This window comes from Anas acuta, chromosome 3, assembly GCF_963932015.1.
Source record: "Anas acuta chromosome 3, bAnaAcu1.1, whole genome shotgun sequence".
NCBI lineage: Eukaryota > Metazoa > Chordata > Aves > Anseriformes > Anatidae > Anas > Anas acuta.
The window spans coordinates 43,842,947-43,915,035 of NC_088981.1; the positions used below are offsets into that span (position 1 = coordinate 43,842,947).

Genomic DNA, 72,089 nt, shown 5'->3' on the forward strand with positions numbered 1-72,089 from the left:
GAATTTCAAATTGTGTTTAAAAAGTTGATGGCTTTCTATTATTTCTTTCTCTGTATTTTTTTTTAAAGTATTTGTGGTGTTTATCCACGTATACATTTGATGGGGCTCCACTCTCTGGATTCGTCACACCTCTCAGAGCCCAAATCCATGCCTCTTCTCATCAGCTACAAGATCCTTCCACAGATATTGTGCAAGCCCAGATCGGGGCTCTGCAGTGGGGGTCCTGGTCTTCTCGTTTGACTTCTGAAACTTTTCCGTGCTTCAGGGCAGGTTCTGTGGACACACTGCAGGGATTCCTTCTCCTGCTCCACTGATGAGCAGCGTGATGGCTGCTCATCAGCAGGGTGACCTGCTGGTCCATGAGACCTTGTTGTGGAGGCACTTTCCAGTTCAGTTTTCCACAACACCTGAGTGGGATTTCTCGTGTACTCACGTTAGCCTGAGGGATGGCTCCCTCCATAAAACATGAAGAAAGCCCCAATTCCTTGGGGTCAGCAGGGACCAGTGCTCCACGGGGAGCCAAGAGGGGCCGGGGTGCTGGGGCTCACTTGAGAAACCACTGCCTGACAAACGGCAGGGGGACAGCGCCCAAGGCAGCCTGTGCGCTGCCGCAGTAACGTAAAAATATTTTAACAAATGGGATGAAAACGAGAGGATTCGGTGCTGGGGACGGCTGAGCCGAGCCCTGAGCCACTGAGGTGCCGGGGAGCGCCGGCCGGGCCGGGCCGGGCCGGAGGGGCCGCAGTCGCTCTCCCCGCCCGCCGCCCGAGGGGACGGGGCTCGGGAGGCCCCGGCGGCGGCTCCCGGCCGCTCTCGGGACCCGGCGGCGGCTCCCGGGGGCTCCGCAGCTCCCCTCCGCCTCTCCCTCTCCCCTCTCGCCCCGGGGGGCCCGTCCCGCCTCCCGCACCGCCCCTCCGCAGGGCGGTCGCGGGGCGGTGCGGGGCAGGGGGCCGGGCTCGCCGCCGCCTCGCAGGTAGGCGAGAGCGGGCGGCCCGGCGGGGAGGGGGCGGCGGGGGGCGGATAGGGGGCGAGGGGGGGCCGTGTCACCGCCGCCGAGCAGCGAGCCGGGGGCGCGCCCCGGCGCCGCTGATTGACAGCGGGGCCCGGCCCGCAGCCCATAAAGGCGGCGGCGCGGGGCGCGGGGCCGCGGAGGGACGTGCGACGGCGGCTGGGAACCGCGATCCGCTCCGCTGCGCCCCCCGCTCCGCACCCCGCGTCGCCCCCGGAGCAGGCAGAGCCTCCTCGCCCCGGCGGCTCTCCCCATGCCAGGTGAGGCGCTGGGCGCCGTGCCCCTCCGAGGTGCACCCCCGGGGGGCTGCTCCGGTGGGCTTCGCCCTGGGCTACGGAGCCTGGAGGTTGGGGATGAGATGAGGCGACCCGATCTGGGACAGGGACAGGGGGATTTGGTCTGGGCATTGCCCCACGGGGAGGTGCTGGGTGTGCGGGGTGCTGCAGGTAACGCGCATCCCCGGTGAGCGCAGCCCCGTCCGTATCAACAGACGCGAGAAATCAGAGGAGCTGCGGGAAAAAAAAAAAAAAAAGAAATCGCTGACAGCTAAAGGTGGTATCCCCGAGTGCTTCCAAAAACGTGTGGAGCGCTGGGAGTGTTGGAGCCGGAGGTGTGTGCGAAGTGAGCGTCTGCCTGTCCAAGCGAGTGAGAGCACACGCGTGTGGAGATGCAGTTTCATGGCTTTGCGCCGTACAGCACCGCGGGGCGAAAATAGCATCGCGTTGGAAGTCACTTTCTCCAGCTATGATTGCGTACAGAGGGCGGTAGGAATGGGTAAATGATATGTGTATGAGAAGGGGATAGGCGATTGTGTGAAGACACTGGAAAAGGCACTGAATGAAAACTATCCCTAGTGATTAAAACTAGCGTTTAGTGAGGTCCCATTGTCCTGCAAGGGTTTTCATCTGAATGAGAAATTTCAGCCTTATGATCCAATGTAAAGTTGCAGCTACTAATATGCTGTATATCAAACAGTATCATGTGGTCCCTATGCCACCTGATAAAAAGATTGTGCAGAAAAAATGTAGTTTATGTGTGGCTTTCTTCTTTTTCTTGTTTTTCTTTTCTTTTCTTTTTTTTTTTTTTTATTTATTTTTTTCTGGTAGGGTCATTTACATGAAAAGGAGCCTTACTGTCAAGAGTTCTTCATCCTTTCAACTGATGCCACTTTACTTCTGGCATCAGTAATGAATAAGCACGACAATAATCAAAAAAGATAGGAATTTAATTTCCTATGTGTAGTTGGGGTATATAATGAGAATTCTGCTTACGTTCCTAAGGCAAATTAAAATATTTGTAGTTGATAAAGGTTATTTCCCTAATACTTCTTTTTGATTTATTCATAGGAGTTATGGTGCAGAGGAGTGGGCTGTTGTGGCTTGCTGTCTTGATAACCCTGTGGGTTTCCTCAGATGCTCAGGGTAAGTTCTTAGCTAGATATAGTTAACACACAAAGCTAAAACTTGGTGTAGAAATAGTCCTATCTGACATACATTAGGCACAGTAAACATATATGACTTTTAAGTGTCTGGAATTGTAGTTACTGAGGCTTTTTTTTTTTTTTTTTTAGATGTATCTAGTTACTGCTAAATGAAGATTTCCTAATAAATACTTTAAATTTTCTCTTTAGAAATCATTAATTGAAATGTATATAATCTCAGAAGTAATTGTTATTATACTCTTCTCTGCAGTATAAATGTATTGTGCAACAAACAGAATCACTTGGGATGAACTTTTTAAAAAGATGGAATTAAAGAAATAAACCTCTACAGACCAAGTATAACTAGAATGTAATTTGGCACAGTGCCAGGCCATCATTTACATCTGATTTCTTGTCCTGAAACTTTAAAATGCACATCTCTTGCTTCCTGTTGTCACATGGCCACATGACTTCTCATCATTTGATTTTTGTTAGCTGATAGTCAAAATATAGAAATTGTCTCAGCTTCCTTATCTGTTCATATATGTAAAAATATCTACTGATTACATCATTACATGCATCTATGCATAGACACATAGATGAACATACAGTTCATGAACATTATGTACAATTGTGTATTATATAGTGATATAAATTGTATAGTCATATGTTTAGTTATATGATGGAATACTGATACCTACAGACATAAAAGAACAGAGGTGTCATGTAAATGAAACTGACAGATAGAAAATACTATTCACTTGCATAGTAGTAAAGCAACTATGTTTGTGGAGGTAGGAGAGTACCAAATCTGCTCTGCTGATCTTCATGTGCATCCTGTAATTGCAGTTACTAAGTATAGTGTGCAGAATTGTTTCTTAAGACACTTTTTGTAGTAACATTGTCACACACTTTTTCAGATGGTGACAAGGAAGAGGAGAATACCTTTGATTTACTTCAAATCAGTAACATAAACCGAAAGACAGTCGGAGCAAAATTGTTTCGGGGTCCAGATCCCACTATCCCAGCATACCGTTTCATTCGGTTTGACCATATACCTCCATTTAAACCAGAGAAGTTAAAAAAGATTGTCAAACTCATACGGCAAAATGAGGGCTTTATTCTTTCAGCCACCCTGAGACAGGACAGGCAATCTAGAGGCACCATCCTTGCCTTAGAGGGTCCTGGCATCAGTGAGAGGCAGTTTGAGATAATTTCCAATGGCCGAGCCAACACCCTGGACCTCATCTATTGGGTGGATGGCTTCCAGAACGTGATTTCCCTGGAAGACGTGGACCTTGCTGACTCTCAGTGGAAGAACCTCACTGTGCAAATAACAGGGGAGAACTACAACCTCTATGTTGGCTGTGACCTTATTGACAGCTTCATTCTGGAGGAGCCTTTCTATGAACAGCTGAAAGCAGAGAACAGCAGAATGTATGTGGCAAAAGGGTCCATTCGGGAGAATCACTTCAGGGTAGGTAACCTGGAGGTCTCTGGTGAGGTATGGTAACTGCAATTGCAGTTACGTAACTGCATTGGTGGATACATATTGCATGAATTTGGGAGTTCTTGAAAAGGACTGATAAAGTCTAAGGCCAGGAGATGAGCACACAAATCCTCTTTGTTTTCCAAATGTAAGACTTCTGAATGTCACATTTTTTTTTGTGTTGATTTTGCAGAACTCTTTGGAAATAGCTTGAAGACCTATTTTTTGGTTGAAGTATTTCTGTTCAGTTCATAGAACCTGTTGATATTTGTTCAATTTTATTTGAAAAAGATAGAGGAAGAAAATAATTTTTAATGGAGTTGAAGGGTGTGGTGTTGGACCATACCCTAACAGAATATCTTGATTTGCCAATTTGAATAAGTAACCTTTCATTTCAATTAAAAAAAAAAAAATCAGAACAAAATGTTTTGATCAGTCCTGTTAAAGATTTTTTTTTCTTTCTTGTGGAAAGCATTTTGCTTCTCTTTTGTTTTAAAACAAAGCAATTACAATTTCCTATGAAATGAAAATGACTTCCTGTCCATAAAATGATGTGATTTGGTCCATGTACTCTAAGGATAGCTTCTTTTCACTTACAGTTGAAATCAAACTTGAACTTGTGGCTTCAAAAATTTGTAAAGCCCTTTATTTTCCCATCCTATTATGCCATCTAGTAGTCAGTCAGAGCATGACATGCTGGAGAGTGGTTCCATGTGTTGAGTAGTTTTGGCAGGAGGGTCAGAAGTTGTTGCTCACAGCCTCTCCATTCCTGCCTCCATTACTAAGTTGTGCTGATGGAACTAGTTCTGGAACTGTACAGTTCAGTGGACCACTGAAATAACAAATAGTCTCAAAAAAGAAAGGAATTAGTTTAAAAATAGATTAAATGAAATATACTGGTCTATTTTTATAGTGTCATCTCAGGGTAGTGTCAGCACAATTGAAGAGAGTGCATGGGAATGGCTGGCTAAGGACGGAGGTGTGACGGGACAGGAGCTTTCAAAGCTGGCTTTGACCTCATGGCCAATGCATCATAGAACTACAACCTATTACTGTTTTATTATGACCTATTTCAGAAAATGGCTAATTTTGTTGCTTAAAGTATTGAAATTATATATAAAAGAACCATCAATATTTTTTTTAATGCCTTATAGATTGTTTTATTTTCATATTAACCAGTCAGCTACATCCAGTCAGTAGCAAATGGTTGAGACAGATTAGTTATTGGTTAATCCCAAGTCGATCTAACTGATTATATATATATATATATTTAATTTTCTTTATTATTACTACAGGGTCTTTTGCAAAATATTCAGTTAATCTTTGATACTTCAGTAGAGGATGTTCTGCGTAAAAAAGGATGCCAGAGGAGCCAGTCAAGTAAGGCTTTTTTTTTTTCCCTATTTATATTCAGTTGACTTTGAAAATGAGAATCGCCAATACTGACTTATTATATTAAAACTGTACAACAGATCTCTTTGAAATTTTAGAGGATTCTTATTTGATTCTTATTTGATGATGAAAAAGAAAGCAAGTTGCTTTTTGGTGGTGAAAGGAACATGCTTGTTAGTTATCTTCCTTCTCTCCAGCCTACAACTTTAGTTCATTCTGCATTGGTTTATAACTCTGAGTCTCTGTTTTGAAGTTGGGAGAAAAGCTGTGAAGAAAAAAAAAATAGAAATAGAAGGAAAAATGCATATGTATGAAAGTATCTATCTTCTTCCATGAGAAGATAGATACCTCTCTGATGCCTTGAGCACAAGACTAAGAACATTTTCTGAATTCTGCTCCTGATTCTCAATGGGTCCATGAGCAAGTCTCAAGCATCCGTTTTTAAGACACTGAGTTATTCAACAATGAGTTTCTCAAATGAAATAGGCTTTGGGTTTGAATCCCAGAAGGGTGTTAACCAAAACAACGAAAGCAAAATAAGAAACTATGGAAGGCATGTGTGTGACAGGCTGCCATGTATTCTTGTTAGTCCTGTACGTGCTGACCTCACCAGGAGGGGAGCCCTCTGTGCGTGGGAGTAGATTGGATTCCTCATGACAGAGTAATGAAAATTTGTCAAGTATGCACTAAGGTTTTGCAGTAGAGCTCATGGGAGGTGCTATTTTACTTTCCAGCGTTTGTAACTGGCAGGAGCTCAGTCAAGACTCAAAGACAATTGATTCCATAAGAACACGGTGTTTGCACAAGGCAGTCAGGATTTGGGATTTTATTTGAAACTCTTATCATCTGAAATGCCATTATTTCTGTCATTTTGCCAAGACATACGACACTGAGCAAGTCAGTTAAGCAGACTATGCTCTACTTTTTTCCTTGCTTGTACATACCCTGAAAGTTAAGCAGTAGCAGGTCTTAACTTCTTCAAAGGGAGACAGAGTTCTGAGATTTTGCAATGAGAAGTCTCTAAGACGTATAAATATGCATGTATATATGTATGTATGTGTTCAAAAATTACCTGAGCTTGCTAGTTGTTTTTTAAATCTTGATAAAACATATTGTTTGGTTATTCCGTACATTCCAGAGCTGTGCCTTTCTGTGGGACCTCAGGCGCCTTGCTGTGCGACCTCAGGCACAAGTGTGATGATGTGTTAGAAATGTGTCTTGTGGGCTACCATGGAAGTGGCCTTAGATGGCACAAGGAAGAAAACAAGCCCTCATTTGTTGGTTATCATCTATCCCAGCCACACTGTTTTCTGTACTCAGAAACTACAAACTGCACAGAACTACTGATTACGGGTTTTCAGCCTTGTTGGTAGAAGAGAATGCTTGAGATCTGATCTGTTGTGGGAGAATAGAACATTTATTTAGGTCCAACTGTAATCTAAATAAGAGATGGTTTCAGGAAGGATTCAGTTCAGCTACCCTGCTTCATTTGCCAGGGGAAGCAATATTCCTAGTAACTGAGGTAGAATGCAGAAGGCATATTCAGCGGTCAGAGGCAGAACTGTGTCATTATTCAAGATGCTGGGCTCCCTAGGTGTAAATGTATTTAACCAGCAAAACAAATGAAAGATGGTGTCTTCAAATCATTTATATTACTATTGGTTGATTACCACAAAGGAAAGTAGTTGGACCAAATGTTTTGAAATATCACCAAGTAAAAATGGAATATTTTAGTACAGTATTTCTTCTATAAAGAGGAAGCCAATGGGAGCCTAACGGGATAACTGAGTTTTGCATACTGTTATGTACCTACCTTAGCCACCATATCCAGCAGCATTTTTTAATGAATATTTTATCATGTTTGTGACCTTCCAAATTCTCAGGTCTGATAAATTATACAGGTATTGGTTTTATCCTTCCTGGGAAATACTTAGCAAATAATTTCACACACAGTATTTTTACTTTTATTTTACAATACCAAGAGAACACTGCAAGATGGAAATTACTTGTCTAATGGCAGAAGAGCTCTAATGGCATGCTGTGGTTTGAGGCCATCAGAATGACTTGAGAAGTTTGAGAAGTTTCTTACATGCATGACTGAGATTTGCTGGCATTGCCTATCCAGCTTAATTACCAGAGATGAAAAGCCATGGGTGATATGCTACTGAGCACAGAATATATAAATATTTTTCCCATTTTCCTCACCCGCCTATTGAGCTGAGGTACAGGTGCTAAGATGCCAATGAGAGTGTTCCACATGGCAGACATTATCAGTGAATTGCCCTCAGCAATGAGGGCACAAAAATCCTGCTGCTTTTTTCAGAACCAGGACTGTGTTTCCCTTATGTATCTTACTGCAGAATGAGAAGGTGAGGTATAATGAAAGGGTAGCTTGAGACTGCAGTTGAATTGAGGGTAGGAAAGTATCTCTGTAGTATGGTGGCTGCAAATATTTTAAGCAGTTCTTACACACAGTGCTGAGTAGGAGAGATGACAAAAACATGCCTAAATAGACACATCAGTAAAATCCTTTCTCCAGCTAGATCAACAGAATGAGATTTGCATATGTGAAGGGATGCACATTCTGCTGTTCTGGTTTCTCATTTTAAGATAATCATGTGCTCCTTAGGAAATTAGCAGGAAGCCAGCAGCAGAGAACTGATTTTGCAGTGATCCCCAGGCATCTTCTTTCAGTTGCTGCCAAGTACCAGTAGGAAGTGTGGATTTAGCTCTTCTAACATAGTTTTGGTTTATGTTTCCTGCTGAGATTGCAGCTTTATTAATGTCCTTAGAATGTTCCGGTCAAGGCACACTCCATGTTGGCTTGAAAAATATGAAATTAATGACCTGAGAAGTGCTATGGGGGAATCTGAGAAACCTGGTGTTTCAGTGTGGTAGGAAAATTGCATTCTTTCCAGGGAATCAAAAAGCAGTTGAAGTAAACAGTTATGACACAGAGAAGTCTGATCCGTTATGTGGTATATCAGTTTTCTTCCATCCTTTAAGTGAAGATAGACAATTATATAAATGCTGGAACACTGCAAATAATTTATTGTAGACAGTGGCTAGCAGCAGATACTCCATAGCTAGTAATAGAAAATCACGTCAAACCAAACATCTTAAATACGGTTGAGAAGCAATTATTTAATGTCATCTTTTGGGTTGGTTCTTTGTTCTTTTTTTTTTTTTTTTAGACTTCTAAATGAATAGAGAATAATGCTGCTCCCATTTTCATTGCCTGTACGTTTACCTCTAGCACTTCATATACGATCAAGCATGAAATCAAGCCATAACTATTTTTTAGCATTGCCACCTTCCGTGGCTTGTCAACAGTGAATGGTATTGGGGTGTTCAGAAGGATATGTTTTACAACTCACATTCCTCTGCTAATTTCTTCTTTTTAAATTTCTATATCCTTTACTTCTCTCTTTTGCTTGGTAACCTCAAGTTATTACAGCATTTCTTTATCTGGTAAACAAATCTTTACTGAATGATGGGACAGTATGGATTTCTATATAACTGGTAATAAAGTTGAACATGCCATTGAGTCCTGACGGAAAGCCTATACATGGAAGCCATAGAATATTTACCTGGTGAAGATTTAAATGCTTAATAGAAGACAGATTGTTTTATTTAGTTGTGAGTGTTTTATTTCTTTTATTTTTTAATTACTGCTGATGCTTTCTGTTACATTCATTTTCAAGAGTTTGCTATAGACAGGGAGGTCTTTTAAACTCTGATATTATAACATGTTTAGTTCTCCCTCTCTAATGCATGTGAAGTTCCGTTTTAATTATGGTTTGCCTGATGGAGGAGTGGCTGGAGTGACAAATCAACCTCATCTTAGCTTGATCTCCGTTTCAGTTCAGAATTAAACTAACAATATAACAGCTCCTCTGAGTTTGACACCAGGCAGTGCAACACAGAGCACTCCAGAAGTTGGTTATATATTGCATATTGGTTCAAGTAAACATGGGATATGTGGACAGAACAATGCCAATGAGCTTCTGTGAGGAGTCTTTTCTTGTGTCTTTTTCCATCATTGAGAAAACACAATAGGTCATGAAAAAAAAAAAAAAGAAAAATCTTTCATGGCTCTGAGTGGATGAAATAGGTTTGATTTTCTATGTCCTTTTTGATTTCTTCATAAATAAATGTGGTGCAGTGCCCACAGTGTTTTAAAGTGAGCACTGTGTGAGACAGAGCCTGGCTCTTAATTTTGAAAAGGGAAAGACTATTATTGGAACCAGCTGACATCCCACCCTTCTCTTATTCAGGGTGTAATATAACATGAAGCTGTTCCAAAAGAGCTGTGTTTAAACTCTACCCATGGGTGCCAATCTGTGATTTCAGCAGGAATCTGTAATCTGTGGAAGAGCTTGTTATATACAACTCTTCTTTTTCCCTCTCTTGCTACCAGCTGAAGTGAACACCATCAACGAGAGCACTGAAATACTTCACTTAAGCCCTGCTGTCACAACCGAGTATGTGGGTGAAAAAACAGAGAAGAAGGCTGAGTTCTGTGACCGCTCCTGTGAAGAGCTGGGAACAATGTTCACTGAGCTCACTGGCCTGCGCATTGTGGTGAATAACTTAGCTGATAACCTCCAAAAAGTGGTAAGTACCTCCAAGCCTGAAGAACTGGAAGAGGTCTGTTGTTTGGGGCTCTTTCCTTTCTCTTCCCCGTGGCGCTTTGGTTGATAGATGACAAGGCTAATAGAGGTTTCTATGACCCACATTTTCAAAGTGACTGGTAAGGTAGTTCTTGAGTATGGCTCTTTAATGAAGGCTTGGTTTTCACTGACTGGGTTTAAAAGAACACATGCACATGCACTCACACACAGAAGAAATCAAACCTTTAAAAGATACTGCAGGTTTGGAAATTGAAAGCTAGCAAACTATACCTTACCTGTATACCGTTAAAGCAATGTTACCATGCTTATACATTTCTGAATGCATCAGCAAGTATGCACAAGGTACCAAAACTGTAAGTATATGAGATATATGTAGTAAGTGGGCTGGTAATGTTTTACTGAAGTGTTCAAATCTTGTTCTGGATAAATTGATCTTTTCTGAAGGAAGTTTATTAATATTCTGTATGTCTCAAGAGTAAAATCTTCCCACGTAAAGGAAGAAAAACTCCTAAGAACTGCTTTCCCTTGGTACTGGATGAGTGTAGTTGTGCTATTAGTGAAGAATTAATACACAGTATTGCAGTACACGAGGTCATCATCTTCATGTACATGTGTAAAAGTGTAAATTTTTTACTGGAAAATTTAAATCCAGTAGTGATTCTCAGTTTTGCCTTGTTTAAAATTATTTGCTTGAAAATGCATTAACTTTTTCATTTGCTTCATCTTCTAGTCTGAAGAGAACCAAATTATGTGGGAATTGATTGGGCCTAACAAAACACTCAAGAACCAGTCTGTTTGCTGGCAGGATGGCCGTGTCTTTGCAGATAATGAAAGCTGGATTGTAGATAGTTGCACGAAGTGCACCTGCCAGGTATGTTTTTTTGCAGAAACAAACAGCAGGTTTAATCCATATCGACTGTCCAGGTCTAGTCACATTTACAGAGACCTTGACCTAGACTTATGAAACTTTTTAAAGAAAAAAAGTCCCAATGTTCGTGGCATTCAGAACAAATCAAAGAATTTCTATACACAAAACCTCCAGAAAAAAAAAAACAAGCAACTTTATTTGCTTCTCTATGTGAATGTAAGTCAGCATGTTGTTTTCTTCGCCTGTAGGATTCTAAAATTGTATGCCATCAAATAACCTGCCCAGCAGTCTCATGTGCTGATCCATCTTTTATTGAAGGTGAATGCTGTCCGGTCTGCTCACACTGTAAGTATTTAGCCAAAGAAAAAGAAAGAGTGGTTTTCAAAGCCACTAGTAGTGTTTGGAGAGGTCAAAACAAGAAGTAAAACAAGTAAGAATAAATTAAAAAAAAAATAAATATTTGTGTGAAAGGATCACATGAAATAACTTTGCAGCTCAAAGTTACCTTCTGGAGGAGTTGTGCTTTCTTCATTAATTAAATTGGTTGCTTAGAAGTAAGCTGGTAACTTGCATAGCTAAGTTGGATGCTAAAGGTTAGATGCATACCCCTCCCCAGTCCAATTTTCAAAGGCTAGACATTCTGCTTCTTATTTGTTTGCAACAGTATGCACTGTTGTTCCTATTCCATTCTGCCTAATTAAAACAGACTAGCATAAGTTAGGACATCTTTTTGCCTGCTTTTCTTACATGGAACAGGTTGACATGTTAATTTAAGACAGAATTGCAGGCTGTGGCCTAGGCTTTGGAGTGATAGTTCTAGTAATTTTACTAAGTCTTCTTTACTTACTATATCTTTACTAAGTCTTTTGTTAAGGACTTCACTTTTTTGTAAGGACTTCAGTTAAGAGTACTTAACACTCAGTTAAGTACTCTTCACTCTGTACAGACCAGATCTGTTACAGAAGGAAACAGCTCTACTTCAGTTGCTTAGATGTTCTAAATAAAAATGCATTGGAATAAACTCAGTGTTTTTACCTGTTCAGAGCACAGAGCACATTCTTGCAATGTGCTCTTGATAATGTTCATGGTAATGTTGTGTTCAGAGGTGGGGCCATGTGTCATCATACTGATATATATGCTCAAAATATATGGGAATTGAGTGTCTCAGTGCATTCTAGAGGTAAGATTTCCTTCTTCCTTCAGGGGTCAGTGCCTTGTGCAAGCGCACCGCACACAGGGAGGTTCAGGATCTAATCTGGGCTAACCACTCATTTTCCTAAACCACATTTCCCTAACTTCAATGGTAGCTCAAATTAGAAAGAGAGATCTAAAGGAGAAAGCATATATTATATAGAGAAAGGGAAGTGAAAATCTTTCCAGTAAGATAATAGAAGCAACATGTCATGCTAAGTACTTTTTTGTATCTTTTGCTTGCCAGCTGATGACAGTGAGGAAGGCTGGTCACCCTGGTCAGACTGGACAAAGTGCTCGGTTACCTGTGGCTCTGGGACTCAGATGCGAGGAAGATCGTGTGATGTCACCAGGAGTGCTTGTACAGGTCCACACATCCAAACAAGGATGTGTAGCTTCAAGAAATGCGACCATCGCAGTAAGTAATAAAATTTCTCCCTTTTTTTTAAAGCTTCTTTTGACTTCTCTAAGGAAAAATAAGCTTAGCCTGGATTTTCTGTGAACACTTATTCACAGTTGGCATATGAACACTCATATGCATAATTAAAGTAGCTATCATTAGATTCTTTATCTCTCCCCTTTCAAATATTCCTTCTTTTACTATCAATGTAGTATCTATGTGCATTCTGGGCACTCTATTAATTAAAAAGATAGTACATCATCTTTTCTTACACATTATAAACTGGAGTCTCTTCTTTGAAGTGGAGATAGCACTCGGTTCATATTTGCAATACCTGGGGTCCTAGGTTTGATCTGCTATTCATTCATGATTATTGGCCCATTCAAGTAGCTTTGCAGTGTTTAGGAATTCAGTATTAAAAGGATCATACTCTTTCCCCAGAACTGTAGTTTATCCAAGCTACTAGAGTACCTGAGGCTGTTGCTGAAGCAGCTAATTGTTCAAATATGCATTTTAAATATTTGTTCCATTAGAACAAGTTTATTTTTAAGTAAAATGTTTAGCATTCTCTTTAATGCTATACTGGTCACTGGGACTCTTAAGAAAGCTGTACATGAATGACCAGTCTGAAATACTGGATTTTGTAAGCGACAGTGGTAGGAAAGAGACAGGAGCATCAGATGTGGTGAGGGGCTTGTTAGGAGGTTAAGTTTACAAGTGAGTTTGCGTTACTGCTGCAGGTGGGCTATATCCTTGAATTTTGATCTTTTCTCTGGCAGTACGTCAAGATGGTGGCTGGAGTCACTGGTCACCCTGGTCTTCCTGTTCAGTTACCTGTGGAGTAGGAAATATCACCCGCATCCGCCTCTGCAATTCCCCTATTCCTCAGATGGGTGGGAAAAACTGTGTGGGTAATGGGCGTGAAACAGAGAAATGTGAGAAGGTTCCATGCCCAGGTAAGTCTGTGGCCTTAAATCAAAGATGACTCAATAGTGTTGTTCAAGAAGTTGGAATTCTTCTCTTAATACAGTTCTAGATTATAGTGAATTTCTATGACAGATAATAAAATATGTAGTTTAGGGGTGAAATAACTTTTATTTGCTCTGAGTTTTGAGTTTTAACATCATTTTCAGGAGGCAGTGGTCACAGAGGTTCTGGAGGAATCAGGAGTCAAGAAGTGGAGATTACTGTTACAGGCTTGCCACTGACTTGCTGTTTAACCTCTTGATACTCACAACAGTTCTCCACGGCTGTAGTTACCATTTTATTAATCTGCCTCACAATGTTTTTAGAGTGAACACAGCAATGCAGTCTGAGGTTTTATAAGCCTCCCAAGTTATTATTTGGCTTTAAACAGTAACAGTTTGAGTTCTTTTAATAGTTTATTAATTTATTGATGCATAACAAAAGTATAAATGTTTTCTATCTCAAAGGAAGCTCATACTGTACATATTAGGAATAGACATATAATACCCAGTAGCCAGGTTTCTTTGAATGCATGCATTCAAATGCATTTTTATATGTATGCAACAGATTTATTTCATATTACAATTCTTTGTTCCTCATCTACATGTTCTAACCTCTTTAGAGATTGCTTTTCATGCCTATCTTTTTCTTTCCTTTCATATGATTTTTTCCACTTTGAATGTATTTCTTCACTCCCTCCTCTTTCCATGCTTTCCATTCTACTTATGGGATATGAGCTTGAATTTCATGCTAATATTAACCCAATATTACTTAAAGAGCTATTTTTTTTTACCTGCTTGTGCACGCAAAGTTAGCAACATTGACAAAGATGATTTATTTATGGACACACACTATTGCCCTTTTGTTTTTTACAGCACTAAGAACAAACAGTTTGGTTCAAAGATGTTTATATTTCATGAAAAATCAGGAATGATGACAACAGAATTGGTGGGATTGTACCAATATAAATTATGCTGAAGAATCATTCAAATAAGTCATTTATTCTGAGTTAAGCAATGCCATTGAAGATAAACTGGTGAATAGATTAACAAACAAGAGAAATAGCTTCAACAAAATATAAATGCTGAACACACTGTTAACCTCAAAATCCACAGGTCTGAGCACAGGTCTGGCTCAGCAGAATTTTGTATCCTGTAGTTACCTGCTGCTGTCTGTATGAAATGGAATCTTAGCATGGAGCTTTGAAGCTGCCCTACTTGCTCTGGTCAGCTTAAGTGGAAATGCACCAAGCCAGTGGGCACTGCATGTTATTTTGAATTATTGGCCAAAAAGGCCCATAAAGCAGTTGGGTATTTTTTATATGCTTGTTTGTTTCTGAAATATTGCTATCTCAGTAGAAGGCTTTGCCAGCGTCTTTCTTCCTCTGTGTGTGTAGTGAAAAACTGTCAGGGATCTAAGCAAATGATTGTTGTAACTGGCACGAAATGTTGTCCCCGGTACATTTCTTTTCCCTTCTTTCCTGCATATTTTAGTGAATGGCCAGTGGGGTCCTTGGTCTCCATGGTCTGCTTGTACTGTTACCTGTGGAGGAGGAATCCGTGAGAGGTCTCGCCTCTGTAACAGTCCAGAGCCACAGTACGGAGGAAAGCCGTGTGTGGGAGACACCAAACAACATGATATGTGCAATAAGAAGGATTGCCCAATTGGTTGGTATTTAATCATTCGTTATTCTGTTTGTGTAGTTATTTTTGCTTTTGTTTCTTTAATGGAAAAAAATTGGAATTGACACTACAGAAATCTGCTAATGACACCTTGGTTATAGAAAAGCACTTTTAACTTTTTTTTTGGGTGCTGATTAGATCACTGGGATTTTATATATTTTCTTGATACTGACTCTTCCTGAAAAGAGATGCCCTTCTCAATCAGGGCCTAAAATACTGTAAGGTATTCAACTGGATTTAGCAACCTGTAATAGTTTCATATTAAAACAATAGTTAATCAATGTTAAATACACTTAATAACCCTAATTTTGAAGGTTTTTATGAGACTTGGTTGTATCAGATGTGACCTATGCTTATGAACAGAGAATAGCTGTTTTTTAAATGGTCTTATGTGCCATTCATGCTCATAACTTAATAGATGCTTTTATGTGTCTTTTCCAGATGGGTGTTTGTCAAATCCCTGCTTTCCTGGAGCAGAATGCAACAGCTACCCAGATGGGTCTTGGTCATGCGGGCCATGTCCAGCAGGTTTCCTTGGCAATGGTACAGTCTGTGAAGATCTTGATGAGGTATTGACTTCATTTTCATTAACATCAGGAAATTACTGTGAAGTTTTCATTATTTGGGAATTATGTGGCCATCTAATTGGTTTCTTTCTTTCCTTTCCTACAGTGTATAGCTGTGTCAGATGTTTGCTTTAAGGTGAATCAGGTTCATCGCTGTGTGAACACGAACCCGGGTTTCCACTGCTTACCATGTCCTCCACGCTATAAAGGAAGTCAGCCCTATGGGGTAGGACTGGAAGTTGCCAAAACAGAGAAGCAAGTAAGTGATGTTGAAGAGAATTTGATGTCTCAGAGTAATTCTCACTGAAAGTGTCTGTGGATGAAAACGTGATAAACTTGGGTGCAAAACAAAGATAACTTGAAATGGATCACTGCTGCTCCAGGGTGGTTTTTGGTTTGAGTGACAAAAAAAAATGAATTTATTGGTTTCTTTTAAAGGTTTTTATTTTCTCTAGGCATCTGCCGAGGACCAAAAGAATGTAAAATGCAAGAAGTAGGCATTCCCTTAGTTTGCAATTATTTCTTTTGGGTGTATATACCAACTCAGAGGATTGGGAACTGAAGGATTAGTATAGTTATCCATATAAGTATATTGCTGAATGTGGATATCATCAGACATATGTCTAAAGTTGTTTTAATTATTTTCATTGTACACATTTTCTAGAGACGTGAACTGACAGAGCAATGTGGCTTACTAACCACAATTAAAACGAAGTTCCTGTCTTTAGGCATCTAAATAACTGGCCTGCTTTTGACCAAGTTAAGGCACACACATCTGGCTGTGATGATTGGCATGCTTCAGTGAGTATACTTTATTTGTTACAGGTCTGTGAACCTGAGAATCCATGCAAGGACAAGACACACAGCTGCCATAAGTCTGCGGAGTGCATCTATCTAGGCCATTTCAGTGATCCTATGTACAAATGTGAATGTAGGACAGGTTATGCTGGTGATGGACGTATTTGTGGTGAGGATTCTGATTTGGATGGCTGGCCAAATAACAACTTGGTCTGTGCTGCTAATGCTACATACCACTGTGTGAAGGTAGGTAAAATACTGTTGATAAAAAGTTACACCATAACCAGATTTTCTCTCCTTTTTTTTTTCACAAACAGTTGTAAGTAATTTTTTTCAACATCAAGCTGGTGTTTGCTTTCATTTAAGCTTTGAATGTTTGTAGCATTCTTATTTTCTGGGAGATTCCATTGAATGTGTATTCACTTAACACTAGATTCAGTAAGGATTCTCAAAATGAAATCCAGAGCCCTCTGCTTTGGATTTCTTTCTGCTCGACATATGTTGAAGGCAGAGGTAGCGTACCGAATAGGAGCTACCTAAAGCATGTGTAGAGCGCACAGCTAGTTAGAACTAAACAGCATCTCTGGGTGCAGCTGAGTAGGAAATCTCACCCGTAAGGCCTGTAACCAGACCATAGTGGTCAAGTAAGGTCTATAGTTCTGAATCTTTTGTGGACTATCCTTTCCTTTTAAAGAGTTACACTGTGAAACTGGATTCAGAGCCTGGGAAAATTTTTAGCAATGGGAAACAGAGATGAATATGAGTAATCAGACAGAGTTGTCCTTATAACACTTGGTGGGAGAAGATGGGAAGTGCAGCCTCTCTTACCTTTCAGAATGTGGAGTCACAGCTCTTACCGCCTCTACCAGATGGAATGACCTGCCTGCCACATTGGCTCTAGACCTGGCATGGGACTGTTTACCCTTGCTGCTGTGGCTGAGCCATCGTAGTGAAAAATGAAGGATCACTACACAAAGGAGGGAAGTAAGCATCAGGGAGCCTAAAAGTGGCTGTATATTGGTTTACCAGTGATTGCTTCCCATGGTATGTTCCCTGGGACCTGTTTCGATGTTGTTAAAAAAAGTAATACAGATCAAGAAGCTAGGAAAGCTTCAAATAAGGCGGTTTGAGAGAATCAGAAGTTACCCAGGTGTAATCCAGTTAAAGTTGTGAATCTAGGCTTTATCAGCACAAGAGAGTTTCAGAGCCTCTCAGATACCAATTTCTTCACCCTATCTGATGTGTGTTCATTGTGGTTCCAGGCAGTTCAACAGTTGCAGTTCATATATTCATTTTTGGTTCCCATCATCAGGATCTGCAACATGTTGACCCAAGATGTAAGACAAATGATTAGTTTTCACTAAAATCCTAACATGCTGTACCTATTCAAAAAAAAAAAACAACTGTTTCCGAGGATTGATTCATGCTTTATATAAGATACGTGTTAGTCTAACAGACACAAGTATTTCATTTGAGAGGAAAGAAAGAAAAACACCTTAACAATACCAGAAGCAAAACAAACCCCGGGGGTGTGTATTAAGTTGGATATCAGGAAAGATTTCTGGAATTTCGGCATTGGAACTGGCTGCTCAGGGAAGTGGTTGAGTCATCATCCATGATGATATTTAAAAGATGTGTAGATGGTGCTCAGGGACGTGGCTGAATGGTAGACTTGGCAGTGCTAGGTTAGTGTTTGTAGTTCATGATCGTAAAGTTATTTTCCATCCTAAATTGTTCTATGACTCTATGTCTAAGTCTTTTTTCTAATACCTAATAAAAAGTTTTTTGAGTACACTCATTAGATCTATCTCGTCTTCATTCTTTACTTTTTGTAAAGCTTATGGGAACTGGCTGCCCTTGAGGGAGCTTATACAAAACGGCTGCCTCGCTACTGGGTTTGTATGAAATTGGACTAAAATCTATAGAGAATACAGACAAACGTACAGTTGCAAACATACAAGATGATTGAGTAAGCTTTGACTATTTCTTTTTAATTGTAAAAACAAAAACAAAAACAAAACAACAACAACAACAAAAAAAAAACCACAAAATTATTTTGTAACACTGGTAGGCAATACAAAATTGGAGAATAAAGGCTGTTCACAAGTATTTTGTAAAAATGTGCCGTAAAGAGTTTGCAGTTACATTATGGTTTTGATACTTATCACAAGTTTTCCAGTTCTCTCTTTCTTAAAATGTCAATACTGGAACTGCTGAGGTTAAAAACAGAGCTGGGAATATTACTGGAATATTATTTTTTTAGGGTAGATGCTAAAAAAAAAAATAAAAAAATTCTGCAGTCCATTGGCAGATTCAGTTTTGGTCTGAGGTAGATATGGCATGGGAGAAAAAGTGAGAATAACGAAGTGTTCTTTTGTAGGTGTATTTATTCTTAGTGAGTGGTAGAATTGCAATCCATTTTTTCAACTGATTTTAGTGCTTTCTTTAAAAGGGAATACATGTTAAAGCTTTGAACTTTTCTTTTACTTTTTCAGTCTAATCTAAGCTTTAATCATTCTTTACAAAGCTTTGCTAACATAATAAAGAGATAAGATTCACCTTTCATTTTCAGAGCTGTGAGAGAGCAAAGGTGCAGCAGAACAGTATAAAGGCCCATTTTTCAAAACCCTTGCATACAGGGTTCCCCTTACTGCTGTGTACTACTACCTCATTGCAGTAACTTTCCATATGAACAACTGTTTCTGAAGATATCTCCTGGCTTGTATACGTTTTTGGCAACAAAACTTGGACATTTTATATGTAATCTTCAAACATACTTCATGAGCTGTCTATAAGAAGTTGATGTAAGCAAGTGTGTGTGCGTGTGGTGTGTTTGTTCTTTGCTATATAGTTTCATTTAAATTTACTGGAAACATCCCTTTACCAGAAGAAAAGCTGAGAAATAGAATGATTTGCAGATGCATTTCACTTACTGTACAATATGAAAGCAGCAAATGAACTACTATCTTTGGCAACAAACAAACACAGACTCTTTAAAAAGTATTTGTGGATGATTTTCTTGTTTTATAGCCTCCAGTACAACATATCTGTTCTTCTACTCAGGCAAGTCATTCTGACATGTAATGTAAAACTAATGCCTCAATTCTTGCTTTTCACCAGGATAACTGCCCCCTTTTGCCTAACTCTGGCCAAGAGGACTTTGATAAAGATGGCAAAGGAGATGCCTGTGATGAGGACGATGACAATGACGGTGTTGAGGATGACAAAGTAAGACGCATTTCTCTGTTACCAGTACATTTGACCTAAACATTTGTTTTTAAGGAAGACCATTACAACAGATGAGAGCTTTATTGTTCAAAACTTCAGCTGAGTTACTCTGCGTTACTTTCCATGAATGATGCCTGCTGCAGAGTAAAGTTGTGTTGGATCAAATGAGAGTAGCGCTGGGAAGAGCAAAACAGCCTGCGGAGTCCAGGGCTAAACTAAGTTCTCCATATCAGTTCCGGGTTCTGTTGCGTGCATGGAAACAATTCGATTGAGTTTTGTATTTTGCAATGGGAGAATGATTGTTCCATTGTATTTTAAAATCTGATAGACATTATATCTGAGGTATGGTAGAAGCAAATTGTGATAGTAACTATAAATGTAGACAGCATCAAAGGGAAATGACAACAGGAAAGTTACTAGCCTGTTTCATACTTTGCTCTTTTAGATTTGCCTGCAAGAATGAGATTCATAAACTGGAAGAACTTAAGATAGGCAGTTAGTCTAAATACGTTATTCCTTTGCAATCAGCAAAAGGTGGAATCATCAAGAGTGGAATTCATTTTGCCTTTTCTGGACATATTTAGGATGCATGAGTTTAAGATTACTGTTCCTCTTTGTTCCCTTCACAGGGAGCCTAGATTCTCTAGAGCTTTAGTTGGTTAAAACTGAGTTAGAAATGTATTCATGAAGCTTCTGTATGGCATATTTAAAAAGTCAAAGAATCACTTGATAACATAATATGGCTTACTACATATATATGGAAAAATTGTAGCTAGTTGTTCAGTTTTATGTACGGTATAAAATTTTAACTTGCCCTATATCATGTCTTTAAAATGTATATGTGAGGAATCTAAAATGTGAACCTAAAAATCATTTCCTAGTAAAGAATGTTCTTTTGCTTTTGCAGAGAAAAACTAATTTAAAAATATTTTCAAATTACGCCCTTCAGATTCCACAATGCTGATCTGCCCCTCACTCCTACTGCTTTGATTTGGTTTGGTGGTTCTTTGCTTTCCACACAGAATACTTTCTCATGCCTGTACAAAAGTCCCTGTGTAATTTGGGGATGCATAAAGTGTAAGAAATTTTATTTTGACAGTCTTTCAGACTAGGGATTGAATTAGATGAATTTCTAAAAGTTCCAGTAAAGGGAACAGTTTTGGGCAAAAATATGTTGGGTCAATGGGAGTATTTCATATTAATTTTGATTTTTAAAATCTTTTGTGCTTTATTATCATGTGCAATATAACACAACCCATAAAAAGTCAGTCCTTGTTTAAAATGAAAAATGAAAATATTTGATTTAAAAGTGAGAATACTGATACTAGTTTGTTCCAAAGAAATCAGAGTATTGATTCCAGCTTGTTCCAAAAAAAATAATATGTGCTGAGATTGGACAGATTTTACAACATATTCTGGTTTTGACAAAACACAGGTACCAGTGGGTTGCACTTATGTTGATATTTCTGAGTACAGATCCAATTTAAAATGTCTATTGCTCTCATAGTGAGATATACTATATGCTTTACATACCTTGTACAAAAACGTAAAATACACAGTGAGCCAAGCAATGCTGTTACAACCAAGATCTTCAGTTTAGGCACAGTTTGTCCAATGGAAAAATAATGTATTCATGTCTTGATTTTGGCCTCCATCCAAGATGAATAAGAAGAGTGACCACTTCATAGTATGGTCTCATGACCTCAGCTCAAGTTGTGATTTATATTCTTAAATCTCTATTTCTTCTCACTAGGACAATTGCCCTCTTTTGTTCAACCCTCGTCAGTTTGATTATGACAAGGATGAAGTTGGTGACCGCTGTGATAATTGCCCCTATGTGCACAACCCTGCTCAGATTGACACAGATAATAATGGGGAGGGTGACTCGTGTGCTGTGGATATTGATGGAGACGGTATGTTTTCAGTCTTGAGTATTAGGTGCTGTGCTGTAATTACACTATGAGTTATGGCCAGTAAGATGAAATACCTGCTTTTATACATGGAATAAAATCAAGTTTATCTGCTCAAAAATGCAACAGAAGAAAGAGAAGACTGAGGTCCATCTGTCCTGTGTAGTAAACTTGTCCATAATGTCCCTAAGTAAATACAATGGATACTGTTGGAGAATAAATCACAGCAGATCTTTTGTTAGTGTAATCTTAGAAAAAATTCTTTCCTTCCTCTGTGTTCCAAAGTAATCAGTGTCTAATGTAACAATTTTGTTGACTTCTTTTCTCCTTTTTAAAGTTTAGGGAGGGAAAAGACCATCAGAACATCCATGTAATTAAGACAATATCTTCAGTAAATTAATGTGCTTTTTTTTTATGAAAACACTGCAATGCCCATAATAATCCAAATACATGTTTTTTTTGTCTTACAATTTTATTAAAGGTGCTTATTTTATCTACTTGTACATGTCTATATGACCCAGATTTGATCTGAATAAGGAGGGAAAAATCAGTTACATGTCTCTCAAAAATCTTACTTCTGTAGTATTTCAAATTTACGTGAATCCAGAAGTATTAGTTGAAGAAATCTGATTTTGGATTTCCTTCAGTAAATGTAGAAACTTCAGGATGCTTATCTGAATTAAACTTCTAAATGTTTTGAGTCCTTTTGTCCTTCAAATCATCAGGTTCTTAGTAGTACTTACGGGGAGTCTGCATATGTTTGAAAAAAAATATATATATATTGGCTTAAAAATTGCACAAATATCCAGGGACTGTATGATGTAGGAAAGGGTCCTTTTGTCCTTTCCAGACAGCTATGCTAACATGTATTGATTGTTTCTTTTCTACATATTATATTTTTTGAAGGAGGTTGTCCATTGCATAATGAACTTTCCTGAGGGGGGAGCAATTTCTGTTTGAAATTTGGCATGCTGTACAATAAATGACATATGGTCTGGTAAAATGAAATCATTTGCTGCTGAGGCAGCTGAACATTAATGCAGTTATTTCTATACAAAACAATTCAGACATTCCACCATGATGTATCTGTGCATTCTATGCCATTCCATATAGCATCTGTGAAGAAAGAACAGATCAAATGATTTAAAAATACCCCACCTCTTCATCTATTTTTTTAAAAAAATGTAGAATCTGTGCAGAAAGGGTAGAAACACAAGACTTAATCAACCCTTACTTTAGGAAAATCTCTTAGGAAAGTACATATAGAAGTGTCTATCATAGCAAGAAAAGTGGGATTGATACTGCATTATTATTATTTTTCTACTAGTCACTGCTTCATGATATATCAATAAGCCTATGAACACCTTATGAGTGCTGCCTCTTTACTGGTGACTCTTACAGTCTATGATCGTCTGTGCTGAATGACATATCATTTTGATTTCTTCAGTCTTTTTTTATTCTTTCCTTCTAGACATTTTTAATGAACGAGATAATTGTCCTTACGTCTATAACACAGACCAGAGCGATACAGATGGTGATGGAGTTGGTGATCAGTGTGATAATTGTCCATTGATGCATAATCCAGACCAGGTAAATGTTAGGCACAGTTTCATTAATGACAATGGAAGAGAAAAGTAGGAAAACATATGAGGAAGCTGGTGCTATTTCTCTTGCAATTGCATAATATTGAGGGAACTGCACTGCATATGTGCACCCAATATCTCATGTGTGTGCCCCTACCATAATGGATGACATCACTTAAAAGAGTTTGTAGCTGTGCTCTTGGATAACCTGACATATTTTGTTGCCAAATAAATTCTGACCAGGTCTGATGCACTGACAACTGCATAAGTACCTATCCTATTTTGAAATCATTTTCCTGCATTAAGGATGTTTTTCATCACAATATCACTTGCCTGCAGAGGAGTTCCTGAGGAAAAATATTAAGAAATTTAAGTACCAGGCTATCAGTATTTTTGTGCTCAGTAAAAATTTTTTATTTTTTTATTTTTTTGTAGACTGATGCAGATAATGACCTTGTTGGTGACCAGTGTGACAACAATGAAGACATAGATGAAGATGGCCACCAGAACAACCAAGATAACTGCCCTTACATCCCCAATGCTAACCAAGCTGACCATGATAAAGATGGTAAAGGGGATGCCTGTGATCCTGATGATGACAATGACGGTATTCCAGATGACAGGGATAATTGTCGCCTCAGATACAACCCTGACCAGGAGGATTCTGATGGTAAGAGCAATGTGACATGAATTTAACTTAGTTCTTAGTATCCAATTCTGATCTTGGAATAGAAGCATATGATGAAGAGAAATATTCTCGAAATCAAACTGAGCTGTGTATTATATTTGAGGCAGCATGGACTTCAATGGAAGTGCTCTAGCCAATTTGGACCACAATTAGAGCATTAAGAAACCCCTCTGAGAGGGGCTCAAACAAACACATGATTATTTATAGAGAAACACCTTTCAGAAATTAAAAATACATATATTTCTGGTTTTAATTTTGAAATATAAAAAAAATGGGAAAATATTTCAGATTGAATTTCACATCTTAAATGAAAAAATGACTTGCTTTTGTTTTCAGGCAAGATGTCTTCTGAAAATTAAAATGGAGAAAATACAGTTTACTGCTCTGATTCCTTTTGAAAGTGAGACTATTTATGCAGCTCTTAAGTCTAAAATCATTTTTGATTTTAAATTATTTTTCTAAAAAGTATTTTTGAGCATCTTTTCTCAAATTTGTTTTATAGGTTAGTAACTTTAAATATATTTTGATGATGCACCTGTCACGTTTTAAGAAATGGATACGTAATTCTTATTTTTTCCAGTTCCCGTCCTGAAATACTGCTGGGCGCTCTCAAACAATCCTTCTTTGTGTTTGGCTGTATTTCAGTAGTGAAATAGTGATAGTTTCATAGTCATAAATGTAATTTAGAAACCTTTGATCCTTTGAAAACCAACACAATATGTCTACAATAATGGCCCTTGCAATAAATACGTGAGCAATTTCTGTTCCGAGTTATACAACTTGCTGGAGTCATTCCATGGTTATGTTGGTGAAATTGAGAGCAGAATTTAATACCTACATAATATGGTTTTATGTACTTTTAGAAAGACAAAATCCAGAGACCTAACTTGTTTCCTGGTAAGACAACTGCTGTAGGAAGTTTCTGATTGGTAGTAGTACTTTACCTTTAAGTCCAATGATATAATGGTAATGTCTTTGTACTTGTCAATCTCTAGAATAGCCTCTTAATTTCAGAAATACTCCAAAATAAGGGTGCCCCCAAACTGAGGTATAGTCATCTGTAACCTGGATTTTGTGAGTGAGAGTACTGTTATGTATGGAGAAAGCATTCACAGAAAGAGTAAATTTTAAAAAAAAAAATTAGCCAGCTCATCACTGTCATCAGCGGCAGGCCCAAGAGAAATCATGGAAAAATGATAAATAAAGCCAAAAGATGCTCCCACGCTCTTAAAGATGTGAGCTATAGTATTTAATGATGAGGCCCTTGAGAGAGCTGTTGGACATGGCTGGGTAAACAAATGCTTTCTAACTTTTCTTGACACAGAGTCAACATTGTCAGCAACAGCTCAGTACCAAGTGAACGTCATCAAGACTTTCAGTGGATAACTTAAGTTCTCCTATGACTTGAATATTGCCTCTTCAGTGTTGGCAAGGGGAATAAAATTGGAAATTCACTTTCTTCTTCTAAATGCTAAGATAAACAGTTGCAGGAGCACACAGAGCTGATCAGGATTTGGAGTTTTCCATGGCCAATTGCCAGATAGCAAAATAGGACTACTTTACAGTCACAGTCAGAGTGGTTCAGAGTGGAAGGGACCTCTAGAGATCTTCTAGTCCAACCTCTCTGGTTGGGCAGGTTCACTTAGAGCACGTTGCACAGGATCATCTCCAGGCAGGTTTTGAATATCTCCGCAGAAGGAGACTCCACAACTTCTCTGGGCAACCTATAGCTGAACGTTTTAAAGTCTTTGAGTTATTAGATGCATTAGCTTACTCTAACTGTCCTTTTTGGTTGTTGTCTAAGACTCATTCTGCTTTTTATGCTCCATTTATGAAAGCTTTATTCCTGAAAAATTCTGTGCCAGTTAGGCATGGTAACATAGCTTTGCATTTGTCTGAAACATCTAGTAGTAGCTCAATAATTAATTAGTTAGATCATTGCTATTTCCCATTTTGTTAATTCCCATGTTATTAGAACAGTCACAAACAAGTTTTAAAAAGGAGATGCTCAGTTATGTGAAGTTAGAAACAAATTAACTGGTGGGTCTGGTTTTACATTATTAGTGGCTTCTGTTGTAAAAATCAGAGCCTTTCTTCCATTTTATTACGTGTTTTGAAGTGCTGTGTTTTATCTTAAGACAAATTGTTTTACCCACAAATGAAAGAATAACCAAGCATGTATACATATTTTACAATAATATTGTCCCCACTTTCTTTTGACATAGTGGTGACATTTCTGCAATCTAAAGCACCCTGCATGGATCGTTGCTGAAGGAATCTTGAGACACAGATAGGGTCTTAAAAAAAAACAACCACCAACAAAACAACCACCAAACATTGAGTATCTTCAATAGTATATAGGGATTTGGTCATTTGCAGTAGGGTAAAGATTTTAACACTGCTTGAATTAATTTACACTGCACGTATTAAAATGTGGCCTTATATCCACATCTGGGACAAATCATACTGAAAATTTAATACAAACATTAGTGAATTACATCGGCATAGGAAACTTCCAAGTACCCCAGCACTGTTTCTAAAGAAGCATATAGACTAAGGGTCAGATTGATGACTGTCATAAAACACTGACTGGTTAGTTTTATTAGCATTAATTTTGGCCCTGATCTAAGTTGATAGTTTCTTCCAGTCATTACTAAAAACATTTCAAATGTTCATTTCAAATGAACTTTCAGAGAATGAAGCTTTATTTGGAGCATTCTTTGAGGAACAAGAAATAACGTACTCATATGCATCATAAATTTCTTCCACTAGTGCAAGAGCCATTAGGTAGCATGAATAATTTGCTAACAGTTGTATTCACTTATTCCTATTGCTTATAGGTGATGGCAGAGGTGATATTTGCAAAGATGACTTTGACAATGACAATGTCCCGGATATTTATGATGTATGCCCTGAAAACAATGCCATCAGTGAAACTGATTTCAGAAAATTCCAGATGGTCCCTCTGGACCCCAAGGGAACTGCTCAGATTGATCCCAATTGGGTTATTCGCCACCAAGGCAAGGAACTGGTGCAGACTGCCAACTCTGATCCTGGAATAGCCGTAGGTAAATATCAAATGTTAGCCTGCATCTTTACATAAACAACCTGTGATCTAGTGATAGAGGGAAAAAAAAAAAAAAAAAGTAGATAAACGTGTCTTTTTGGTGCTCCAAGGTTGGGACTGAAACACTGGTTTTATATGCCCAAAAAATAGCTCAATGCTGTTTGCCTTTGTTGACCATTCAGTTTGTCACTGGCTGTAACACACGTGAAATATTCTGTAGAAGAACCTTACATAGGTGTAGTGCCTGCTGTCTTTTACCAGTTGTAAATAACATGTTTCTCCCTAGAAACCTCCATAGGATAGGTTAGGTAGGCAAGTGTAATTACCTCTGTTCTTATAGGTGAAGAAATTGAAAAAGCAAAGTTTTAGATTAAAGTTGGGGCTTTTGGGTGTTGGTGGCTGGATCCAGCACTGTAATTCAGTGGTTTATGTCTTTTATCCTCTCCCAGGTTATGATGAGTTCAGCTCTGTTGACTTCAGTGGCACGTTTTATGTTAACACAGACCGTGATGATGACTATGCCGGCTTTGTGTTTGGCTACCAGTCCAGCAGTAGGTTTTATGTTCTGATGTGGAAGCAGGTCACTCAGACCTACTGGGAGGACAAACCCACCAGGGCTTATGGCTATTCTGGTGTGTCACTCAAGGTAGTGAATTCAACAACTGGTACCGGTGAACACTTGAGAAATGCTCTCTGGCATACAGGAAACACCCCTGGACAGGTGAGAAATTTAAAACTTCAGGGCCATGATGATGTCTGATTAATCTTTTAACAAGAAGTGAGGTGTCTGGAAATGAGTTTTCTTTCACACCTTAATTGTTGCAGAAGACTACAAGCTTTTCTTCAGTTCACATATTATTAATGTAGCCTTGTGTTTCAAAGAAAACATTACACATATAAAAATCATGAATGGAAAAAATTACATGTATAAAAGGGAAGGTGTGGTGTGGTCCAAAAAAGAGTAAGAGATCTTAGTTCTGCACAAATCCTTTGTGACCTCTGTACTGGCACTTATTCCTTCAGCATTCCAGCTTGTTTGAATTATGCTTGGTTTAGACCTCAGCAACCAGTGACAGCCAAAGAGAAAAGAAATGAAAACAAAGAGAAAAAATCACTTCTGTTCCAAGTAGGGCCCAGCCACAGAAGAATCTTGTGCCTTTTGGAAAGTGCGTTATTGAGGCTTTGTGCGTAAATAGGAATTTCACGCTTTGGAGTTCTTGCAGGAGTGAGGCCTCAACTGAGTGCAAGAGTTTTCAAAGAATAAGCCAGAGGTAGTAACATCTGTGCAAGCTGCAGTCCCTTTCACTCAATGAAGCCACTCATACAGATAGGAAAAGCAGCATCAGATCTTTCAGCGTGGGTGTCTACATGCAAATAGGGGCAGGACTGCATAAGGGAAGTCAGATTCAATGCTGTAATGGCCTTCAGTGACAAATACGTAACTGATCTATAGTTACAGACAGGAATTTTCATTACTCTCCCTAGAAAGGAACAGAGTGAAGAAATAGTATGCTGATCATATGTTAAACACTGGTTTTGGTTTCATCATTTGTTAAACACTGGTTTTGGTTTCCTGCTCTGCAGCAAATGATCTGCGGCTGCATGTACAGTTACTGTAGTGGATGTACACTTCTGAAGCAGTGTTTCTAATACAGCATTTGTATTCCTACCGTAGGTGCGTACTTTGTGGCATGATCCCAAGAACATTGGCTGGAAAGATTATACTGCATACAGGTGGCATTTGGTTCATAGGCCTAAAACAGGACTAATAAAGTAAGAAACATTTCTGTGCCTCTATATTAGAATTAATATAACTTCAGTTACTGTTGATATAACAGCTATTTCATCAGTTTCTTTGTTAGTTTTCATAATGGTCATACTTACATTACAGTTTGTTTCAATATTTAGGGAATCACTTTGTTATATTTAGAATGACTCAGGTGTATTTAATTTAGTAGAGATGGTTCAGTATTTACATCAGTTAAATATTCTTAAATTAAAAAAAAAATCTTTCTCAATAGCTCTTCTGTAAAGGGACCAAAAATTCCTAAGCAAAACTCAAAGCAAGATTAGAACATGAGATTCTTCCATAGCCTCTGGAATTTGAATGAATGAATGAAATTAATTAGAAACATCAAAATTGCCACAGGGAAGTAGGCCAGCCTCCTGTCTGCTTCAGCATCCTGTCTCCAATAGTGGCTTATACAAGATATTGCAGAAGTAGCCACAAGCACATCTGCAATGCACATAAGGAGGAGCTATGGCATATTATTTTCCTTAAAGCCCAGCTGTTTATCTGATATTCAAAAGAATAAGCATTAACTGTTTATGTCAATTTTATCTTGTACTAACTACTGTAAGTATGGTAAGTATGTTTTTCATGGGGCAGTCGGACATGTTAAGGTCTTGCTAGTTTGTGTTTAGTAAGAGTAGGGGAGTTTGGCTGTTAAAGGCAAAAGGACAAATTTGGTTAAACTAGTTGGTCTGTCTTTTGGGGAAAAAAAAAGTTTCTGTGTATGTTATAAGTCTTTATGCATCAAAGGATTGCATTGCAAGGCACTGGCTGATACAGGTCAAAAAGAAACAAGTTTTTCATTCATGTTGCTGTTGCCTGTAACTTTTCCTTTGCAGAAGGTACTTAGTATCAGACAAAACATATTTCATATGGTAACGTGTTAGATTAGTCTACTGTGACAAATACTATGGTCTGGGACATTAGATTCCTTCATTCTTTAGGGTGTTTTAAAAGGAAATAAAGAAACAAAAGCAATTATTTTAATAGTATAGTTATGGAACTATGTTATTTTGTCTCTGCTGTAATCAAAAGACTGTAGACTCACTTCACATTTGGTTATTTTTAGAGTCTGAGAGCCTAAGAACCTTAGGTTCTTAAAGTTCCTGTCGTAAGGTCTCCCATGAGAAGTGGAGAATCTATGAGCAAGGAACTGCAACTTGTCTGGTAGAAAAGAAAAATGAAGAGGTCTGTTGGCTCCAGGGTGGGAGCATGAGACACTCAAGGGAAAAAAAAAAAAAAAAGAGAAAAAAAAAACCAACTCTTTCTTTTCTAGTTTATAAATCTAGTTGTTTGTGTCCAAATCCTTCCAGCTTTCATTAGGAGCTTAAGCCATCTGAAACTGAAATTTAGCATGTTTCCAATGAATGTTTTGTTAGAATCTAAAGGGAAAGTTTTTCCAGTTTCTGATTTTGGCCCTTGCACCTAGAGATAAGTAAATCAGCCATTCACATGGCTATACAGAAGACTTTGCAAAGCTATGTGGCTAGGTCTTGTGTTAACCTCTGAGTTCACAGGGACAGAGTCTTATCAATGAATGATAGTACATGACATAGTTCATTCCAGGAGACTTGACTGTTCTAAATAAAGAATTGGGAAATCTTTTGCAGATGGTGTGCATAAAATTACTTATAGAACAGCTCCACTACTTTTGATTAATGTATTATGGCTGCCAGCCATGTGGGTGTGAGAGAGAGTTGAGGAGTGATCCTTACAATGAAGCTGTGTTATCTGGTGACTTGTTAAAATGAATTCTGATTCACTTCTTGGAAGCTGTTACTAGCCCTTAGCACTGGACACTCCATCATCCTCCTTTTCTAATTTATATTATGTTCTTTACAGAGTTTTAGTTTATGAAGGGAAGCAAGTCATGGTGGATTCTGGACCAATCTATGATACAACCTTTGCTGGTGGACGATTGGGTCTTTTTGTCTTCTCTCAAGAGATGGTTTATTTCTCTGATCTCAAATATGAATGCAGAGGTTAGTTACAGAAAATGTCTGGAAAATGCTGATGCCTTTGATGTAACCTATGGAGCAAGCATGAAATATGGAAATGCAGAGTATCCTCTTGTTACTGAAAACAATCTGTAATCTCATAGCATGTTGTGAACCTTGATTTGTTGAAATACCATGAATGCTCTTTGCCCCTATAGTAATCTCAATTTGAATAATAAAACCCAGATGTTCAATATTACCCACCTGGAAAAAATGAGATAGAAATCTGAGTGAGATATGCATTTAGAATTCTCTCTGCATATCCGCCTTCCTTTGTAGGCTATTTCAGTGTGTCCTGCGGGAAGAGAGCTACTTCGGGATCACCCCTCTTTCCAGGAGACATGAAGGAGAGAGTAGACATTCTTAATGAGCATGACTGTGTATTGTACCACTTCCAAAATGTTTTGAAATACATAAAATGCTTTCCCAGGTTTTCCTATATGTGATTTTTTTATATTCGTATAAACATAAGTGCTTATTCATGTGCACATATAGGTAGATGTATTTTTATGTAAGTGTTTACACATGTAGGAAAATGCAGAATGGGAAGCACTGCAACCTTGTGTGTGTATCATTCAATTCTGATTGAATTCTAAACCAATAAATCAACCACAACAATTAACGTATTTTTTCCCCATTTCTTTCAGATGCTTGAGCAATGGTTGCTGCATTACCAGCAAAGTACTGTAAATGCTATGCAACCTAGACACCTCAGTACATCCTGGTACTCCCATTTTCTGTTTTTGTGTACCTCCTTCTCTGTCCACGGGCTCCACTGACCAGGTACCTCCCTGCTGCCAGGAGTGGCTCAGCCATCCCTCCACCAAAGTGCCTTCTCACAGCCAGCACTAACGAAACCTAAACACGAGCATCTGACCCACCACTGAAGCAAAAGCAGATTGATACATTAGAACACTTTTGTAGAGTGAAAACTTAGCAAACCGCATTTGTTTGTTTATTTGCCTTTTCTTAAGGAATGACGTTTACATACAAAAATGTAATTACTTAATGTATTTATATATATATATGGAAAAAGGGGGGAGATAATGATTATTAGTCATTATCTTTAAATGAGGAAAAAGTGCTTAAATAACTTTTTAGGTGTATGGTTGATGCTTCCTTGCTCTGATCAGGTCTGGATTTCAGTGACAAAACCTCTGGGTCCAACCATAGCAAAGTAACATAGGGCCACACCAACAGTGTTTATACTAACAATGGAAAAGCTTTTGGAGAATAAAATGAAGGTCAGTTATGAAGATTTCTTGATCCAAAAAGATGTCATATTGCTGATGAGAATGCTCTTAATAATGCCCATTAAAATTAAAATTGGTAGAAATGTCAAATTTGCAACCTAAAGCATTGACTAGCATCAGAGAGTTAATTCAGGCCAAACAGAACTGAACTAGAAACTCCCATGGGAAAGGGAAGAGTGATTAATTTAAAAGTCCAAAACTATCACCATTATCTGATTCATAAAATGTTTGCTAGTTTTTCCATTTCCATTATGTTTTGCATTCCCTCATATTAAAAAATATTCCATGAACATGTGGAGCAAAACGAACCTGAACCACTTTCCCACCTCTGCTGCAAAAAGCACTTTGACATCTTGAATCCTGATCTGGGTTTTTGAAAAGGTGGCAACACCACTATTACTTAATTTGGTAATGTAAGAGCTTAAGGTTCCACTTATAAATATTTTGTTAATATTTATTATGATTATCACACCAAGCTACCTTCTCTGATTATTTATTTTAAAGCATGTCATATAATGCATCAGTAATACATTTACAAAGGATGATATTTTAAAGCTATTTTTAAAGCATATCACAATATGTAGATATTGTCAAACCATTGTGTACACTTAAGTAAGGGTTATATTCAAGTATGCTTTAAAGTTAAATAAATAATAATAAGGAATTTATAAATGGAACCTTAATATATATATCCAGTTACCCTATCTTTAATATTTTGTATTTTACCTATGTCTGCTGTATATAGAACTTCTTAAAATAATGCTGAAGGGATACCAGTGTTTATTCTAAACAGATACAACAGTTATTCAGATATACAATAGTATAAACATGTTTAACATTTCGTTTTTGTTTTCTTTAAGTTGTATGAGCTTTGTTCACGAAAGGAACACTTGCTGGTGTAATTTTACTCATAGATGGGTTTACTAATGGAATAATACAGTATTTCTGCCTTCTTATAGGGCACAGTGAGATAAATGTTGAATCAACTTTTTCTCCCTTAAAATAGATTTCATTGCTATATTCAATAGAAAGAAATCCACATTTGCTGGCTTTATTGCACATTTTATATTGGTCATATTATCAATTCTTTTTTTTTTGTTTATTTGTTTTTGTTTCTTTTTTTTTTTTTTTTTTTTTTCCAAATCCTCTTCATGAGGTTTTTAAGTGTGTTTCAGTTTCTTTCTTTTGGTGTTTCAAATTGTATCTCCAAGTCCCAAGCAGAAGGGAGGGTTACTTCATTAAATGTAATGATTGTAATGGCTGTGTAGGGTTTTTTGTTTTGTTGAAGAGAGACATCAGTGTAGGGATGAAGATGTTAATATTTGAACTGTATCATAATTTTCCTATTCTATGTAAATTATTTATGATGTTTTTTTTTATTTTTCTCATTTTTTTTTCCTTGCAAGTGTGTGTGTGAGAGAGTGAGATCAATGAAATTTCACATTGTTTTGCCAAAAATTGTAAATAATTATTTATTTGTTTACATGGACGGAACTTTATCATTTAACGTCCTCATTCATTTAGTCAGATCCTCATTTATATATATATATATATATTTTAAGAAATTATTGATAGGAAATAAACTGTAAAAAGGTTTTATAAAAAAAAAAATCTCTTTACCTTTTTTATAGTTAAAATGTTTCTTGAAGGTAATATTCCATTCCCAAAAGCCCTCAATTAAAAAACTTCTTGCCTTGCATTTCAAACAAACCAACAAATTTGTTGCCAGGCTACAAATCACAGCCTTTCTTCTAAGGTTGTAAATGACAGGTTTTCTAGCCTTATTGAGACTTATTGAGACTTATACACGACATCATTCCACATAAAGCCTTACTACTGGGCAAACTATCCAAAGTTTTATTTATGGTATTCTGACTGAGAAATGTTGGTCCTGCTTCTCTCTTTTTTCCTGGACATGTATAAACATACTCTGTATTGGATCTTGGCCAACGTGTTTCAACACATACACGATTGTGTTCTGCAACCACTTCTGCTGTGAGTCCCGATTCAGTTGTTGGTATATGTTTGTGTGTGCAAGGATTGCCTTCCTGCTGGAGAGTTTCAGGAATGAGTGATTAGTGTTGATTCAAATGGATTAAGATACAAGAAAAAAGTATTAGCATGAGAGATCTTTGCCACCAATATAAACTGTTCCCAGGCAGGGGAATTTGAATTGGATTACGGAAGTCAGAATTTCCAGCATGCCAAAATGCCGATTTTGAGGTATGAACTCAAGTCATACTCACTTGTAAATATCCCAACTATTCACTTTCCTTGGCCTGACCAGCACCCCAGTTACTTGCTTTCTTTGGCTTTGGTGGTTCCAGTGTGACAGAGCCAGAGTACTCAGACTACTGTACCAGAAAGCCGTATACTCCTCAGCGTCAACTCTTGATGAATCCTTTAAACCAATACAAATATCCAGGCTTATTGAGAGATGGGTCTTATTTATTTTGTAGGGATGGAAATGATTGACATTGTTCAGGTAATAGAGTGATCAAGATCTTGTTATCCATGTTTCCAAGAGTACCTTTTAAATGTCTGGTGTGGATCTGTGAGAAAAGGCTGTCATGAGGACAGTTTTGAGCATAGACACTTCATAATGATTTGGAAAGAACAAAGGAAAAAAAAAAATGCCCTTTGTGGCAACCAAACAAAACCCTGCAAAACGGATGCAGGGAGATAAAACCATTAGAAACAAGTGAAACCATAACAAACAGTGCTGCCATAGTAGTACAGGGTCTTTAAGAAAAACAGAGAAGGAAGGACGAAAAAACAGATACTCCTGTGAATGGGCGAGTTCACATAAAACAGTATGTCCTCTGACCTCTTTCCATGGATCTAACTAAAAGGTTTTGAGAATGTTCAAAAACATTTGGCTAATTTGTGAAAAATACATATTTAAAAATGTTGGCAGCCTCTGATCTTCTTGTTCCCAGAGTGACTCGTATGAAAGAAGGCCTGGAATCACAGGAGGGAGGCTGGGTTTCTTGCAATGAGAGACACTGAGAGACCTGGACTCCAGTTCTGTTACTGACTTCTGTGTGATACTAGGCAGATTTTTTATTCATTTCCCTGAGCATCAGGCTTCCATCTACTAAAAGTCAATGATCAAATTTCCTCTCCTTTAAGATCCTTTTGATAAGTTTTATGTATCTCATTGTTTCTGGGTCAGCCAAAAGAACAGGAAATACTGAAATCCTGAAACTCCCCTCAGATACACTTCTGACGAGACTTCTTGTCCACTTTTAAAACATGAGTTTTTCAGATAAGCTTTGGATAAGCCTCTGAAGTCTGAAAAGTAAAGCTAAACTATTAGTACTCCATTGTAATAATAATAATAATAATAATAACACAATGGTTTCTTCCAGAAAGGAAGGGAAAAATCCGCCTAATGATTATACCTGTGATTTCTCATGTCAGGCAGCCTAAATATTAGCATCATGAATGCTAACATCTGTGTCTACTGCTTGCTCGCTGTGCAGTGGAGGCAGAAGCCGAACAGACTGTCGCAGACAGTGGGCCAAATCCTCATCTTGGGATACGGGAGTTTTCCTACAGAAACTAGACTTGAGTAGTATCTGGATGAAATTCAGGGTTCGGCTTGTGCTGCAGACTTCCATAGAGAGAGGTCTAATGGTTGCATGGGAACATCTGCTCTCTAAACCGATTTGAAAAATAAATAACTATGTAATAACTTGGCACAGCCTTGTTCCCAATGTGGAGAAGACCACCCTTGTAGATCAGGAAGGGGGACTTTGAAGCAAAAGAAACCTGGGACTGATTAAACCAAAGGTCTGTCTAACCCCTTGTCTTGCTTTTTGAAAGGAGTCAGTACCAAACGTGCCAGAGGAAGGTGTAAAATCCTTATCATTAAAAATTAGACATCAACATGCCTAGAGTGAAAACATTGTTCCTACCCCCAGGCAGTTAATAAGTGGTTTCTGCCCTCATGCCTGTATGGTTTATTTTATAATATTATAACTGCAAATGTTCTTGTTATTCATACTTTTTTCTTTTTTTTTAATCCCACTTCTTAACCTCAGTAAAATCTATTGTGAGTTCCCAAGGCTGATTACACAAGATATACACGTAAGTTTCCTTTTACCACTTTCAGGTCTGTTACTGTTTAATTTCATTGCCAGTCTATTCTCACAGCCTTTGGGAAAGAGTGAAAAGCATACTTTTCATTAAAAATCTGGATGTCAGGAAAAAAGCAACACAATATTCTGCTTTGCTCTGTCTGTGTGCATGTGTTTGTAATGGGATTATGCAGTTCATCAAAGGTAAAATTTCTTCTGCTTGCTGAAAATTTGAGCTGCTGTGTTGTAATTCTGTTCAGGTGACCTCCTTCATGTCTCTCTTGTCTAGCTCTTGTGTAGACAAGTTATATATATATATATATTTATATATATATATAAATATTTGCAAAGGGTAAGTGTCATTCTGTGCTTGCCTTGTTTTAGTGCTTTTCCTAGCCATCTGCTGCTGGCCACCACTGGAATCAGGCAAATGAGTGAGTTGGATCTTTGATCTGACATTTTAAAACCTTTTAACCTGTCAATGATCATTGGTAATTATCCAGTCATCTTGATATTTGTAGAGCTAGACATGAACATGTACTTCCTTAAGAAGGAAGTGAATTCCTTTTCAGAAGACAGCTGAGCATTTCTGGACTCCTTTCAGCACTGCTGAATACACCAACCTCTAGCTGCTGGAGGCATGCATTGCAAATTACTCTTTAAATCTTAGCAACATCTGTAATAAGATAACTTGGAAATTGTTTTTAGTCATTGAGATTACGTAGTCATTCAGTAACTTTTATAAGATATAGTGCTGACACTGTCTTTGTGATCTGATTTCTTTTCTTTAAATCATGTTGATGAAAAGAAGAGAGAGGGTGGAAAGCTACAAGCACTGTCAGCTGCTGCATTGGATAATTTTCAGCAAATGCCTTTTTATATATATGAAGAAAATGAAAGCCAGAATTTTTAGTTTCATGCAAGGCATGATTTTCTCAGATAATGTCTTCTAATCGTTCAGTCTAGTTCTCTTCCTAGAGTCTCTGCTGCTGCCCACTTGAAAATTGAAAAGACGTTTAGGGAAGGATCTGCCTATGATAAATGAACAATGATTCAAGTTATGGCAAAACCAATCACAGTATTCAGGAAAACAATATTCAAGAACAGTGGCTATCAGTTATTAAGACATTTCTTGCTGGTTAGATGTAAGTATGGTAGAGCTGAAGCATGGAGACCAAGCAAATTAACGTTTCCTGAGTACTGAAGATTCAGCTGCAGTATCTGCTCCGCGATTTTGCAGTCAGAAGTAGTGGACCACCCAGCTGGTGGTGGATCTAATCCAGTGGGTTTAACCATACTCAGTAGCTCAGCTTTGATGCTGAGGAAGTGGGGAAATGTCTAGAGCTGAACACAGTGATGCATGGCAGATCTCTTGCTTTCTCAAGAGCGACTCAGTTACAAAGACATTGGTGATCTCTGTTCTAGACCACAGCACCTCTCCATTTAAAGACTGAAGTGCCTATGCCTTTACAAAGGAGACCAGGAGCAGGGAGGAAAACAGAACATTGTTACTTGTTCAAGTTTTTAAGATTTCCAAAATTTTCAGAAAAATGGAACATCCAGAGGCAGTGAATTGGCAGAAACCACATCAAAACAGAAGGGAAATTCTTAGCTTTAAGTGCAGAAAAAAGACAGGGACTGTGTCTTCCATCACTGCAAAATCAAGAAACTATTGTTCTCATGCCTAGTATCGGCCTTCTCTGTGATGAGAGAAGATATTATCCTCTCCTTCTGAGACATGAGACAGAGGGAAGCTGTGGCTGAACAAAAAAGGAGCAGAAGACTCCTGAGCACTCACTCAGTGTCTTTACCACAAAACCGTCCTTTTCAAAATAAACAGGCACAAGTCACTAATGCAATAACATGAGAAATTCAGCTCCTGTTGTTTCATGTTCAGGCCTTCCTGTAACAATTAGTTCATCTCTCTTTAAGTGAATTGATGACAGACAATCACAAAATTCATCTTGTTTAAATGCTTCTTGGTTCCCTTATTATCATCTGAAAAATCTGATTATTCATTCAACCATGGGACACTACACAGGAGAGGCAGATGAAACAGTCTTCTAAAACTTTATATTTGGCCACTGGAAGGTCCAGACTTTCAAACATATCTCCAGTTTTCAGCATAGGAAAACTAATAGTTATTTTAACAAATGACCCACATCTTTAATAAATAATTGGGGATTATTAATTGAAAAAAATATGTAGGAATATTTTCAAAAGAGAGGAAGTATTTACTATATTATACTTGAAGATGGGTGGATAATTTCCGCTTTTCTCCAGTGATTCCTTGTAAAATGTTTTCAGCTTTTTTTTTTTTGGTAACTTTTTGTGAATAAAAATGAGAAGCTGATTTTTGTTATTAACAGTTGCAATCATGCTTAACCTTGCAGAAAATCCTGATGCCTTGTTACATTTTTTTCTGAAAACCTGTGTCTTGGGAAAGAAAGTTCTACCAGAACTATTTTTCTCCTCTGCAGAGAGGAAAAATTGTTCTCCACCAGCAGGCATTGATTGACAGCCTTCTGATGAGAGAAAATTACATCTAAGTTGCATAAAGCAGGAGATGGCACCTGTGGTATGATTCCACTTGACCCTCTCAACAGCCAAAGAAATGGTCAAGGTAAGAAATTCCGCAAGCAGCTATCCTCATGCTTAGTCCCCTACAGAGGAGAAAGGGAACGTGTTCAGCCCACAGAGTTACTTAAAACACTGAGGTTTGCAGATCAGCTCTATGGCTGCTATTCTGCCTGTACTTTGAATGCTTTCCCCTCTCCACATATATATGTCTACAGCATAGTTCCAGACTTAGCACCTAAATGTTGTGCTTAAGATTGTTCTTTTTGTTTGTTTGTTTTGTTTTGTGTTGTTTTCCTTTCCTTAATGAAGCATATAGACAAAAAATAGTCAGTTTTACATACTTGTTTATGGAATATTTGTGTCAGTGTTTTTGTTTGTTTGTTTGTTTGCTTTGTTTTCCTCTATGGACTAGAGATTAATAATGCCCCAGAAAATGAAATAATGTTTTGAAAGGATTCTTTAAAAATGTTCCATGCAAGCACCATGGTGTAGTAATACTGCAAAGGACTGGTGTTTCTGTCTCTTCATTCTTGTCCAGAACATATTCACAGTGTGGTGGCTGCTGTTTCTCAAAATGGACTCACTGTTTAGCTCCATGTATTATATACATACCTTCTTCTCTGTACCATTTCTCCTAATACAGCATGAAATATTGTGATTTAACAATGTTACTGGTAAATCACAGGCTATTTCATACCACCTACTACTTCATATCCTCGATTAGGTCCTGTCTAATTCCCAAAACAGAGTTAAGACACTAGTTTTTTCAGTACTATATTTTCAAAAACAAAGAATTGCTTGGAAAACTATATGTATTAATTTCTACAGCTTCAAATGAAATTAATGCTCCCTGTACACATATGGACTTCTTATAAATAGGATGTTTCCTTTTCTGTCCAGTTTTGATTCAAGTTTCAGTATGAATTTTAAATTGACACTCACAAATGTCAATGGAAAAGATTTTATGAACATACTTTTTGTACACCTTTCCTGTAATGTTCTAGGCAGCTTTTAACACTAAAAGGTAATGTGAAAATGAAACCTGTGATGTCTAAACAACTCAAGATATAGAACTGATATTTTTCAAGAAGAAAGATTATTTTTTTATAAGAAACTGTAAACACTTCACTGTGAAGTGATTATTAAGTAAAATTAGAAATGGCAAGTTATCTGAGACATCTTTTCCTCTTCTATTGCTCAATCATTACTCTGCATAGATGTGATAAGCCAATGTTGTCAGCTTGCCTTATTAAGGACTACCATTTTTTCATACACACATTCCTAATTTTGGTAGACAATCTTTTAGCAAAAAGCCTGACACTTGTTATGCTGCAAGTGTTTTGCATTAGGAAAAAAAAGAAAAAAGAAAAAAAAAGCTGTGGAAAGATTTGTTTGTTCGAAAGGAAACAATCACAGAACATTTTAATTTCCTGCTATATCCATACTTTTGTTCCCCATCAGGTGGGGCTTTGACATGTGTTTATGCTCTGCACTGTGGTGTCCTTATCATGTGAAAAGTTGTTCTACCTCTTCCAGGAATAACCTATAGGAAGGATAGAAAATCTTCCCATTTTTATCCCCCATAGCACTCAGCCATGCACAACAATGCCAAGGTGGTGTGAAGCAGAGTCTCCCAGCATCACAGAAGAGCAGCTGCTGAGAAGGAAACAGAAAAATGGAGACAAAAAGGCGAATAGGAGGAATCTGTACAGTTATTTGCTTGGACACAATACCAAAAAGGCAGCTCTTGAAGAGTGACTTTTTCTTCAAACTCAGTATTAATTTTCTGAAATGTATTAAGCCAAAGGGATTTTTTAAACTTGTCTAATAAGTAACTATGAATGCCAGATGCATTTGTCACCTCATCTATCTAAGGTTTGTTTGTTTTCTTTCTCTTCCATCAGCCTCATTGGGCAGCTCTGTAGCAGTCAGCAGTGCTCAGCCACTGTGAATGGGCTGGAGGCCATACTTCTCACCCCGGCCAGGTGCACTGTGCCCTGCCTCCTTGCCAGCTGCAGGCAAGGAGCCTTGCAGGTGCTGGAGATGCTGCCATAGGAGGAAGGGGAAATTGGATGCTTGTGATGAGATAGAAATATTGGGGAGGTAGGAAGTGTGGACGTATCTCAATTCGTGGCTCAGCTGTGAGGCACAAATGCCTGGGGAATTCTATTAACAAAATATATTAATATAGGTTTTCTGTGATAACTGGGTCAACAATATTAATTTTTCTCACCCAGGGTCAATCACAAAGCATTTGTGCCCATATACCTTTTCAAATACATTTGCATGTAGACAAATCTGTATATAGACAGATAAAAAGTAAATGCTCATACTCACAGGTGCTTGCGTGCAAATCAAAATGGGGAGTGGAAACAAACAAACAAATAAAAACAATTGCACAATTCCTGTTAACAAAAGTATATCTGCTGATTTGAAACAGTCGTAGACAAAAATATCGGTACTAAATTTATTGGCTCAGTGGCAGATAAAGACACATTGTGATGATTTGTGCTGCAAAGGGGCCTCCACTTCTTTAAACAACCTATGGCAATATTGCTTTGCTGGAGCTATTGGAAAGCCAGCAGGAATCTCTCAGATGGAGACATGTAACATACCAGATGTGGCTTAGAGGAATGAGTAGAGGGAGAGCAACAGCAGTAAAATTGCACAAAATTTTATAGCAATTTACAAACCACACAAAAGAGGTGGGCAGCAGGAGAAAAATACTCAACTCAGAGTTATAATCGGTGTTTGCAGAAATGTGGGATTTAGTCTGCAGAGATCATCAGCCAGTATCTGAACCACTTAAGATGCCTGGCAGGCCCCCTTGGGGAGCTGCTGTGCTGTCTACATCAGAAGCCAGCTGCTAGACTTCGTTGTAGTGTATTTGTTCTTAAATAGATGATAAAACCAGGGAGCCAAATTCCTGCTTCAGTTGTGCAAAGGCAGGCTCAAGAACTAGACATATGCATAAAATATAGAAGTTAGGTTCCTCAGAATAAGCTTACAGAGGTAGCATATTTTTTGTTTGGGGATTTTTCTTTTTTCTGTTTTCTTCATCCTGTCAGAACAGAACAAGACCACTGATCTATGTTCTTACCTGAGAAATACCAAGGCCTCTTAAAGATGGAAACAGAAATGATTTGATATTGTTAATGGTTAGCTTTAATGGTTAGCTGAGGGCAATGGTTAAATCACAGTTTCCAAAGGAAAACTCGTCATAAAAGATTGAGTATTTGGTCTGTATATCACAATGTCCCAGTTGCAGCTGTAGCTGTAAGAAATGCTGTGTTTCCAGATGTGTGAGACAGATGATATTCTGGTAAATAAATGGGGGGAGTGGAGGAGGGAACAGAAATTAAATTTACCCATCTGAAATGTAGATTACACCTGGCCTAAACCTTTATACTTCCTTTTCAGTTACTCAGTGCTGTGGATTTCATTTTGGACAAGCATGGATTCAGTTAATGATGGAAATGTGCACAGTGTTGATACCCTCTCTATTACTGAACTAAAGAAAGCCTCTGGTCTCTGAAAACAATGGTAGAAGTTATTCCAGTCTCCACGGGGATAATTAGGTAAGGACATGACTACAGATGCTGACTGGGTCTCCACTTCCTGAAGTTCGTGCTTCTGCTTGCAGAGTCCCTTTGCTTCAAGAGTGAATAAACTAATTATATCTCTTTAACAAAAGTTGCCTAAAGAGATGTTTCACATATGCTGCACGTGCAATTACTGCTGTGCTAAAAAACGCACCCTTCAAAAGCAATATTCTCTGCAGGATAAAAAGAATTAGTGTGACTAGAGCTTGCTGAGGAAGGAGTAGTGAGGCTGAGGACTGAGAATACACAGTTAAGAAGAACTCTGAACTATGGGTTTTCAAATGGAGTTTCAAATGATGCTGAATAGAGAAGAGTGTAGGAAAATAAATAGTAAAATGACATCTTTAGATACTTGTTCTAGTTTGACATCCTTCTTTCTAAAGAAGTACTTTATTTAAGTAGTAAATGCAGTACAGTAGTGCTGTCTTAAAAGATGAGCTGTGTTTCAATCCAGCAATCCCAGTGTGGGACAGTTTATCACAAAGAAGGAAGCTCATTCACTATCTACCTATAAACTGATTAAAAAAAATAAAATCAAGGAAACAACTACCTAATCAACACTGTCAAGCTAACACTACTGCATATACTGACTATGCCATATGTTATTCTAGTGGGAGAACGTGAATGCTGAGCAGAAATTGCCCTATTATACCTGAACAGCCCTTTACACTTACAGCATCAAAGCAGGTGAAAGTGCAAAAAGCAGGAATGTCCCCAGTGGACTGCTAGCCAAAGAGTTTAGATTTCAGCCCCATACTGTGTATGCATACCAACAGTGGAGTACACATATGAACAAATACTTGAAGTGAAAATAAATTTTTCAGTAGTCATACTTCATAGCAGTAGTGAGAATCAGAACCTCATGTTTGTAAACCTTCATCAGTTCTGTGTGGGAATATCTGAAAGCCTTAATTGCCCACTGGCCTAATCATGAGGTGATGATCACTGCCTACAAAGTGCTGAGAGCTCTCAGCAACTGCTTCAGTTGGAGCAGGGAGATGCTGATAGTTGGTACTTCACAGCAGTGGCAACATCCTTCCTCTCCAGACCCGTGCTGTTTTCTGGAGGTTCTCATTGAGAACTGTTGTCACTAAACAAACAATAGCAGCTCAGCTGGCATTCCAGCTGTGCTTGGGCTGACAGCTTCAATTTCCAAGTTTGGCATCAGCAAAATCTGTTTCTGACTCTGGAGGACAAACCAGGCATTTGATCTGCAACTCGTGGAAGACGACTCCTTCCCCCATCCTCCCGTGCCTTTCATGTCTCCTTGAATTGCATCTCCTACTGCCAGCATGCAGGGGAAGCCAACTCTGGTGATGTCAACATGGCTCCTCCAAGCAGGCAATGTGTCATCAAAGAGCGGCTCCTCAGAGGAAACCTGGAGCAATGCCTAGAGCGAGTGCATGCTGCCAGCCCTCTGAGAAGCATTTCTGTTATTAAAGGGGGCCAAGGGGCACTGGCGGCCTGTCCTTCTTTTCATCAAATCAATCAGGCACCAAGGAGCAATTCCAGCAAAACAGTCCAAAGTAAACACCGTGATTTTGAGAGGGATAAATGACACAAGGAGCCAAAGGAGTCCTTGAAGAAATAGCGTGGTAATATTTCATTAGACCACCTACTGCCACAGCTAAACAGCTGTACTATGTACAAGTGTAAGGTGATGAGGTCTTGAGAAACAGGGGAGCCTAGCAGAAAGGATGGTCCATATTCTTAAATCTCACTTTAAAAGCAGACAAAAAGTAGCTTCAGAAATCCTGGCCCAGAAGTCTGAAAAAACAAATTATGCGTCAAATTTACCTATAGTAAACAATGCTTTAAGATGAGTGTTCTTTCTGGATGTATGTTGATATTGAATGCTTTGTTGTGTTTTGTGGTTTTTGCTGTTGGTGGTGGTTTGATTGACTGTTTTTGTTTTTCCAATACACAGCAAACCTTTACTAAGACCATAGTTATGATAATGGAATTACTTTCAGTGTCCTACATCCCATAAACAATGCCACTATATGAAATGCATTACTTTCATTTTTACTATTAGCTAAGCTTTGTGCAACCTGATGAAACAGATTTTTTGTTTGTTTGTTTGTTTTTAATGATACTCTCCTCAAAATCTGCTGAAATAGATTTATTCAGAAAAGTGACACTATTTGAAAGCTAAGTCCGGCACTATAAAATTCATAATTGTCTTGCAGTCCTAATGATTTTGGTTGAGATATTCAACTTCTCTCTGACTGTATGGTGATTTTGAAAGTTATTATGATGTTAAGCAAACAAAATTGACATGTGAAACACTCAAAAGACACATCATTAAAAAAGAGCAGATTTTCCTGGTTCTCCTTTTAATCTCTAGCAAACCTAGAGATTACTTGCAATTGACCACTGCCCTTTTTCCTTTTTTATTTTTTTTAATTTTATTTTTTTTTAAATTGTGAAGGTGGGGGGTTGGTTTCCTTCTGGTGTTATGTTGTTGGTTTGTGTGTGTGTTTGTGTGGTGAACTGAAGAACGTTCTGCATTTTGATAGGAAAAGAAGTGTTGTGTATTAGCACGGAGGATTTAGGTAATCAGCCTTCAGTTGCTCCACAGTCACTAGTATTTATCATGTCCTTATGCCTTCTGGTAATAAAATCTTACCAGCATGGCCGAGGGTAGAAGCCTCAGCTGCAGCAGCCCCAAGGGCAGGGGTGTAGCTCCTGTTAGGCATTTTCCTTCTCTTCCCTTGCAGCAGCTCCTGCTGGCCAGATTTCTCTGGTCTTGGCAGGGCTCAATCCCTCCTAAAATTTTAGATAGTCTGTGGTTCATACCAGGTTATGAGTTTGGTGGTCTTCCAGAGTAACATGTAAACAGTATTGCGCCAGGTTGTTTAGAGCTGCAAAGACCATGTGGAAGATTTCTGTGAATGCTGTAAACCATAGCAGTCAGTTAAAAATGTATTCATGCTTATTTTATTAGAAACCAGAATCAGATGCATAATCCCACATAGGAATTAGAGCCAGAAGCTGTATCTGTTCTCTTGAGCTGCCTTTTTCCCTGTACTGATCCAATACCACACTTTGCCTTCTAGCAGGACAGCAATTGTCCTACTGCATGAATTTCAGCTACTTCTTTGCTGGGGGGTAAACTGGGGCAGGCTGTTTTTAAATGAAACTTCAGCTTTGCTGATATCCCACTACAAATGGTCTTCAGCTTTTACAGGCATGTTATGATAATGACAGACACAGGCTGCTCTGGTGGAGACTTCATCCTTTCCTTGTAAGCAGTTCTGTCAAGAAGAAACACCAGTTTTATTTTTGATGAAGTCATAAAAATGTTTTCCCATTTGCATGTCAGTCATCTCTGTGCTTACTGGTGTGAGTTTGGAAATAAAATCTCATTCCTTCTGCTATGTTTGCATGAATGGAGGCACCACTCTGCACCCCTGCTTATCCTTTCAAAGGCTTGTGTGTGAAACAAGGACTACCCAGAAAATGAGTGCAGGTGTGGAACAGTGTTCCCACCATGGTGTCCAGCATATTTGTAATAGGTTCTTCCCAGTGCAAAATATGGTTAATTTTGAAGGCATATATTTACATTGTTAAATTAATACATATTAAGTGAATGATCTTGTAGCATGTGGCATGGGAGACTTTTGCCATGACTAATCTCTGTGAGCCAGTCACCACCTATCAATGATACTTGCAGTTTAACATGTTTTTTCAACCTCATTGCTTATAGTTTCCTTTTAATATGGCAAGAAAAAGTGCTTAACATGAGCATTGGCAGATAAATAGCATGGCCTTAGATGATAAATTTGTAACTACAGAGCTTTGCAGGTTGGGGTGGAGTTGTGGTTATAGGGACTGAAGAATTTGTTAGGGGAATAAGCCTAACAAGGATAACAGGAGAAGTTAGAGACAAACGTAATCAAATATCTGCTATGTGTAGCTTTTTTTTATAGCATTTAGAAATCAGAATCATTGAATCACAGGATGGTTTGAGCTGGAAAAGACCTTGAATATTATCTAGTTCCAAGCCCTCTGCCATGGGCAGAGACATCTCCCACCAGACCAGGTTGCTCAAAGCCCCATCCAACTTGGTCTTGAGCACTTCCAGGAAGGGACGTCTGCAACTTCTCTGGGCAGCTTGTTCCAGGGCCTCACCACCCTCATGGTTGAGAATTTCTACCTAATGTCTAATCTAAATCTACCTTCCTTTAATTTAAAACTATTACCTTTTGTCTTATTGCTATACTTTATCCATGATAAAAATTCTCATTCCATCTTCCTTGTTGGCCCCCTTTAAGCACTGGAAAGGCCAGTGTAAGGTCTCCCTGGAGCCTTCTCTTCCCCAGGCTGAACAAGCCCAACTATCTCAGCCTGTCTTTATAGGACAGGTGCTCCAGCCCTCTGATCACCTTTGTGGTCCTCCTCTGGGGAGTGAAATATATGAATAATAGTAATTAGAAAATATTTTAAATATTTTTCTAGATGCCCATATGTCACAGACTGGGGAAAAAAGACCATGGTTTTTATTTATTCAAATAAAGTTAAGTTTAAATGGAAAGTGGAGTCAGTTACACATGCTTGCAAAAATTACAGATGCACAGCCACACATGGTTTTAATTTTCATACCAATAGATGTATTTTCAGGTATTTCATACATTCATGAACTTTCTGGGACACATACACATAGATGTACCCATGTTATTTTACCACATTCCATAAAAATTAGTGCAATTTTAAATTATTTAAGTTAAGAGAATGTGTATAGAAGTTAGGACACTGGAAGTGTATATATGGATATATATACATATATATATGCATATATATATTGGAATCAATGTAGTTTGCTCAACATTCTCCACAGGTTAATTAAGTTTCTGAAAAGGTGTATAAAAACACAACAGCAACAGATGTAGTACAAATAAATGATACTTTTGAGTTTATATACACAGTTTAAGCTGTGTTCTATACCACACGGACAGGAAAATGGTTGTTTGACATAGATCTATGGTTGGATTTAGCATACTTTTTAGCCTAGGTCTCATTTTCTTATCAATTGAAAAATCACCTTGCTTACTCTATAGTGTTTAGCCTGAGGTATTCTCTTCTGCACCAGAGCAGAAGTTAGCTCTTGGAGAGCTTGATCATGAAACCAGACTTGCTTCCAAGAGCAGTAAGACTTGGATAGCTAGACTGAGGGTTATCACAAGAAGATGCCCTTGAAGATTTGACAGCTGGAGCAACCACTACAGAAGTATTTAACAAACTTTCTGGAAATGAGGGGAATGTCTACCTTCTGTAGATACATCTTGTAACTTAACTAATCTTCAGCACTGGGTAGAGAAGAATGGCATGTCTGGGTTTCTGGGTAGCCCTGGAGCAGTATGTTATCCTCCTTTAAAAATCTCTGCTATCATTTATTGGGGCATGCTGAGAGCATTTTTGCATCATCTTCTTGTCTCAAGGGGATTAAAATTATGTGGAGAACGTACTATGCACTTTTACTCAGTAACCTCCCAAGCTGCTTCAAAAGCATACAAACACATCATAATGCAAGAGGATTGCACAACACTATCCTTGAATTCATATCAAGGCTGACTAGTCTCAATTTTCATAATCTTTGGAAATCTACCCAGGGAGTATAACCTTTGTAAGACTCGAAAACTTTTTTCTCATGACTAGTGAGAGTTAGATAAACCATAATAGGGTTCTGTTATGTATCTATCTTATATTTGTTTTATTTACTAATTTTTTAATTCATTCCCTTTGAACTCTTCAGAATGAAATGATATTGCTTAAGTAGAAGAAAAAGAAATGCAAGCCAAGGCTGAAAAAAAAAAAAAAAACAAGAATATTTATAGTTCAGACAATTCTGTTAATGTTTTGTCTAGGTCAAAATGATCTATCAAAGTTTCCTTGGCCATGAAGACTCAAATGAAAAATTTGTTCAAGTCTGACTAAGTTTATGCAACAGTGATAGAAGAACTAGGTCCTCCTGTCTGATGAACTCATTCTTCTCTTTCTGTGCATTATTGCTTTGCTTTTTGATGGCATTACACAGTTCTTCGTGATGCAGTGATGATTAGGGTCTAGAGTGATTTTACTAATAGTGACTGCTCCTATGCCTTTATATAGAATAAGCACAATTTCTAAACCAGGTAAAACTGAAAAAGGAGAGGAAGATGAGCTTGTCTGAAGCCTGAAATAACGTGGTGTAAATGGATCAGGCATAGGGTGGAACCATGAATTTCAGAACAAGAAAAACAAAACAAAACAAAAAAACACTAGCATCTACCCTGGGATTTATTTTTTCCTCAATTAGGGCAGATATCCTTGTCTATAATCCATAATTATTCCTTACATCTGATGACTACGAAGTTGGTGAAGGGCCTGGAACAAAAGTTCTATGAAAAGCAGCTAAGGGAACTGGGGCTGTTTATTCTGGAGAAGAGGAGGCTCAGGGGAGTCCTTATTGCTCTCTACAACTGCCTGAAAGGAAGGTGTGGGGAGCTGGGGGTCAGCCTCTTCTCACAGGTAGCTAGCGATAACACTAGAGGGAATGGCCTCAAGTTGTGCCAAGGAAGGTTTAGGTTGGAAATTAGGAGAAATTTCTTTGCAGAAAGAGTGGTCAGGCATTGGAATGGGTTGCCCAGGGAGGTGATGGAGTCACCGTCCCTGGGGGTGTTCAAGTAAAGGTTGGACCTAGTGCTTAGGGACATGGTTTAGTGGGTGACATTGGTGGAAGGGGGACGGTTAGACCTGATGATCTTGGAGGTCTTTTCCAACCTTAATGATTCTATGATCCTATGATACTATGACTGTGATACTATAGTTTTTCTTGAATTTGGAGTGGAAAGTGAATTAAATGTGAAATTAGGGTTGCACTGCAGAACAATTGTTCCTTAACACTGTTCCACAGCTCCTTGTCTCTGCCAGCACCATCAGCCTTACCTAACAAATTAGAGTGAGCTGCATGGACCTCCCAGACTGCTTTTAACAAGGTGAGTAATCTGGGTCCCAAAATGTGGGGATCAGTGTGTCAGAGAGGATACTATGGGATAATTCACCTCTTTGCAGCATCATGGAAAAGTGACTGTGCTAGTTTTGCTTTGTGGTACTAAAGTAAGCTGGGGGAAGCCCAGCTGGTGTAAGTCATTGTGCCACTGTGCAAGGGTATTTATTCATCATTACCAAAAGGGATAAGTAAGTAGGTTAGGCCCCGGGACTTAATTGGCTTTGGGCAATCTCTCTAATAGTCATAATTTTCCTACTTAGTCTTATAGGCTGTAGCATGGTTATGAAAAAGAGGAGTGTCTTAAAAAGGGTTTGATTTAGTCACTAGGAAGGAATTATACTCTGTGTGCACATGGACTACACAAGAAACGTGCAACAACTAGGGAGTTACTTATGTTCCCACATATGAGACTTAAACCGGACTAAGTATTGTATAGGCCTGATGTATATAACCCATTCTACCAGGGTGGCTTTCCCCTTAGAGATGTTAAAAAGCAGATGAACTGCTTGAGAAAAACATCAGTTCACCTGGCTTTCCTTTGTTGTTCTAAAGAAAGGATTAAGCATCTGGAGTTGTGTGGGTGGCTTTGCAGTGGACAATGTATGGTTTTCTTCAGTTACCATAAATCTATCAACAGAATATTATCTCCTCAGTTATTATCTCTGCACTGCATTAAGATCGAGAATTATAAATTCTGTAAGAGGGAAGCCATGTAAATAAGGCCTTCTAAATAACGAAAAGAAAGCCACATTCCACTGAGAGTCTTCTAAAAATAGCCGGGGCTTGAAAGTTCAAAATGAAAGGCTAGAAGAGAGACAAGCCTGGGGAGGTCTTAATAAAGACATACGAGGAACTTTGGAAATATGTGGGTAAATTGCATTAACTCTACTAGACTATAATCTGGGTGACCAGATTTATTCAGATATATAAATTTTCTGAAGAAACATTAAGCTATCTTATGCCTTTTGATCTGGACTGCTGCTAACTTCACAGAGGTGATTACATGAATCCTATAAGCATTCTCTGACATTGTAACACCAAATGTCATTTCAAGTAAAGAAAGGTTAAGTGTATTGCGGGTTTCATACTTTCTTTTTTTTTTAATATTCATCAGGGAAAAGATAGTGTTATATCCTGACAAAGGTTCTGCATGTCCACTAAATGACCAGACATGTCCTTCCAGAATGATTAAGAATTTTGTAGCAGCAGGACCTTAGAATTGATTGAATATTCTGTTTGAGAGCCTCTAAATTGTAGATGTGTTTATTGTCTTTCATGAGTTCCAGATGAAATCTTTTCAGATCACGAGTAGAAGGGTGTCTCCTAACTAGCTAAGATCCTTGGAAAACTCATCACAAAATCTAAAAGACTGACTAGGATCTTTCAGGCTCCAGGTTTAGCAGTAAAGATTCTGGAATCACAATTCAGGTGAAATCCTACTGAAGAGAATGTATAGCATGGGCAGGAACAGAGAAAAGAAACTTTTTAATTTTTATTTTTGTATTTTTATTTTATTTTTTTAAGCAATGAGCTTAGGACATCAGATTCTAAGAGGGAAAGAGTACATCTAATGAGTAGAGACATCAGATTCTAGAGGGAAAGAGTAGATCGAATGAGTAGAAAACTTACATAGTTGAACTTCAGAGTAAAAGATGAATTGTCAGACAATTTTAAAATACTTTTTCCTGGCAAGTCTGCAAAAACAGAAAGAATGTTGTAGTGCCCAACAGTACAGTCAATTATGTGCTGTGTTAAATCACAGCGCATAATTGCCAATCAGTGATAGCCTCTTGTAGAGGTTGTAGGGGGAAAAAATGACTTCAGGAATAAATCAAGTTTCATCTTGTAAAGTGCAGCTGTCTCTGTCATTTCAGAATCTCTGTATTGGCCCTTGAAGACAATAAAACAAACAAACATACAACAATGACGACAGCAAAAATACCCTGTCTCAAAAATGTTCTGTCCTGGTGTGTGTGAAATGCTCAGAGCTGCTAAAAACTTTTGATGATTTCACCCACAGAGACTGCTCCATGTGAAAGAACTGAAGAAGCCTACATTTGGATCTGCCACCCTTCAGATTCACAACAGGAATTTCCATATTCAAAATTGTACCACATTTCTGCTATGTTGCGCCTTTTTCTGGTTCTAATTCCTGTGCAAGAAACATTCTAGGACACATTATGTTTCCTTTGAAATGCTTGTTGTTACAGGCTAAACAAATTGCTTTTGGTCATAGAAGTTCTATCCTCCCAACACTGCAAAAATTCTGTCATGTACACTATGCCTTTTTCTTGGAGTTTTCTATTTTTATGGTTTGCAATATATATGCAAGCTACCAGAAATCACTAAAGTACAACTGGTATTTTTAAATGCTGCTCATGTTGTGTAGGTTTATCTTGCAAGTAGCTGGCAAAGAACAGAAGAGTGAACATGTATCTTCTCTAATGAGATATTATATTTAATTTTAAAATGTTCTTTGGAAAATGGTGTTTGTATCAAATATTTGTAACTGAGTATTTTGCAGGTTTGAAGTCAGAGCCTTTTGACAAATTTTACCTGTGGGTGTGTTCCACGTGAAAGATGCCATGGAGGACAGTGAGCACAGCTTCCTTGTTCATCAGACCTGGTTTCATCACAGGTCCCACTTATAGGTCCTTGCCTCTCTGCCTACCTGTGTGTGTATCAGCATCTCTCAAAGAACAATACACTGAAGTACCTTAGACTGCTTTGTTCATACATACATGTCACTTTGGGGGATGAACTGACTAGCAGTTAGTTCATCTGAGGCAACTGAAGCCTGAAATCTAAATAAAAAGAGAGTGCTGCACAGCTCTGCCAATAGGATCATATGCCTTGATGCTTCTCTGTAAAACTATGCATTTGATTCCCAGCTGTTTGCATTATTAATGTCTATGCTAGGGAGCTTTTTAAACAATGCTGGGGAAATTGCCTGTGGCAGGGGAAGTGTGAGCCCATCTAAACTAGCTGTATGACCCATGGCTTAGGAGAGCACTTTTAGAAATATGTGGACCATGGCCATGGTCCAGTAACATCAAAAGCTGCAAAATTTGCCTTGCCCATCTATGAAGCAAAAACGTGTGTAATTGAGATAGCTGGGTCTTGAGAATTCCTTCTGAGAAAGATCTGCAGATGGTACAGTTACCCGGAGTACAGGAATCCCTAGAGAAAGGCTAACGTGTTTGGCTGTCTTTGTTACACAGAAACAAAACAAAACAACAATAAAAAAAAAAAGGAAAAAAAAAAAGCCTTTTTGGCAGGAGAGAGAGTATATGTCATTGGGTAAGAATCCTGCAGCTGGCTAACACTGTAGCTGAGAAAGTTAATTACATACAAGAAGATGTCAGGATATAGCTCAGACAACAAGCGGGACTGGAGCAGAGGTTTGGACATGGCAGTCAGCATTCCCTCGGCAAAGATGTGCTGAGCTTGCATGCACAGCCTGGGCAAATGTCCTGGCTGGAGGAATCCAGCCTGTGGCATGTGGGCATGGAGTCTGTGGGCATGTGCACAGAGCAGTTGTGGCTATTTAGAGACCTGACATGTGCCAAATGAAAGAGGTTGGATCTGGCATTTGGCATTAAGGCTAGCTCTGCTTTTAGTCATTCTAAAGTGCAAACAAATACTCAGATACTCAATATTGAAGTGTCCAAAAGTGCAGGACTGCAAAACTGAAATATTGCTTTTTTATTTTTTTTCTTTTCTTTCTATTTTTAGAAGAGAGGATATGCTTTCCTCCTGGCACTACAGCATGGCTAAAATCTAGAAAGATCTAAGTAAATCATTCTGTATGGGGGTGTGCTTCAGCTCCAGCTTTGTTCAGGTGTCAGTACATGAACTGGTGTCTGAGGACTCACTGCCACACTGAATAATAAAGTCAAGGGGGCCAATACCGCCCCATTGATTTGGCACTACTGCAGGTACTTCGCAATGGTCAGCTGAATATCTGTAGACTCCATCAATATCCATACACCTGCATATGCATGGGCATTTAATGCTCCCAGGTATGCTGTCTGGCTTCCAGTGGCTGCTCCAGTAAGGTCCTTGCAGGTCCTGTGATGTATTTGCCAACCCCATGTAGATCCCTTGAATGCCACAGGACATATTGAATGAAAAAGCCTTTCTGTGGGCAGCAGAAGAAAACCTTATTGATTGTATTGACTAGACCACTGTTGACTATATCTAAACACAACAGGGAGTAGAACATGTTGAGTAGATGTAGCAAACAGTAGACAGCTATTAACTAAAACATTCTTGTGCTGTCTTTGGATGCTACTTTTGTTAGCACCCACCTCACTTCAGAAAGCAGTGTGCTGAACAACATATATTAGGAAAGTGCTTAAGTAAGGGCTAAATATTAAGAGCTAAGACTCACTGGTACTTCTGATACCCAGCAGGCCCATCCTGTGGTAGCTTCTGTACTATAAAGCAAGGAATTTTATTATTTCAGTGCATTTTCTCCTTCCTTGAAGAATTGTGAAGTTTGTCCCTTATGAGCTGCCTTTTTTCCCTCCTTCCTTCCCTTAATCAACTTCTAAATTTCTAGCTGGGCAAAGACATTATTTATGACAAAACAAAGCCACAGTTAAAAAAAAAAAAAAAAAAAAAAAAAAGACAAACATATGGCTAAGCATTTTAACCTTAGCTAAACACTGTAAATTTGTTAGGAGGCAAAGAACAAATATTTATGTTTGCTTCTGCTTGTTGCTGTCACGGAATTTGGTAGGCTGAGTGGGACGTGGCACAGCAACAGCACGGAAGAGCTGTGGTGCAGTGTGGCTGGAGCAGGTCCCATTAAAGGAACGAAAAGGTCCAGCTGCTTGTCCAATCCAGCCTGACACTGAAATTTAGTCCTTCCTTACCTTACTATAGCCCTGCACTGAGGTCTATAGTCAGAAGTCCACGATCAAACTAGTAACTAATGATTTGTTTTCCTTGTACATGGATCTTTTTGTACTTGTGAATCATAAATGCTCTTCTCCTCATACACTTGCTTGCCACATATGCCCAACTTGGATACCACTACTCTTGACCTTGGCTTTGTCCAATTTGGATCTGTATTTTAAATGGTATTTAAAATCTACATCTTAGGGAAAACTAGAATGTGTCTCCTACCGTAAAGCAACGTATAGTGAAGAGATACCTGAACTAACAATGACCAGATAAGATTTCCAGATGAAGCAGAATAGCATGGTGCCAATTTTTCAGTTCATGGTTGTCTGCTAAGGGGAGTTCTAGCAACAGAAATGCAGGTTTCCCAACCTTTAAATTAGTATTTCAGAAACTGAAGAGTAAATGTTCATAACTTGTATGAGAGATTATTTGGATTCAAATGGCTCATATTCTCTCTGTAATGCTTTTAGTGTATTTACCTGAAAAGATTTTAAAATTGACAATAAAGATACTAAATTAAATCCTGTCAGTACTAAAGCTAATGACAACCTCTTCTTGACTTTTCCCAGGGACAGAATTTCACTCATTATAACAAGTTTGTTTTATTCCTGTCTTGCTGGCAAAAGTGATATCCCATTATGACCCAGTTAGCATATTTTTCCATCTCTAGAACAGAGAATCTTTCTGTGAAGTTGTTCTGGGAGGAGCCATTCTAGGACCACCTCTCCCTTGTGTCTGGAACAAAGGCTTGGCATGCTCATCTGGTACCACCAGTATGATGAAGCCCTTATGCGTGGTCCAGATCCAAGCTACGGGGTGCTTAAGGAGAAGAGATGTGCCAGACTGAGGAGTAAGTGGGCTTGGTGCCATGTCTGATACCGTTTCCTCTTCATGGAAATTAGTGTGAAAAATCTATGTACGTAGCTGTTCTGAATAGCCAGATGATATTTTTATTCCTCTTTCTGTTCTTGTGGTTAACACTCATTGCTGACTTGTTTCTCAAGTGGAAAAGCTCCACATCAAGCTTTGATGGTATTATGGGTCTTTCTGCTGCCATGCACTGTGCAGGAGTTGGCAAGAAAGGTCAAATCTCCTGTCTGCTGGCTCATATCCCACAGCTGCAGGAAGTCTCAAATTTTTTACACAGAAAGAATTTCTGACTCCAAAATGATTTCCAGGAGCTCTCCAGTATGGGAACTTTCTAGAGGACAGAAATCAAAGCAGGAACAACAGAAAGAGCTGCACTACATATGGTCACAATCTATACTCTAAGAGAAAAACAAGTTATTTTCTTCTCCAGTACCAGATACAGTAATTTTGAGGGTACAAATTTTACCCTGCTTTACAAAGCAGAGACCAGGCATCACTTTCTTGGAGAAATAAGCAGAAAAGTGTTGTGAAAAGCATAGTATTTATTTATTTATTTATTTTCAGAGCATGTTAACTACTCATGCAGCTTGACTTTTGTTTTTCAGGGAAAGAGATCCTTGTTCATATGCACCATGATGATCCATTTCAGAGCCTGGATTTGAAGTTAAGCATCTGATATACAGCTAGTACTACAGATTTGTAGCACTCATTTTACTGGCCTGTTTGGGTCCCTGGAGGGATGAGATGATTATCACCCTGGAAGGTTCTTCAGGCACCAGAGGCACAGCAGCAAGCCCCAGAGAAACTGTTTGTTGTTGTTGTTGTTTTTCTTTATTTTTTTTTCTTTATTTCTTTTTTTCTTCTGTTCAGTCATTTTTTTCGAAGGTTTTCTTTTGAAGTTCATCATGTCATTCATCTTCTTCCTATGTATCCAAAAAGAGACAGAAATTATATCCAAATGATATTCTGTCCTGTGCAGACAGAAGAGACATGAAGGAGTTTTTTCTTTCACAAATAGAGCTGAGCTTTTAATCCAGGTATGCTGCAATATTTTAGGATGAAAGGTAGAGAAGTAAGAAGCAAAGAATACTTAGAATACAGAAATATTTTTCCCTGCTAATTGTATTTTCTTGCTGCTTTATGTTTGAAAGCCAAAAAATGTGATAAGAAAAAATACAAGCAAAAGCCAAATGCTCTGTCCTAATTAAACAAGCTGCCAAAAAAATACAAATGAATACCCCCCAAAATCCATACTCTGCATTGCCAATATCCAAAAACAATATTTTACCTCATGTTTCCATAATTTCCCTTTACAACTGAAAACTGTGTTTGGGAACACACCAATTTCTATTGTTCCTTGCATAGCATTTATCAAATGTCTCTCTACACTGCAGTCATTCCTGTGTTTGAACCTCACGTAGACATGGCTCTAAGATTTCAGTGAGCTAACCTGGGTACTGCTCACAACAGAGATGTGATACCACAGAACTCAGCTTGGGCACGCCTACCACGTCTCTAGGTTTTCCCAGGTACATTTATTTTTCACCTTGGATTTTTCTAAAGGTGCAGTTTGAGGAAAGGTAATACATGTCGAGGCTGACTGGTAGCTTATGTAGGGCAGATGATTTTATCAGACATGTGGAGACATTTATCAGTTCATGTGGAGACACTAGATGTACTATTAGTCATATGTTCAAGACTTCAGGCAACTGCATGTACTATGGTGGCCCTATACAGCCAGCCCAGCACTGTGCGACTGCCCAGGTACCAGGAAACATTGGCTAAACTCCTTGAACATCCTCTGCTCACGTGGCCTGCACATGCATCTGAAGTTATATGCCTCCTGTGCACATCAGATTTACTACTTGTGCACAGAAAAAAACAAACAAACAAAAAAAAACTGTGTTGTAAATCTGATTCTCATGGATGGGTTGCTTTATTTGTCTGCTCACAGTTTACTGTATTTTGATAAAGTAACATGACTTTGGACTGCCATATAAGTCTATCTGCTTATGATGCAGAGGGCTTCATGCATAATTCACCGGGCATGAGAAACGGGGCAATTGCCTCTTTTCTGACAATGAACAGAGAGCTGAGGGAGACGTCCAGAGTCCAAGCTGCAAAAGCGGGGGCACAGCAGGCAGCAAGTCTGCAGCACTGCCAAAGCCCACAGTATTCCTTGGGGCAGCTGCATGCCAGCTTGCATGAGGGAGCCCACCCAGAACTCCCAGGGAGCTCCTGCAAAAGTTGTGGCAATGGAAGAAGCTATGGAAAGTTGCTGGACTGGATAGCAAAGCTGATGGAAAGGAATCATGCTGCGAAAATATGCTGGGTTAGAGGAGGGCTTTGTTTTCAAACATTTGATTTTAATCTGTTTCACTCAGTAGATTTAAGTGCTTTATTTTTGAAAAGATTTCTTTTTTTCATTCTAGAGACTGCAAATACTTTTGGTGGCTTTGGTATGCTAAGCTTACAGAGAAGGTGGGACAATTGTCCTTGAAGTTCTGGACTCATACTGCCGTCTGTGAAACAGTCCACTTTTATCAACATACTTCTGTGTAAGTGCATATGTATTTCTGTTGTGGCAATGCAAAACTAGGACTCCAAAGCCTGCCCAAGTAATGAATTTTGGTGAACTTGTTAATTTGGTGAACTGTTTGCATAAATGTTAAATTTTCTGCACTAGTCTCTATTGTGCACAATTTCAATGTTTGTCCCATACTCCAAAATTTATAATGATCTCTGTGTGCTGTTCTGGCCTAAATACATTTTTCTATTGACATGGTCCAAAAATGTAATATTCACCATAAAATTTGTCATCCGTAATGTTCTGGACTATATTGCTCTGATCCTACTCCTTTATTTCTTTGCTCTCCGTTTTTCAGGCATACATTCATGTATCTCAGGTCTTTGCTTACATCCAAATTTCAGTAGCTTCCTATGTACTTTTCTGATACTCTCTGATATTATTATTACCTGCATTTTAACACAGGCAATTCAGTGATTTAATTAAATGAATTTTCACTTCACTGCAATAATCCATGCTAATGACTGCTTATGGATTCTGATTCCTTAGAAAAAAAATAATAACAGAAATGTTCTCTGCAAACAGGCCTGATTTATAGTGTTCCAAATGGAGAAGCTCAAATAGATAACTAGATTTGGAAACCTATTATAGCAATTCATACTTAACATAAATCTGAACTTTACTGCTTCTTTACAATGTGACAAACCAGGACCAGACCGTTGTATTTTCCTATTTTATGATGCAGGAACTTATATAACCATTAATTATAACATAAGGTTTTATAATCATTAATTCTATTAAATTAACTTCAAAACAACATCTGTTAGGGGAAATGATTCATATTTTACTCCGTTCTAACCCTACAGAATAATGAATGCAGCAGTCATAAGTTTTAGTTTCATGTGCCATGTGATGTGCAAATCTGGAAAAATATTTTACATTAAGCCAAAAATTTTAAGAATAATGGACATATTACATCTATACCAATGCCTTACTTTTTATTGGCAGCATACATGCCAGAGGCAAACTAACTTTCATGTTAGTCCATGTGAGCTGTAAACAGCAACTGATAGTAAGTTAATGAGATTTCTCTTTTCTATAGGATTTTCTTTGAGAAGGGCATATTCTTAAAGAGAAAATGAAATAAAACTGTAGAAAATGGATCAGAAACAAAAAGCAAGGAAAATAAACCATTGCAGTAGAACATTAATTGCTAGTGCAGCTGTTTACAAAACCTCTCCTTATTGTTGTTGGGAGAACACTGGTCAATATCAGATGCAGGAATTATAAATAAAACCTTTGAATAGCATTATCACTGTCAGCTGTTGACAATCTGTATTAGTCAGTAATTGCTACATTCATGGTTCACATAGGCATGCTCACTTCAGCTGTTCTCAGCTGGGAAATTTCCTGCTGCAAGCAGGGTGTCTTTTCTTTTCATATTGATCAACTCCTAAGGGAGATTTGCATCTCCTTTTGGTTATTTGTCCAAAATGCAAGCAGAAAAGTTATATTCTTTCAATAGTTGAAGTTGAAACTCTCTCTGTATTTAATATGTTAAATTTATTCAGGAAGTCCTTTTGTCTTAAAATATGATCTTAAATATAAAGGAGTTTTCAACTTTTTTTTTTTTTTCCCCAAAAAAATCTTCTGATGCTTTGCTCTGTGATATCTCACAGAAGGCTTGGCTTAGAAATATGACTGCATTTTACTCTCCTTGGTTGAGTTACAACATGAACAAATGAGATTAGAGATGGCTTCGTTGTTCAGTTAATTGTTTGGAATTCAAAACTGTTTAGAAGAACTTGAAGTCTTGACATTTCATGGACAGAAAAGCACTCTAAGAAACCCAGGGTAAATCCTGTAAGGGCTCTGTAGTGTTGACAAAGGAGAATTTTACATGCTTGGGATAAATGTATGTGGGAATTCTTTCCAGATATTTAACAGACTGAAAGGTGAGCTAAATGAAAGCAGTGTTGTTGCATTGTTTTTGCTCCTTGTTGCTCTTTCCTTGGCAACTTCTCTGCACTTATTATTATCAGATAAAACAGTGTATTGTAAACCAAATCATATGTTCTCTGGCATAAATCTTTTTAATGTTAAAGTCTCCTCAGGGCCTAAGTGATAACTCCGGATGTTGACTCATTTGATAAATGGTATCTCATGATGGTGACTGCAGCCCCAGAAACTGACAGCTGAAGTTATGTTCTATCCTTCTAGGTCCTGCTCTATGATGCATAGAAGCAGACAACTAATAAGGCCCTGCTCAGGCAAGGCAAAGGGTGTTTTCCAGCATGTCATCTTGTTCAAGGTTACGTCTCCTGGTACAGGTGCTACAACAGCAGCGCAGGTGCGTCCTGCCTGGTCCTGCCTGGTCCTCCAGGTAAAAGCCAGTGTACCATCTTTGAAGTCAGAGCGCCTCTGCCTAAGTGCTGCTTCTTGCCTACATGAGGCAGGTTGTGGCTATTTCTGTCAGACTACAATCCATACAGCAAGTCAGTTGCTGCTTCACACCTATGGCCTTGTTGTGCTCCATGAGTCCCCAGCGTGGGTGGGCAGTATAATGTTATATAATATAAATAAATAAATATATATAAAAAATATTATTTGGGTCAGAATCATAAGAAAGAGAAGGAAGAGAGACAGAACATACTGTAGCTGCTCAGTAGTCCTTACATTGGCCACAGCATGCATAACCATTGGCCAGTCAACTGCTGCTAAACAAATGCATTACGGCAAACCACAGATTGCAGTTTTTCATTTCCCAGCATCAAATATTTGAAATATTTAATTGCTTCTGAAATCTATTTCAAATGTATTCAGTGATGGCCCACCAACTCAAAAATTTTGCAGATAGATGGACATAGTCAGACACATGAATAATCAGCAGACTAAATAAATAGATAATAATAAAAAAGTAGGTTTTCTGTATGGATCTTACTGATTTGAAGTCTCTTTGTAAACAATTCTTTGTAAACAATTCCACAGAGAGCCTCAGTTTTGTAAACACCTCTATACTTCACAATGTTTGCTCTGGTTGGTAGCAGTCTGTATGCATACATCTGAGTTGGCATAATCCACTTGTAGGATATTTCAGCATTTTCCACATGGAGTTGAAATCTATCCACAGTCCAATATGAAAACATTAATTTACCTATAGTTCCATTTCCAAGGATTGCTTTTGGAAGGGTGAATTTAGTGGCCGATTACCAAAATCAGGTGTTCAGCTGTGTGTCATTCTCTTTGTAGTAGCCCATTGCGATATTTTTGAGGCCAAATTGAAGGACAACAGGGAATATTTGTCTGAGTAGCTGTTGATTTTCAGTATGCTTTTTACTTAAAAAACATTTAAGAAACTACATTTTGTTCAGGCACAATACTAAGGGGGATTACCTGGCCTCTTTCTTAATTACTGTAACTCTGAATAACATGAGATCGAAATGAATCTTGATTTTCACATTCATCTAAGAAGATGGGGAGAGCTAAAGGGTTATGTCATCTACAGGTTAAAAAGGGAGATTTGGACCTTATTTCTGCAGCTGTTAATTCTTAGTTTAGCTGCTGCCCACCATGTACTTTTGGAGATTATTGGGATTTGTTATTGCTATGTTAATTCATCTTTATTAACTGTCAGGTTATTTTGAGGGATTTCCAAAACATACACATGTATGCATGCACACCATTTAGTATATTTAGACTGTACCATAAATTAAAAAGAACCAAGGACATGGGAATTCGTTCATCTATATTGGTTAAATATTAGAAAAATCCTTGTTATGGATTGATTCAGTGGAATTAACCATCTCCCAATAACTCCCAGACACAGTTCAGGACCTGGCGATGAGTTGGACATGCACTGTTCCCACTGATTACTTTGGATGCCACTGCTTTATTTGGGATGATAAGATAGTTTAGCAATATGGATGTGGGCCACTCCATATCAGTTGTCATGGTGCCAGAGAATAGCATATTTAATTTATTAGCATAGATGTAGCCTCAGTGTCCAGTGCAGCAGATATGCCTCACATCTGCTGGAGCTGCAGAGTGATCTGAGCAGAGTGCTCAGTCAGTCTTGCATAGCCTCGATACATGCAATTAGTGTGCATGAATACTGATTATGCATCTGCTGTATCCAGGATACACATGGACCATGTGCTTTTGCTGAGCAGATGCAGAGTGTGCAGATTTGTTACACAAGCTGCATAGGTGTAGTAAGATGTACCCACACATAACACTTATATGACTGGTTTGAAATGTACTATAAGCATAGATTCTTTGCATGTGTGCTGTGTCTCAAGGAGCCAAATGTCTACTATTCCCCAGCAAAAGGCCAAATTTATGAATTTCATGTTTGTTTTACCCAGTCAATAGCATCTCTAGGTGGAAACAGAACTGTGATAAATGCAAGTTTTTGATGCCACCACACAGTGAGTGAGGTTCAGGTGTCTTTGCTTCCCTCCTGATCTATTGATACCTCAGAATCATAGAAATGAGAGAAAATGGATATGCCAGGAGACTTGAGACAATCGTGACAGTTGGTAGTCCAGGCCTGTTAGTGGGAATTTACTGAGATTTCAGAGACCTTATGCAAAATATATGGTACTCATATATGGTACCTTTTTCTCATTAGGAAACCTAATCAGATGCAGCATAACTGTGACACAGTTCATAACTAAACTCACTAAATGTCTCTTAGATTAAATTTCCTAAAATACTGAAAGGAACTAGACTCCTGATTCCCATTTAAAACCACTGGAAAAATGACAAGCATTTAACTTACCTCAAGAAGAAAATGCAATAATCTTAGCTTTTTATAGCCTTGTATACAATGTTTTATAGTTGCAAACACAGTATCATTTCACTGCATAGATTCTGTGTATTCTGTGAAGACCATGAACTGCTATCTAGTATAGTATTTCTTAGCTGTTTGTTTCTTTTGTCACAAACATTTATGGGAAACACAACATACAGAGTGTAATGGTAAGAGTACTGGAAAAAAGTTGTCACAATAGTTGCTGCCAAATTCTTTCTTTGAAAACAATCTGCTGCAAACTTAATGAGATTTACTGCATTTAAAATGAATTTAAAAGCCTTTAGCATTTTACTCCTAGCTAATTTTGTATAAAATGATAAACCTACTAATTGCTGTAAGAATACAGCTAGAAAGAAGTCCCTGAAAAATATATATATTTTTTTTAAACTACAAACCTTTAATTGTAAATGATGTGCCCAGCAGAAGTTCAGTTACAATCTCAGCCTCATTAACAGAGGACTTCATTACATTTATGTTACATAAGAGCCTTCCCTCTGTCTTCCTAGATATTTTTGTTTTGTTTTGTTTTTGAGGATTCTTTTGCACATGTGTGTATCCATCTGCCCAACCACATCCTAAGGGACCCAGAGAGTGAGAGAATGAGAGACTGTTTTATGTCTGTGTAAGCAGTTGTTCCACATCTACTTTTCTCTGCACCACACTGTAACTAAAAACCTATTCATTTAAGTTTTGAAGTATATATTTCAAGCTACATTCATTAGGAATGAATCTCCTTCCCTTTTCTTTACCACATTCTTGCAGGGCTCTTGAAGCCTGAGCACTGAGTTCAGGCTTGGCAAGTCCCCACCCCCCTCTAAGGTCCAGGTTCAAGCTGTATTTGGGTTCTTTTCTGCTGATGACTGCAAATTCAGCAGTGAAGTTCAAGAGAGGATAGATGAGCCCTAACACTGCTTAGGCCAGGATCCATTTCAGAGCTGAAAGGTGACAAAAAGTGCAAAAGTGAATTTGGTCCAGGAAGGTTTTAAACAGCAAGCCATAAATTATCCCTTTACCCCCCTTTTTTCCATTCCTTCCCCCTTCTAAGAGAAGGCATTTCCAGTAAAAGCTAAAATTGTCTCAGAAATTGGCTCCGTTCTTTTCAACACTCTGAAAGCTTTGCTGCTGAGAAGGACCCCTAGTGTTTTTGCCAGGTTTCTTCTCTTTCTGGCTTATGTATGTATATGTATTTCCTACATACATAAATAATCACACACACATTATATATATGTATAGAGTGCAGGGTCAAGTTTTCCACCCATATGTCTTGAAGTGTGCACCTAATCTATGCTTGGGTTTGCAGGGCTGGCTGTTTCCAAAGGCATACTGCACCGTGGGGAAAGCTGACTTTTATAGCCTAGTAATGACTGTAGACATACTGATCAGGAATACATGGTTACTTGGCATACCACTCAAATAGCAAAGGGCTTTCTGTCCATGTGACATGCCAACTCCCAAGGACGATCACCGAGGGCTCAAACTACTTATGATCTCTAAAGAAATATATATCGGAAAGGATCATATACATATTCTGCCCAGCGATATAGGGAATACAGAGAATAATACAATGAAACTTGACTAAGTGCATTATTGAGAGGTGGAGAAAATAAAAACATATTGGGGACGAGGCAATTATAGACTGAAGGAGAAGGGAATGGAAAATAGGCATACCTTAACCAGCCTTTTTTTTCAGAAATCCAATCAACCTTTCTCCACAGTAGCATTTAACCTCTATCCAGAGAAAAAGCTAAAGAAAGCTGTTTCAGTAAAGGAAGGGGGGTTGGAAGAGTTTGATTGTGGACTCAGAAAAGAGAGTGAAGAGTTGGAAAAAAATGGAAAAAATCTACAGAAAAGAGAAAGAGAGGGGAGAAAGATATGTATAAAGTGACTACCTTTTGCTGTTACTCTCTGGCATCCTTTTTCTAGTAATTTTTAAAAGAAGACAGGTAACATAAATCAGCAAAAAACTCTGTGAACTATGTGAACTATGGTTTTAATGACAAGAAGGTACAGTGGTCCAATGATGGGCTGGTAATTCACCCAAGCACACAGAGGCGTGGGGGCTAAGCGCTGCACCTCCTCCCCCACACACACACCCCAAGACACTAGCAGGGGCTGCACCCTTCCCTTCCCTCCCTGGGGCCTGGTCTACAAATCTCCAGCAGAGGAAGAAGCAAACTGGCTCAGTGGGCTGCTGAGTGCCGGCCTGTAACTGAGCCATGGGATGTCCAGAGTGCCCTCGTCACCTTTCTGAGAGGGTGTCTGCAGGACTAATAGCCTGTGACATCCACTTATATATATATATATATACACACACATATATATATGTGTATATATATATATATATATATTCATGGTCAAGACATTTGGCTAAATCAGATTTAGATGTGGATTTTTATCTGGTATTTCGTATAGGCCCAGCACTAACTGGGCAAGAATTATTCAGAGTACTTAAATGCGTCTTATGTGCCTTATACATTTTTTTTTTTGGCTGTTTGTTTGTTTTGTTTTGTTTTTGACCTGAGAAAACATGACTTACTTGAAACAGAAACATGCAGAAAGGTTAATTTTGACACTCAGTATATATTACAAGCTGTCAGACTATTTTGACCTTTTTAAAGAATATGTTCTAATGTTCCAATTCAAAATGTTTTTGTATAATAATGTAGTCTGAAAACACTTAGAAAGGTTGACATTCAGATATAAATGTATGAAAATTAGCCAAATAAAATAAAATAAAATAGCTCACCAAATCTAATTCAGACATTTGGTTCATATAAATTTCTAATATTATGTTGTCTTCTGCCTGTGTACTACTCCCATTATCTTTCCCCTCTCCCTGCTTTGCTTTTGAGTGGCCATGATTAATGGCTTTCATCCTTAAGACGCTTTCATATGTAGCTCATCTCTAGATGAGGACTTTTTCTCTAATATTTTGATATTAGTTTTTCTTTGTTGTTCGTTTTTCATGAAAATCCTATTTTCTAATCATGACCAGCACCTGCTTCTAAAATTTAACCTCAACTAAAATATAATACTTAAATTTTCAAGGTAAATTTTCAACTTTTTTCATCTTGTGAATTTGAGAAGTTTGATATCTTTTTCATTAACTGTGCTAGGTTTGTCTCTTTTAACAGCTTAACAGTAAAAAAAAGAAAAAAAAAAAAGAGATACACACAATTAACTGATTTGCAGTTAATTTTCCCCAGTAAATATATATTACCCACATTTTACACATTTTAGAAGTTATTTTCTTGGCCCTTTTATTTTTTTTTAATTTTTATTTTTTATTTTTTAAGATGCCTTAGCACTCATTACATAAATTAGTATGCAAAGGAATAATTAACTCATACCCAGTATAAAAGAACTTAATTGCACAACAGAAAAGTTTTGTTGTTCATTATCCTGATAGACAACACACTCCTGCAACACAGCAAGTTAATATCTACCCTATTTTTCTTCCTAAATCCGTATACATAAAATAGATGTTGGCAGTTTCATTAGAGCTATTTAAAGAAATTTTACTATTTTATCTTGTATATGATCTGTAAGCCATGCTGCTGGAAAAGTAAGCACATAATAAAAAACAATAAGACAAGATAGTGACAATACATCAACTCTTTATGGATATATTGCAACTCTTTCTACAATTAAGATGGCTCACTAATGGTACAAGCAATCCCTAGCTTTGTTTCTCTGAAAATTCTTCATCTCTCTCCCTGGCTCTGTAAGCTCTAGAACCATTAAATAAATACATAAATAAATCCCTTCTATCTGAGATTTTTTCTCTTCTGACCATGACAGTTGCACACACTACAGGATTAACGGAGAACATAAGAAACAAACAGACAAACAAAAAATAAAAAATCTTCTGGCTGGTAAGAAAAACAAACAAGAAGGAATCACACATCTAACTACATATGGCATATGTACTAAATATTTCTATATCCTGTTGACAGGAGATGGCAAAAACACTTACATCTCTTTGGTAATTAACTCATTTATGACTTATTAAGAACAAAGTAAATGGAGTGCCTGAAATTTTCATGACTGCAGCGTGTGAGTGAGCCAGGTTTCCTCATGAGATAAGCAAGTTTTGTAATCTGCAAGACAAAACTGAACTGGTGATAGTTTGTTTTATTATTCCATTAAGCATACTACCCCGGAAACTGAATACTGCAGCTGGGAGATGCAACATCTATTGGATAACAATGCAAACACTGGGCCACGTTCAGAGATTCACCAGAACCATGAAGAGTTTGGAACCTCTGAAGACTTGAACCAAGCTGGTCCAGAATTAGAAAGAAGGACAAGTGCCCTTCACCACAGAAACACCCTGGAGATACTGATAAAGCTTAAAGTTTATCTTTAGGGGGATGTGTCACACATTTATTTGTTTTCACTTTTAGACAGTGTTTTCTATCTAGATAAATGATTGACTTTGGCATTTTGTGGACAAGCACTTAGGTTAGAAGCAAGAAAATTAACACTCACAGCTGGTCTAGCTGGAAGCCTGCATCTTCTTTTACCAGAATGGCTGATATTTGCAATGATAAAAAGTAACTGAAAGCAGGTGAAGAAAGAATAGTGAATATGCTCTTGGTGTTTTTCACCTAGTATATTAAAAGTAACTATAGGGAAATAACTTATACAGCTCTAATCTACTACTGAAAATGCATCTATGCTCACATTTGATCTGAATTTATGAGATTTGAGCATATGCTTAAAGCTGTACACATGATTCCTGGACTGAGCAAATTAGCCATTTACCACTGATTTCAGTGGGAGTTTAGTACCATTAGCATTTTGAAGTGCTCAGACAATTGTGTTACTAGCCCTTATATCTCTTTAAAATCTTACCTTAATGGTGTCCATGCCAGTAAATTGAATAGTGTTGGGAAATGTTCTCTGGCCTTGTGGCCAAGTGACACAGTCTGGCCACATCCTTACAGGAAAACTCTTCAAATTCAAAATTGGGTGGCTGCATCCAAACTTGGCAATACCAAGGGCAATCCCCACATCATAAGGACTGGGGAGAATGCGAACTGGCCCCATGCCAGGGGCTCTTTTAACAGATCAGAAGTCTGTGTTTCACAGCCCAGTAACACTCCCTAGATAGGTTTAGTTTTTATGTACAACCCTCATAGCCTTTTTTTTTTTTTTTTTTTTTTTTTTTTTTTTTTTTTTTTTTTTTTTTCTGTAAAATTCTTCATAAAAATCAGCATTGGGTACACAAAGGGAAGAGGTTCCTTTCTGAGCAAAATCAGGTTGTTTGTCTTTAGAAGCCAGGTGCCAGATGAAGTGCTAATTTCCTTTGCTTATCAGATGAATTGTTGGCAAAGTGATAGAAATTTCTAACAGGGTTGGATATTTGGGAGAGCAGTGATGTTATAGCATCCTTCATATCTAATGGAGAACTATTCTTTGCTGCAAAAATTATGCAATAATTTTGCCCAGTTATTACAAGTCCAGCACTTAGTTGGCAAAGATGCTTTGAAGATCCTACAGTCTGTAAGCATGGGTAAACCACAGATGAGTCAGCCTGAAGGAAAGAGGTTCTTCAATGAGGATTTTTCTCTTCCCCTAAGTAGCAAATATTAGCTAACGTCAGAGGCCTAGTTCCAGACATAATGGAAGCATATCTAGTCTTGTTTAATAAATTCTTTATCCTTAGGTAATATTTTGAAGGATATTATTTGAACTTGTGGATTGTCCCATTTCAACCCCATGTTTAATTTCCCTTCTTTTCTTCCTTCAGAAATAGTTTGTTCAACCAGCTGATCTGTTATCACTGAAACGTACAATGGAGAACATGGCTGTGCATTTCCTTGTCAATGAGGCTAGAATAGAAATCAAAGAAAGTGGTGCTGCTGCTTTGTTAGCAATACTTCTAACCTGCTACTGTCTTTTAAGATATGCTTAGCAGGTGGAGAAGAAACTCTGCTTTGGAAAGTGCCATCATATATGGTAATACTTTCAGCTGGCAAGAGCTAGCAAAGCCTGAAGAAAACAGGACATTTCATCAATCTAACCCAGACCACAGAAAGTATCTGCTAAAGACAGAGAAATCTGAAATCTAAAACCTGAAACAATATTATAAGTGCTCTGAAAAATAGAGGATACAGAAAGCCAACAGCTTTCATTTTCTAAAGAGCTCTTGGTTTTGGATAGATTAAAATACCTCAGCTCTTTCCTGGAAGGCAAGAACATAGAAAAGATGAGGGAAAGCAAGAGAGTAACAGAAGCTGTTATAAGTCTAATGAACATTATTTGACTGAGTCATTGTATAATTTACAAAATTAAAATCATGTGGGTTTTGTCCTTTGCCTACTGTTTGCAAATTTTTTCAATGTGATCACAGAATTCCCATTTTTTTAAGAAACCTAAGTGCTTTCTCTATGGTTTTCACATTAAACCAAGTGAAATCATTTTACTTTCCACTGACACCCTGTGCTTTCTGTCTATCCTTTTCCAGATCATCTTTTCAGTAAGAAAGTTCCCTCTGACTTTCTGGAGCCTTTTAAAGATCTCTTTTCTTAGGAAATTAAATTTTCCAGATGTCAGAGATTTAAAAACATCCAGTTGTATAGTGATCTGATCAATGTTTTAGTAGTAGTTTAAAAATGTTGACATAATATGTAGAAAGAATACATGATGGCATGTGGAGATATAAAGATTTTATTGGCGTTAGGTTGCATTGGGTCCATTACTCACATGTGGTGAAGTCATGAATGTGCGTTGTTATCACTATTTATTATTTATATAGCGCCAAAAATGTGCTTAGCAGCACCTTGTTATGAATATAATAAAACCTTTTTTACAACATGGCCTATCATGTATTTACATTAGACTCTATTTTAGAGATATTTCAGAACACACTGTAGGGTTTTAAATTTGTGTTGGTTTTATTTTCCAGAATTCTTCTCCCTCTAAATTTTGGCTTCTGTTTCCCTCCTCTTTCTCTCCACTTCCCTCCCCCACCTCTCACATCACATACAAAATTTTATTTTGTGGTATTAAACACTCGTACTTTGCAGTTTTCCTGGGATAAACATTGGTACTTCTTGCTGCAAAGCTGGGAATCTAGACATCTGTTGGGACAGACCAAATATTTCTAGTTCTGAAATAACTCATGCTCCAGAACAGAAAATGCCTTGTAGTACACTTTGGAGGAGGGAAAATAAAATTCAATTCAATTAAATTAAATAATTTTAAAAACCTCTAGTATAGGAAAAATGAGGGAATAAATGCCAGGGCTTTTCTCTGGAAAAAAAGGGGAGGAGTTTGCTACCCTGGTGGCTGAGCATCACCTGGGAAATATCTATCAGATGCCTCTGAGTTCAGTGCAAGGCAAGGGATCACCACCAGAGAGGGTAGAGAGGGTGCCTCTGAACTTCATCTAGGTTAGCAGGTAAGTTTAGCTGTGATCAGCAAGGCATGAAGTTAGGGCATCAGAGATGAACCTAATTCATTCCCACAAAAGTGGAATGGGTACCCAGTAATTACCTGTGTGAAGTGCTTTCCTGGGCCTTGATGCCCAGGAAATAACTCTGGGAGTTCTTCCATATATATGTGCACATGCACACCTACTGTGGTCCATTTAACCACAAAGGCCATCTCTTTCTGTGAACATCTTCCTTCTGACAATTTTCCATATCATTAGTAATGAATATCTTCATGAGGTGTAAAAAAATGGTGAAAATGTAGCGTACATGAAACTGAAATCTCTGTCAGCTCTAATGTGTCAAGAACATAACTGCTTAAAAAGTGTTCCAGACCACTAGTATGCCTGTGAAGGCTTTTCTTTCCTTTAAAAGTTTGTTTATTTATTTATTTATTTATTTATTTATTTATTTATTTTTGTCTGATTTTGCAGTAGCAAAATATTTAGTCTGTCCAACTTCAATATCAGTAACTTTTAGTTACAACCAAAATAGCTGTTTTCAGGCCAAAGGCACCTGCTTGTCATCATTTATGTGCCTTTCTCAAGCTCTTTGTACTTGCAAAAATTTATTATTATGAAAAGACTATTTTGGCAAAATTAGCTATCTGCATAATGCAGAATTGATGTTACAATTCATTCAGTGTACGAAGAATTCATCGTTATATTTTCAATGGATTTTTTTTTAAATTCTAATAAGAAAAATAATAATTCATAATTTGTCTACTTCATAAAGCCCTAGGTCCTGAAGCTACAAATAAATATTTGATAACATCTTGTTTGATCTTCTTTATAATACACACCATAAAGTTTCTCTAAAATAAAGTGTGATTAAACTGAAGTGTATCTGTGTCTCTCCCTTTCTTTCTGCCCTTCTCTCACTCAAAATTCAATCTTTATTTTGAAACTGGCAGAGAGAGATATAATCCATGGCAAATTGAGGTAATTTGTTCCAGTGAAAAAAAATATTTCACTGTTAAAAATATGTGCCTTCTTTTTTGTCTGAATTAGTCATGCATCATCTTCCAGCTATTGGATTTAGCTATACTTTTGTCTTCTAGGCTGATGACCAAGCTCATTGTTGAAATTTTGCTGCCTTGGAGGTGTTTTTTTACAGGCTGTGATCAAATCAATTCCTAATGTTTGATGGCAATTGGAATAAATATGCTTTCAGAATCCCTTGACTAGAAGGCGTAATATCATCATTTTTTCTTTCCTTGGAAGGAACATTATTCAGTAATTTAGTCATTCTTATGACACTTCTCTAAAGTTTCACTGTTTAGTCTGTCCAACTTCAATATCAGTAACTTTTAGTTACAACCAAATAGCTGTTTTCAGGCCAAAGGCACCTGCTTGTCATCATTTATGTGCCTTTCTCAAGCTCTTTGTACTTGTGAAAATGCGAAAATATCCTTCTTGAACTGTGGTTCTGAGAGTAGACATACTATCACAGGGGCTGCCACCTCAGGTGCAAGTTCAGCACTGTGGCACAGGCTCCCCCTCTCCTGTTCCACTGTCCCAGGATGTCTGTGCTGCTGCATCCACTCAGGAGCTTACATTTGTCTGGTAAGAATCATAAGCCAATCACTTTTTCCAAAATGCCATCTGTGATTACACTAAAGATTGGAAGCTAGACTCTAGAAACTCCCTCCATTATGCATGTGAAGGAGATACTCCACAGCACATCTCTTAACCTAACTCTGAATCTGTGTCTTCCTTTTGACCAAGGAATCTAAGGTGATTAAATCCTAAATTAGGCCCTTGAAACTAAGAAGGGTGAAGACCACTCCCTTCCACATCTTCAATTCTTTTTCATGTGGTAAAACAACATAATCATTATATTCTGTCTATACATCCCAACACCGAGTTAAACGACTGCATCCTACCATTAAACATGCTCAGTGCTATCACTGAGTTAACATTCAGTAATCCAAGTAATCTGCCTGAAGCTAATCTCATTTTAGAAATTCATTGTACTTAAAATATGAGCTGCTCTGGTCGCTCCTGAAACACTATGTAAGTGCTGACCACCCCCCCCCCCCCCGCTCCAAGTTTTCATATTGCATGTATCTAGCAGGCATCCTCCTTGTCATAATAAACAAGTTTGCACTACTGACTGTGCCTTCAGTGCTCATCTCAGCAGGATCTAGCACATCATGCACTGTCTGAAAGGACTCAAAGTGTTTATTGGGCTCTGTTTTGTTGGTCTAAGTTCCAAGATGGAAATTGCTCTTTTTAGATTGTAGTATATATATATATGTATATATATGACACCCTGTGATTTTTGTGTGACAACTATTCATTCTCTTTATTGCTCCACATTTTGTAGTTATAAAAAGTGT

The 72,089-nt window shown here is 38.1% G+C and overlaps 1 protein-coding gene across 1 annotated transcript; it reads left to right on the forward strand.

Moving 5' to 3' along the window:
• Positions 1–1,055: 1,055 nt before the first annotated feature.
• Positions 1,056–33,190, forward strand: THBS2 (thrombospondin 2). Its single transcript, XM_068676864.1, has 22 exons — positions 1,056–1,269; positions 2,356–2,430; positions 3,350–3,906; positions 5,214–5,298; positions 9,731–9,927; positions 10,675–10,815; positions 11,061–11,157; positions 12,251–12,421; positions 13,183–13,359; positions 14,863–15,036; positions 15,493–15,620; positions 15,724–15,876; positions 16,443–16,661; positions 19,536–19,643; positions 21,397–21,556; positions 23,025–23,143; positions 23,572–23,806; positions 26,665–26,892; positions 27,341–27,612; positions 28,567–28,664; positions 30,526–30,665; positions 31,328–33,190. Exons 1-22 carry the CDS (start codon positions 1,263–1,265, stop codon positions 31,333–31,335), a joined length of 3,549 nt encoding a protein of 1,182 aa, XP_068532965.1. The 5' UTR covers positions 1,056–1,262; the 3' UTR covers positions 31,336–33,190.
• Positions 33,191–72,089: the final 38,899 nt, after the last annotated feature.

Excerpts from the sequence above, each read along its gene's own strand:
- THBS2 (XM_068676864.1), top strand. Across the intron at positions 13,360-14,862 it reads TGAGAAGGTTCCATGCCCAG|TGAATGGCCAGTGGGGTCCT; the intron begins GTAAGTCTGTGG and ends TGCATATTTTAG. Across the intron at positions 23,144-23,571 it reads TGATGCATAATCCAGACCAG|ACTGATGCAGATAATGACCT; the intron begins GTAAATGTTAGG and ends ATTTTTTTGTAG.